The 71,016-nt window shown below is 50.8% G+C and overlaps 2 protein-coding genes across 3 annotated transcripts in view; both read left to right on the top strand.

The window, feature by feature from the left end:
* The first annotated feature begins 12,877 nt into the window (after nt 1-12,877).
* Nucleotides 12,878-52,357, top strand: HHATL (hedgehog acyltransferase like). Of its 2 annotated transcripts, XM_034759829.1 has the most exons (12): nt 12,878-13,168; nt 20,940-21,085; nt 22,597-22,664; nt 23,245-23,358; nt 26,329-26,523; nt 28,225-28,434; nt 41,057-41,228; nt 42,896-43,040; nt 44,100-44,135; nt 46,069-46,270; nt 50,337-50,478; nt 52,047-52,357. In XM_034759829.1, exons 2-12 carry the CDS (start codon nt 20,980-20,982, stop codon nt 52,166-52,168), a joined length of 1,512 nt encoding a protein of 503 aa, XP_034615720.1. In that variant the 5' UTR covers nt 12,878-13,168; nt 20,940-20,979; the 3' UTR covers nt 52,169-52,357. The 2 variants fall into 2 exon arrangements, with proteins under 2 accessions (XP_034615720.1, XP_034615721.1); XM_034759830.1 differs by lacking the exon at nt 44,100-44,135.
* Nucleotides 52,358-62,677: 10,320 nt separating this feature from the next.
* Nucleotides 62,678-71,016, top strand: part of KLHL40 (kelch like family member 40) — a 14,685-nt gene continuing 6,346 nt past the window's right edge. The window contains exons 1-2 of the mRNA XM_034759345.1: nt 62,678-63,823; nt 68,278-68,438. Of these exons, the coding sequence (XP_034615236.1) occupies nt 62,678-63,823; nt 68,278-68,438 (1,307 nt within the window). The remainder of the gene's footprint in view (nt 63,824-68,277; nt 68,439-71,016) is intronic.

Below are 71,016 nucleotides of genomic sequence, written 5' to 3' on the forward strand. Positions count from 1 at the left end.
ACCCGAGTGAGCAAAAGAGCCCAAGGCTGGGCCAGCTGCTCTGGTGAGCTTAATCCCAGCATGGGAGAGCTCTCCGCTGACACAATGCTGGTAAAGCCAGATCCCGCCCAACCACAGCGTACCCACCACAGCATAGGTGGTGGAGTGCAGCTCTGCTCTGCACCCATGAGGCTCAGCATATGGTCCCTTAGGGTCTGGCCACACTGCAGTTAGTAGAACTCAAGTTAGCAGCCCTTGGCTTTGTCAACCTAGGGCCTGACTGGCTACAACACATCCCAGGTTATGAATTGTTGACCCCTGAGTCCCAACCTGGGGTTCCAGCATCCACACTGCATTATGTGGGCCCAAGTCCGGCCACCCATATTGCAGACTTCCCATCGTCCTGCCAAAACGTGGCTGCTCCAGCCTTTGTGGTGCATGTGGGGAACACCTGACCGTCCACCAAATTTGACTGGCCCAAGGACAAAGAAAGTCAGCCTGTGGGATACTTTTGGTGGATTTCCAGCGCACAAAGCCAGTTGGGCTGTGTCTACATGGCAAAGCCATGCAGGCTTGAACCCAGCTTGATTCAGGCTCAGCTCCGCCACCACTACGGGGTACTGGGACCCTGGGTCCAAGCCTGGGGTTAGTGCGGGATTTGTGTAGATGGCCGGGGTCACTTAGTTACTACAGCCAGCCTCTTGGGGGCTCTGATTTATGCAGGGACTGTGGTGGTGACTACAGCTGGGAAATCAGTGAGATGTAAGCCACTCCCTGGGAATCTGGCGCACACTACCCTTTAGTTGGAGGGATAACTCAGTGGTGTGAGCATTGGCCTGCTAAACCCAGGGTTATGAGTTCAATCCTTGAGGGGGCCATTTAGGGATCTGGGGCAAAAATCTGTCTGGGGATTGGTCCTGCTTTGAGCACGGGGTTGGACTAGATGACCTCCTGAGGTCCCTTCCAACTGTGACATTCTATGATTCTATCACCATGTCCTCTAACCCCCAAGGAGAAACGCTGTGCAGCCAAGTAGTGGGTCCAAAGATAGTTTCCTTTCATTGCAGAGCACAATCGCCCCTCCTTTTGCCACAAAAGCTGCAGTCTTGACGGTAACAGAGTCATCCCCACAAGGCACATGTGTGTTTTCCGAGTCCGTTAAAATCCAGGGCTCCCTGCTGCGCCACCCCAATCGGGTCATTTAGCTGTCACTAGGGCCCCACCTCAGTTAACAACGTCATGACTTCCCATAACAGGCTGCCTCCAGGAGCGGGGACTCAGCATGCATGTGCAATAAAAAAATAAAACAGCAGGCCAGCCTAAGCCGTAAATCCCCATCCGTCATAAAGCACCAGCCCCGGGGTGATAAAGAAGGAGCCCGCACCGAGGAAGGAGTGTTAGTCACATTACAAACGAATCACGTTCTATTAGGAATAAAGTTGGGGGGGGGTGTTAAATGACCTGATCCATAAATTAAAGCGAAATGATTTTTATTGCCGCGGTTCCCGGGGCTTAATGAAAATCTACCAAGCCGTCCTCTGTTTATACGGTGTCATTCATCCAAGAGGCTTGCAAAGGGCCTCACGGACTATCCACTGTACAAAGCAATAGGGCCACATGGTGCGGCCATTCAGAACAGAGAACAAACGCATGCCTGCCCCCTAAACTCTGGCCCCTAATCACTTAATCTGAGAGTCTATGGCCAGGTCTATACTCCAGAGTCCATACCAGCAGAGCCCTCTAGTGTAGGTGCTGCCTACACCGGTAGGAGATTTTTTTTGGCGCGTGTAGGACCACACCTGACAGTGACCTTAGCTGTGCCAAAAGAACCACTCTTCTGCTGGCATAGCTGCGTGACTTCTGCAAGCTTTGTAGGTCTCGCTGTGGTTTGGAGGGGGGTTTCACACCCCTGACCAACAGAGTTCAAGGTTTAAGTGTAGCCCAAGCCTCCATTAGCAGTGCAGAACCCAGCATGCCAGTCCCCAGCTTTGATTCCATCCAGCAGGGGGCAGTAGCGAGCACACAGACTCGCCTGCTTGGACCGATACATGTAGCTCGGTTGAAAGTCACCCTCGCCAGTATAGAGGATGGAAGCCAGCGAGCTGTGCAGCCGTGTGAGGCGCTTCTAACCCACCAGTAACAAACCTACTAGGAACTTTTCCTTTTTTTTAACTTTGTGGCTTAGTTTAGTCATGAAACAATTAGGGGACGAACAAAGGGGAATTGGCCTTTGAGCCAATCCCAGAACCGTGCCGTGCCTCAGTTTCCCCAGCTATACAATGGGGGATAATGAGCCTTTGGAAAGCACTTGGAGAGCCTTATGCTGGGGCTAGTTTTAACGCTGCAGCTTAGTAACCTTGGAACCTGGTCCCGCAGTTAACCGGGATGTCCTGAGGGCTTATTGGCACAATGTTTCTGATATGAAGAGGGTGAAGGGAGACCCAAGGTGATGGAGCTGGTGCGGCTGATTTGCTGTTTCTGGCTCCAGCTCATTATACTGTCACTGAGAACCTCGCCGTAGCCTTTGTCTCCTCCCCGCCTGGGATGGGGCTCAGGTGTGATCAGTGGGCCTACACAGGGACCCTAATGGTGAGCGTAAGTGTGAAAAGCGAGTGCACGTTCAGATGATGGCACAATTACCTATACTAGCAAACGCTGGCGGGCACAAACATGAACAGGAGACAAACCCTGAATTAGCGCAAACAAAACGGGCTCCTGCTAGAACTCCAGGGCTGTGTTACGCTCATGCCTGCTAAACAAGAAAAGTGGGGGACCAAAATCCAGTGAACCATCATTGGAAATGAGGCCTAATTAGTGGACACAATAACGCGAGGGATGAGCTACTCCACCCAGCACACCGTTGGGGACCTTAAAGCCAGAGCCTTTGAGAGAAAAGTTGGCTTCTGGAGCAACTTCGCCATCATGGTTGCCATCCCCACCCGGTCGCCCAGGACCCCACCCGGACCGTTTTCATCCTAATCCCGAGAGATGTCCTGAGTGGGCCAAAGAGAGGGATCCAGGTGGCACCACCTTTACCAGTGCTAGGTGAATCCTAGCCACCACCTGGGATGTGAAACTTTGTCTCTTCCTCCTCCCACATGTCCTTTTCCTTCCCCACCTCATTTCTTCTCTCTCTCTCTCCTTTTTCCTTCCGTCTAATACGAGCCTGGCTTAGCCTGCCAAGACCCTATATTCTGCCCCACGCCTATGTGCCTGTGACCACGTAAAAGCCACGCCCTAAACAGCTGGTACGAGTTGGTCAGGGCTCAGAATGCCCGAGCAACCCATGGGCTGAGGCTGTTTTTCCAGCAGCGAGGTTATGAGAGCGAGAGCACCAGAGTCACACGCTGCAGGTTCTCTGTGCTGTTCATTTTCCCTTGTGTGTCTCGGTGTGTTTGGAAGGAAATGGGCTTGGACTGTAACAACAGCCGCAGTGACAGCTCCAACCGCTCTTATCAGCCTTCGTCTCGGTTCCTCCTGAAGCCAGCTATTACCATTTTAATACCACTGAAGGACCTGTTAAACAAGGGGATTTGTCTCTCCAGCTAAAGGGAATGGGAACAAGAGATGCTATTAAAATAAAAGCCGTCTTTCACATTTCAAACGCTTTAACCGGTTTTTCCTTCTTTCCTGTCTCGTCCGGAAAGGGTTAAATGGCTGTTTCACCATGGGTTTGCCGTAGAGCTAAGCAGGCTGGGGGTCTCTGTGTCCAGAACCCCAAACCTTGTTTAACACTGGTTAATGGTGGACACTGACGGGTTATGTTAGCACCGCTAGCCCAGACGGTCCCTCGAAATTAATACAACACACCCCAGCTGCACAACGGAGCCCACTGGATGAGAACTGTGCTGGGCTGTATCTTGGCTCACGGAGCTTTTTGTGCTGTTCCTCTACGAGCTCCCACACCGGATTTATAGCCACCTGCTGCTCCATTCGCACCGTTAAGTGACACCCCTGACATGGCGTTAACCTCAGAGCCCTGGCAGCACTGGGCCATTAACTCTGCTATACGTGCTGCCCATCTGACAGTACAGGGAGGGCAAATGCATGGCACCAGCCTCGCCCTCCCCCACAAAGCAGCGGTACAGCCACCGGCAGCCGCATCTCCCAGCACTTCCACTGTGGCCAGCTGCTGCTGCTGTCAGGCCCCAGGATCCCGGCGGAGAGGCAGGCCGCGCTCCGCGCAGCACCTCCCATCGGGAGCGGGAGCCCAGGGCGTCTGCACAGAGGACAGTGGAGAGGGAGGAGGCCGGGGCACCCGGAGCGGGAGAAAGACAAACAGCTGCAGCTGGCGAGAGGCTCTGTCGGGCTGTGAGGTGACTGGGGAGCACAAGACTAGCGGGGATTCAGAGACGCCACCTGCTGCTTTGTCCCGGCAGGGTCAAATAGTCACCGCGCCTCGGCGGAAGGTCAGGGCTGCTCCCGTGAGCGTTGTCGCCCTCTAGTGGCTGCAGCCCTAAGGCACCTGCAATGGTAGCGTCAGGGGAGGGTTAACAGACTAGTGACGGTGCCATTGCTCACCCCATTACACACACACACACACACAATGCCATTGCTCACCCCATTACACACACACACACACACAATGCCATTGCTCACCCCATTACACACACACACACACACACACACACACGCACACAATGCCATTGCTCACCCCATTACACACACACACACGCACACAATGCCATTGCTCACCCTGTTTTACACACATACATGCACACACACACAATGCCATTGCTCACCCTGTTTTACACACACACATACACATACACACACACCAGTGACATTGTGCGAAGCAAAATGACCTTTGTTCCCCAAGGAAATTAACAGGGGGCAGAAACGGCCCTGCCTGTCTAAGCTCCCCTACCGGCCTAGATCACAAGAAATGTTGGCTGCATCATAGTAAGATGCCAGGCCTGCCACCTCTTCTGCGGGGGCTTCTGCCAGTCCCCTGCCTTCCTCGGCATTCAGCGCCGTGAGCCTCTCCTGGTGTTGGTTTGCCTCTGCCGTTCCTTCCAAGGTTTCTTGACATATTGCCGTTGCTGGACATAACTCGAGGTGCTGTCAATAAAATGAGCTCTCCATAGACACCTACACCATGACAAACTCTATTCCCTAGCTTATCGGTGCAGCTATCTTCATTACTTTTCCTCTAAGCGCACGGTAAATTATGCCAAGGGCTGATGCTCTGACTTCCTCCAGGCAGGAATTTAATCCAGCATCCGTTGTACAAGAGGGTGATTTCTTCCTGTGCGGATGGGAACTCTGACCCAGATCCTCAAAGATATTTAGGCGTCTAACTCCCATTAACTCCCATTCAGCACTTACATTCTCAGCGATTATTTCCCAGATTCCCCCACACCCCCTTGTGGGCTCCAGGCTTCAGCTGTGGGGCAGGGGGTCTCTGGGCTTCAGCCCCACGGGGCAGGGAGGCCACCGGAACTCAGGGCTTCAGTCCCGCAGAGCACGCCGGACACACACACACATACACCCTGCTGTGACAGTGCAGGGTCTCTTTCAATACTGCATCAAAGTAATGACTCGTGGCACGGTGGGGCATGTGTATACCAGTACGGTGCGTTGCTAGAGTCCTCTCCATTTGAGGCTTGACAAATGGGAATTAATTAAGCTTGGCAGCGTGTTTGTTAGTTAGGGAAGCATTATTAGCCCTAATATACAAATGGGGAAACTGAGGCAGAAAAGGCTCATGGCCCCGGTTTTCAGCAGGGCTGGGCTGTTTCCTCTCGCCTTCTCCTCCCCTCTTAGCTTGCAGTAGTAGTACATGCACAGTGGGTTTGCTACCATTTGTCATACACCCCGGGTAAGTTTTCTGGGGAGATTAGCAACACATCCTTGACTCCAACAATGGTCTCTCCCTCTAATTCCACAGGGCTGGATGTCCTGTACCAGATCCCTTACGCAGCACGGGGCAGATTTTGATCTCAGTTACCTGTGCAAATCTGGCGTGACAGTGGAATTACTCCCAATTTATACCATTGGCCCGAAGACCAGAATCTGGCCCTGTTTCTCTAAGGCTGGGTATCGCTGGCTGTTTTGTTCACTCCCATGCACCATGTACTGCAGACCGGTGGCAGGAGATGTTTGGGAGGGAAGGGAAAGCCATGAAATCAGCACCATTTTTGTTCCAGTTTCTATAGAGGTACCACTCCAGCCCGAAATCACATCCCTGCCCCCACGGCAGTGCTGGGGATCAGAGAGCCCAGACATACACAGAAGCTTTTGAACCTCCCAAATCAGTCCCAAACATGCTGTCTGTGCAACTGGCCAAATAAGAAACTAAAGAATATGTAGCATCCAAATAGTGAGCGTCAGAGAGGCGGATCGGGCTGGCTCACACTTAGAATGGAACAGCAGGGGCAGATGTAATCATTCTGCAGACGCCATAGACATATAAGAAGTCTCCAGTACCTTCCTACTCATCTTAGACATGGGGTAACTGGAAGGGAAAGTTCACTTGACTCTGGTAGTAACGAGCATCCCTTTCACGTATAGCTCTGAACTTGCATCTAGAGCCCTCAAAGTGCTTTACAAAGCGGAGGCTGGGGGCACAGATCAAGCGGCTTTCCTCTCCCCTTTCTATGGCCCTTCCAAGGTCTGCAGGAGGAGCAAACCCCCTTGTTAGCCCTTTAGAGGGGAAAATCGCTCCTCTAGTTACAAGTCCTCCCAAGCAATTGAGTTACACTTTGAGTTCTCTCCCTGCAAGGAAAAGGGACAGAGACACAGGATGTCAAGGACAGCTGCTGTACATAGACACTAGGGATCAGCCAGTGTGGGGGAGTGGCACTGATTCACGCCAGCTGAGAACATGGGCCTTCTTCTCTTTAAAAGAACCACGGAAGCGAAGGTCTCCAGCAATCCTGAGATGACCTGGATCAAGGTCGCTAGAGCTGCCATTCCCACGCTGCTTTGCTAAGGCAAATGTTCAAATCTCTTGTAATCAAAGTCCAATCAACTAAAGGTTGATCTCAGGGCAGTGGATCAGAGCTAGGGGAGTCCAGCGGCGTCGGGTTTATCTTTCTCCTTTCTTTCTTTTGTGGTTTGGTTTTGTTTTGTTGGCTTTTGGCTACGAGTGGCCAAAAAAAGTCTGGAGTAATTTTGAACTCTGCTGAAAAGCTCTTTCCTGGAGCCCCTTCTCTGATTTACATCAAACTCTGAAGAAACACTCTACATAAGAACCTAAGAATGGCCATACTGGGTCAGACCAAGGTCCATCTAGCCCAGTATCCTGTCTACCGACAGTGGCCAGTGCCAGGTGCCCAGAGGGAATGAACAGAACAGGGAATCATCAAGTGATCCATCCCCTGTCCCTCATTCCCAGCTTCTGGCAAACAGAGGCTGGGGACACCATCCCTGCCCATCCTGGCTAATAGCCATTGATGGACCTATCCTTCTGCCTTCGCTGCAGGTCTAATTTACCAGTCTGGAGGCTGATTTTCTTGGGTTTTAGATGGATGGGCAAGAGCAGGCTTATATAAAAATCCACTGCACCCATAACTCTGGAGTGACCACTGTCATCCCATATGATTGGCCAGTTCATTTTGTATCTATTACAGCATCCCTTCGCTTCTTCTGTCTTTCATGAACCTTCTTCCTCTCCTGGGACCCTGCTCATCAGCCCTGTGTCTCCAAATGCAGTTTGTTGGCAGTGGGTATGTTTGCCGGGCTGGTGGCTCATCCCTGTCCGAGCCCTTTCCTCGACTTCGCGGCTACTTGCTCCGAAATTCCCCTAGGTCAGAATCCAATTCAAAATTGCTCCAGTTCCTGCTCTTTGGCACGCGACACCGTACATGGTCCAGCTCCGTGATCCGTGCTTTGCTGCGGGTGGTGCAAGCAGCTGGCCCAGTGATGACAAGCTCACAACTGGTGCTTCAGAGGAAGGGCCCCTTGTCTCACCCTGCCCAGTCATTAATCGTGGAGCTATGCCCAGTGCAGTCCTGGCCCAGAAGCTGGCAATCCCCTTTGGCACATAATAGCGGGTTTAACGAGCCCCCCATAAGCTGTCCAGCTGCAGAACCTGCTGTGACCCTTTCCTGTCCACCTGAGCTGACGGGATGCTGATTGTTCTGCTTTATTCCCTCGCTTGGCCTAGTCCATGGGAGTTCACTGCAGCCATCACCCAGCTCTAAGTCACGGCTTCTACAAACGCCCCCAGCGGCTAGTGCAACCACTGGGTCCCCCTGCTCCCTGGCCCGCTGCCTTCCTCAAAGGTCACCTCCTCTCCGAGCTGGGAGCCCCGCTCCTGGAGTGGGTACCCCTCCCCCAGCTCACCCTGGGCACGCTCAGACCACTGTCCTGCTCTGGCCTAGCGCCGTCAGCCCAAGGATCTCCTGGCGCTCTCCCCACATTGGTGGGTGACGCCCCTGGGAAGAGGGGCTAGGAAGCACCCTGCCTCCCCACACACTTGACACAGGTGGAAACTGAGGCACGGCGCGGTGAAGCCACTTGCCCAGCTGTGGCTGTGAGAGCCGGCGTGAGCGCCACATAAAGGGGGCGGGGCACACAGCACCGACGACTCAGCCTGAGAGAGGGGTGCAGCCCCTTCGGGGTCTCTCCTGCAAGGTGCTGTCCCTCCCACCCACCCCGGGTCTCAGGGAGCTGTAAGTGAGGGTGCTCACCGGATCGGGCCCTGAGACTCTAAGCTCCTTGGGGGTGGGGACAACGGGCCCAGATCTACGTCCTTCGCCCTCACTGACGCCCTCGCTCAGTATCTCAGAGGACACTGCTCTCAGTGGGGATTGATCCCAAACCCACTGTAGCCAATGGGGGGGTTGTCTTTCCATTGACTGCAGTGGCCTTTGGCTCCTGGCCCTGTATGTCTGTTCATGCTCCCCCCCGCCCAAGGTTCAGTGACAACAAATCACGTCCCTGCAGAGCAGGCAGGGCCTTGGGTTCAAGGTTTAAGCCAGAAGCCCCCCACTTGGCCAACAGCCTGGAGCTCTGGAGCCTCACCAGCCAGTCATTATTATTTGCTATTCTAATTCGCTGAGTCCTGATCTGGTGCAGCCTCTTTCCCCGTTTTCCACGTGCTGCGAGTGATGCTAATAGCGACCCTCCGTGCCATATGCTACGCCAGTGAGGGCACGAAAGCAAAGCTACAACCAGGCAGAGGCGACAAGTCAGCAGCGCGTGCTCTGAATTCGGCAGGCCGTTCGGCCATTTCAAGCCACGCAGCCCTGTTTGTGTCTGGTTTGGCTCCTGTCCGGTATTGTTATAAAACCGGTTGTGATTGTGTCTGGTATCCCGTACAGAGGTTGGCGTGCAGCACGCGCTGCTCCATCCCTGCTGGGGTCACCTCACCCCTCACACGTGAGGCCATGCAGCAGGGGCGGGAGGGGAGGGGAAGGGCGGGGGGGCACGCTTAGGCATGACCTTGCATGCTCCCAACATGCTCTGCGCCCTCTGCAAAACAGCATCCTCCGTGCGGCACATGCCTCTGGCGCGCTCAGCAAAAGAGCAGCCTTTGTGCGGTGTGATCTCGCACACACCGTGTGTGCCCGGTCACGCCAGCAGGGACAGAGTCACACAGAAGGGGCGAGGCTCAGGGCCGGCTCCAGCTTTTTTGCCGCCCCAAGCGTCGAAGAAAGGGGAAAAAAACAAAAAAAAAGATAAAGCTGCAATCGGAAGCACTGCGGCGGCAATTTGGCGGCCGGTCCTTCCCTCCGAGAGGGACTGAGGGACCTGCCGCCGAAGACCTGGATGTGCCGCCCCTTTCCATTGGCCGCCCCAAGCACTTGCTTCCTGTGCTGGTGCCTGGACCCGGCCCTGGCGAGGATGACTGGGGGGACGTTGTCCTTCTGGGGCTGCCTCCGTGGCCTCCCTCCTGTGAGTGCTGCGTAGCACGCTGGTCGGAATCATCTCGTGGTTATCTTGGGCTCTCCTGGCTGATTGTTGTATCCACTTGCCATCTTAGACGTAGAGTGTGCACAGCCTGTCAGCTTCCAGGGGGCAGGGCCTGTCTCTGTGTTTGTGTAGGACCTAGCGCAACACCGATACCAACAAGAATGAGAAGCTGGGAATGGGCGATGGGGGATGGATCACTTGATGATTCCCTGTTCTGTTCATTCCCTCTGGGGCACCTGGCATTGGCCACTGTCGGGAGACAGGATCTTGGGCTAGATGGACCTTTGGGCTGACCCAGGATGGCCATTCTTATGCTCTTATGTGACGAGAAAAATCAGCTGTTCCCTTCTGCTGTGGCTGCGAGAGCTGCTGGAGCTCTGTATAAGGGTGTGGCCAGGGCCGGCTCCAGAGTTTTTGCCGCCCCAATCGGAGCCCTGCTTTCTTCTTCGGCGGCACTTCCACGGCAGGTCCTTCCCTCCGAGAGGGACCGAGGGACCCGCCGCTGAATTGCCGCCGAAGACCCGGACATGCCGCCCCTTCCCCTTGGCCGCCCCAAGCACCTGCTTGCTGTGCTGGTGCCTGGAGCCGGCCCTGGGTGTGGCAGTCTCACTACTTGCTGTCTCCAGTGCTGTGTTACTTGGCGGGGCAGAGGGCTAGCCACATTTCCCTGTCATTTCCTCTTCAGGGACATGTGGGTGTGGGACCCATGTCCCTGTTACTGTACAGGATGAAAGAAAAAACCGATGTATTCAACAACGCTGGGAGCCTTTCAGGCCGAGTGCCCTGCTGCACTGCAATTGGCGCACCGGACGGTCCTGATTAACACCCATGCTTCCCTAAGCCTCAGCCGGACCCCTGTCCTGCATCACTGATGTCAGCAGATGTTTCCCCGTTGACATCAATGGGGACAGGAGCCGGCTCTTAGTATAATTAATGTTGTACCTCTTATTCCGTACAAACAACTGAGGGCTTAGAACTGAACCCAGATCACTGCCGTGGTGTCTGGGGATTGACTTTTAAAGCCAGATTTGCCACTTCGGTTATGTCCTGGGGGCCCAGTACGTGGTCAGTGAGCCGCATTCTCCTCCTGCTTATTCCAGGGGCCCGCAGAGCTCAGTTCCTGGCCCGGTGCTATTTAACCTTATCAACTCCACGTAATCATCATTGATAAAGGCTGCAGCTGACACAAAGAGGGGGGAGTGGGAAATAACGGAGAGGAGCCGTCTCTGATACAGAGCGAACGGGCTCGCTCGGTAAGCGGGGCACATGGTCCCAGTGGGATGTTATGGACTAATGAGATCTTGGGGTACAGACCCAGGGGAATCTCAAGGAGGAGCAGAGAGGTTATTTTAACCTCAGGCTTTGGCCCTGGGGTGACTGCTGCTGGAACCTTGTGTCCAGTTCTGCGGCCCACAATCCAAGTGCTAGGAGGATAACCGGGACAGACTGTGAGGTGCACAGATACCACAGTGAGGCGGCCCCTGGGAGGAGCTTAGAGAGAAAGCTAAGAACTGGCTTTCTGGTGCATTTTGATGGCGGGTGGAAGTGTGGGCCCATGAACAGGGGGCCTGGGTTCAGTTACTGACTCGCTGCAGCATCTTGGATAAGTCACTTTGCAGTGTTGTGCCTCAGTTTCCCCATCTGTAGAATGGCGATTATAACATCTACCCACTTTTGATGCCTATAGCTGAAGCACTGTATAAACTTTAGCATTACTTCTTGCTTGTCGCTGGCCTGGAAATGTGCTCTGGACAGCAACCTTCCTAGGGAGATTTTGGGCACTTGAAGTGCCAAAGAGAAGCTAGAAGTGCCGGCAACAACGGCCAAAGGACTGGGGAGAGGCTAAGGTGCGGGAAGGGGGAAAGGATCTTATCACCTCCACATCTGTTTACCCATCTCAATGTCCACCTATTAATCCCTTCCCTGAGCCTCAGGTGAGAAACCACATCCTAGTCTGGTCGCTTTCAATTTATACGGAGCGTGGGAGCATTTCCCGTCTCCTGCCTCCTCCTGGCTTAGCCACTGGGCTGTTCAGTCCCTTCGTGCTCACTTTGCAAAGCTGCTCCCGGGGGGTTCGGGGCTTGCTCGGGTCCTGTCACTTCTAATATCCTGCCTGGCTGCTCCTCAGAAGAGACGGAAGCCGCGGCAGAGGCGATGGCTGGACTGCGTTGAGGTCTTAGTGCCACTGTCACGGTCAGCTGGCGTTTTCTGGGCCAGGTTCAGCCGCGGGGGAAGTTGACACAGCGGCCATGCAGTTATTGGTCTGGCTCCCAGGTTGCATTTGACCCTGGCCATTTCAGTGCCGGACAGGCCATTCTGGAACGGTTTTCCCCTGCCTGATGCAGTGTCTGATCCACAGACTCCCAGCGCCTGGGGGTTTCAAGCGCGTGAATCCAGCGCTGGGCTCCTGTGTCTGTGAGCGTCTGGGCCGCGCCACCCCAGGTTTGCAATGGAGGCCGGAACCAGACTAGATTGACCTGGTTGTATTACGTACACATTGTAGCAAAGTCCAATTTCAAACTGCGGGAAGTCCCAGCAGCCCTGGGTAAGCAGCTAAGGCCCCGACCCTGCAGGCTACTCCACCCAGACATTCCCTGCACCCACGCCCGGACCCACTGACATTAACCAGGCTCCGCCTGGGCGCAGGCGTCTACCCTTACAAAATGCATCACGGGCTGGGGACCTCAATCTGTGGCCCGTGGCACATCGTGAGCTAAAGGCCGTTTGCTGAGTTGCCGGGTGAATGGTTAGCCCGGACGTGAGCCCGTCTCGGAAGGTCAGGCTGCGATAACACTCTCTGCCCTAGAAACACCACGCCCGGGGCAGCGATTTGATACCACTGACCCAGAAGCCTGGAGGTAAAACTCTAACCAGCTCCCAGTGCGAGAAGGGACCTGATATCCAGCTGGCACATGCCCAGCCTGTCGCCCTAGGCTGCCAGCCCTGCCTCCACGTCTCCCTCCTCCGTCCCTCCATCCTCCCCCACTTGCCCTGAATTAACTTTTGCTGCTGCTGTTTGACAGGCAGCTTCTGAACCAACCCCCCTCTGTAGTGCTGATCTAAAATAAAACTATCTCCAGCCTGCCGCACTCTGCTCCCAGCTCAACTCACTCCTGAGATCCACCCCAGCGGGGACTGGCAGCCAAGAAACCAAGGAGCCACCGGCCGGACAGACAGATGCCTCAGCGGAAGGACAACTTGCAATTTCTTCCTTCCCACCCAACTTACAGTGCTGGGATCCGGATTTCCAAAGGAATCGTCTGTCCCCCTGCTTTGCCTCACTTCTGAGCTCCGGGCTGGTGCTGCATTGTGCCAACTGCTTGCCAAGGTCAGTTGCAGGGAAATGCATGTTCAAAAAGGAGGCGAGTAAATCAGGTCATTGTTAAACGACTTATCTGCATGGCACGAGCGCGCCCCTTCTTGCATTGTGTTTGCAACCCGTCCCTGGCAGCGCGGCTGAGCTGAAAGTCTTGCTGTGTCTGTGGCCGGAGGCTACTGTTAACTGCAGCTGCGGTGGATGGGACGCGAGGACGGGTTGCTTTCACTGGCCAGGGCGCAAGCGCTGTATGTAAGATCGACCGCTTGCAACAAGATTCAGCCACAGTGCAGAAGTGCCGGTAACGCAACCGGAATCTGTGGCCACCGCGTGCAAAGTGCACGTCCCCTAGCACGTCCGCGCGCCTCCCAGGTGTGGAGCGGAGCAGGGAGATGGGCACGCTGAGCTACCTGTGCGTGGGTTTGTGCACTCACCTATCTGCAAAGAGGGAGCGGAGCCAGGGACAGGCACCCTGTGCTGTCGCAGAGGCCTGCAGCTGCAGATAGGGCAAGCGCTCAGCTAAATTTGGAAAGGGCTCAGTGTTCTGCAGACCGACGCTTTTTCCCCACCTCGGCCTCACACCAGCTTCGGGGGCATTGCATTCCCGTTTACGTAACTTTGCTCCATTAACCTTCTCCCGCCCAGCCCTGCTGGGATGCCCTTGAAAAACACCCTGTAAGTGCACAGTGGCTGAAGTCGTGCTGAATGGGGGGCCTGCTTAAAGAGACGTCCACAATGAGGAACAAAACACCAAGCACACCCTCCAAGTGGGTTAAAACTAGACAGTGCAAAGCAAAGGCACTTTGATCATAAGAAGGGTCTTGCAGTGGAGGCAGGACAACACACAATGGGGCCTAGTGGCTAGTGTGCCAGATTGGGACGCGAGAGATCCAGGTTCTACTCCTGGCTCTGCTGCTGGGTGCGCTTGGGCAAGTCACTTCCCAGCGCCGTGCCTCGGTTTCCCAACCTGCAAAGTGGGATAGTGGTGCTGACCTTGGCGGGACATGTTGAGCTGTGTGGCTGACAAGTGCAACGTAAGTGCTGACCTGGTCTCAGAAGAGAAAAGGCACAGGCCCCTAATGTAATGATCCAGGCCACTTAGTGACTGCCGGGGGCCATCCAGCTGCCAATACGCCAGGTCTAGCTAGCAGCGGGCTCTGCAGGGTTCACAAGAACCATGCAGCACGAGTCAGTTCATTGTGATCACTGCAGCAGGGGCCAAAGTCCACCCTGGTTTATACCCATGCAACCTCCCTGGCAGCACCACTGAAGGCAGCAGGGGACCCCCGGGGGACAGAATTGGGCCTGGATACCGTATGGCTCTCCCATAAGGGACAAAACTGTAAAAGCCTCACTGCAGAGTCACGGCAACCAGTGTTGGAAAACAGCTGCCATGTTAGGGTGCTGAATCCCCCTGACTGTGCCCTCGGCTGTATTCCCCGGGGCTTTCGTCTGGTTGTGAATGTGCCCATCCCGTGGAAGACTGTTCCACCTCACTGCCAGGAAGCCCAGCCTGCTATTCCAGCCGAATGCCCCATTTCCCCAGCCAGACACGTCGTTCCCCCCTGCGGGATGCCCAGCCAGTCTCCTCGGCCTTTCTTCATGGTAATTGTTTGGAGACTGTTAGCCCGTGTCACCCCCTGCAGAAACACACACTGAGTGCCACGAGGTGCCCACGAGGCCAATGGCGACTCTCCCAGGAGCACAGCCTGGGAGTGAGTGTAGACGGCCTCCCATTGCCCTGGGAAGGAGGTGCCTGGGACTGAACCCAGGCTCCCAGCAGCGTCAGCCCAAACTGCACCAACTTTGCATCATCTCCTGTGAGCAGGTTCTTTGACTCCTCTTTCCTGTCTGGCCTAGGCACGGAGATGACTCTCTTCACCCCGCTATCCCCAGTTCGGTGCCCAGGGTTGCCAACTTGGTAATATTTAAAAACCAGACACTCCAGCAGGAGTGCTGGAACCTCCCCTGCCCCGCCTCTTCCCCTGAGGCCCCGCCCCCTTCCACTCCTCTTCCCCTCCCACCCCCAACCTCCTGCCCGGGTCAGGAAGGACTTGCCTGTGGAGCTGGGGCTGGGAGCTGCAGCCTCCCAATGAAGGTAGGAGGCGGGCCCGGCTGGGAGGGGCTGGAGCAGGAGATGACCCGGTGCCTCCCCTGCTCACAGTAACCGGACTTTGGGGGTCCCGTCAGTAAATCTGACCGGACACTGTCAGGTCCCTTTTCGACCGGACTTTCTGGTTGAAAATCAACTGGCCACCCCATCGTTGCCACTATGCGCCTCCAGCTGCACACACGGAGCATCTCACAGTCTTTCATTCCTCCTCACAGCCCCGCGGGGCGGCAGGAAAATGCCATTGGCCCCATTTAACCGGTGGGCAGAGGAGCATGGAGAGAGCAAGGGCTCTCCCCACCAGGGGACTCAGGCGTCCCAGCGCTCACCGGCTAGCTTCCAGGCGCCCCGTGGAATTCACAGCCCCGAGCTGGGCATCCCCAGGCATTGTCGGGGGACGCAGAATGTGCGGCACAGATGCCGGCGAGCTGAGGGGGGGGCTGCTGAAGCAAGCCAGCGGGAAATGCCCAGGCAATGGGTGGAGCCTAAGCACGGCTCCTCCAGGGTAGCTAAGGCTTTTAGCTCTGGGTGGGAGGGAGATACCTTCCTCCGCTTGGGCTTCTTAGCTGTAAACCTTCCTGAAGGTAGGAGCCTAAGCCAGATTGGTCCTGTCTCCCGTGGGAGAGAGCCCCGCGCTAGCCCCTAGCCTGGTGGGTAGGCACTCAGTTGGGAAGCGGTGGCCCTGTTTTCCAATCCGATTTGGAGCCAGAATTTGAACCCAGATCTTCCAGCTGACAGCCCAAACTGCTGGGCCCTTGGGGGGGGGGGGGGGGCGCGAGAAGCCTTTCCCCATCTCTCCTGCTGAAGCTTCTCATTCACTATGCCTGGGGCGAGAGAGCGGGTGAGAAAGAGAAGCCAGTCCTATTGCCTGGGGGCTAGGGCACGCTGCTGGCATGCAGGAGAGTCAGGCTCACGGCTCTGCTCCAGACTGGGGCTTCAAACTTGAGTCACCCAGCTGCAAGGGAGTGCGCGAACCACGGGGTACAATGGGATGTACACACACAGCCGCCTGCTCCCGAAATTCCTCATCTGGCTGCCCCCAGCAGCCTTTTTGCATGGCCTGTTCCGTGCTCTGAGCACATCTGCAGGCAAGAGACCCAGGGGAAGGCGTCGTTGGAGAAAGGCCATAGGCATGACCTTGGGTGCTGAGCGATGAGGCAGCGTCAGGCCTGAGGTGGCTTTGTCCAGGCCCATTAGCAGACACTTAGGTTGCCTAGGGGATGTTCCTGGAGGAGATTTAGGATTAGTTTAGTTTGCAGCTGAGCGGGAGTTTTGAGGAGCTCGGGGGGCACTTAAATGTCGGCCTGAGAGTGGCCATGGAGCTAGCCCTGAAAGACTTGCCCAAGGCTACACAGGAAACCTGCAGCAAAGGAGGAACGGGTCTTGCACATTCTAGGCTAACCACTGGCCCATCCTTCCTTCCTCCGCATTTGGGCTGAATGGGAAGGAGGTTTAGGGCCAGGTCCAAAGACTCCCATGGACTTCACTGGGCTTTGGATTGGGCCCCAGGTGAACCCCTTCAGGCGGAAAGCCAAGCCGCAGGTTGACCCGCGCTTTTGGTGCGGTGAGTGATCTGCCTTGATTGGACCAAAGAGAGGCTCCAGCTTTTAAAAATTCAGTAAAATTAAAAAATAAATAAATAAACCCACCCGAGGCAAAAGCTTTACAAGTCAGACATTAAATCAGGGGCCGCCAGAGTGGGGTTTTTTTATTGCTGCTCACACAGGCAGTCCCCTTCCTGATCCCCTTTAAAGTTCACTCAGCTAATGTTACTGAGTACACAGGATTAACTGCTCCTCTGCCGAGCTGTGTTTTCTGCATCTCCCTGCAAGATAGCCCGGAGTGGCTTCCATCTAAGCACATCTCCCTGCCTGAGCCAGGAGCCTTTCGGCTCACCTGCCTATGGTTCATCAGGGTCTGGCTGCTGAGTCTGGCCCACATGCTTGGGGTCCACATGATTGCCGTATTTGGGGTTGGGCAGGAATTTTCCCCAGATCAAACTGACAGAGACCCTGGGGGCTTTTTTCCTTCCTCTGCCGCAGGGGGCACAGGTCACTTGCTGTTTGAACTAGAGTAAATGGTGGATTCTCTGTAACTTGAAGTCTTTAAACCATGATTTGAGGACTTCAGTAACTCAGCCAGCGGTTCGGGGTCTGTTACAGGAGTGGGTGGGTGAGGTTCTGTGCCCTGCCATGTGCAGGAGGTCCGACTAGATGATCATGATGGTCCCTTCTAGCCTTAAAGTCTATGAGCCTCTGAGCCTCTGCTGCTGTAATGGAGGCATTTGAGTCACTGAATGAGTGACTCTGCTAACTGGGTAAGGCCCCTCCAGGGGAGAAATTCACCAGCTACTGCTACTAATGGGCACGTCTACACAGCTCACGGCTCCCAGGCCGGGTTAACAGGCTTGGGCTAGCGGGGCTTGCACTGGCGCGCTAAGAAGAGACAAGTATCAGAGAGGTAGCTGTGTTTGCTGCTTTTGCAGATCCAGACTAAGAGTCCTGTGGCACCTTATAGACTAACAGATGTATTGGAGCATGAGCTTTCGTGGGTGAATACCCATGACATGACATGCATCTGACGAAGTGGGTATTCATCCAGGAAAGCGCATGCTCCAATACGTCTGTTAGTCTATAAGGTGCCACAGGACTCTGCTGTTTTTAAGAAGAGACAGCACTTTGAAGTTGCAGCTCGGCGTCCCATTGTCGTAGGCACCATGAGGAAGAGACAGTCCCTGCCCCACAGAGCTTATGATAGTGGGAGACCAGCCACGCAAAGGGAGCGGAAGGAAGTACCCTGTGACAGATGGGTAACTGAGGCACAGAGAGAGGAAGTAACTTGCCCAAGATCACCGAACACCGTCCTGCCTCTTGGACAGCTTTGACTGAACAAGCAACGCTGCCCTTAGCCATTCCCTCAGCGGCGTCTGCACAAATGATGCATGGAAGGCGATCATGTTATCAGACAAGCAAATACACTCAGAGCAGTCACTAAATCTCTCCAAGCCATTGGAAACCACATTGCAATCATACCCGCCCCGCGAGATCCCACCCTAGCAGGCCTTAAAGCAAGTGCTGGGTAGATCAGCCATGGGAAGGGGGGGGTGTTTAGATACAAATGTTCCAGTCTCTGATCCCAGAATAGGGAGTGGGGAATGCAACATACAGGAGTCCCACTTGGCCTTGATGGCTCTGGAAGCTCTAAGTCTAGCCCTGAAAAATGTGACCCTGTTTAACATGACAAGATACACATAAAAACACTAATCTCCTTCCCTAGACTAAATTGCTTAACAATGGACACTACCAGGGACCTGCTGCACACAACACATTGTCACTGATAACCATATGTTGCCTGTATATTGACAATGATACCAAGCACATTACCCATTACACACCGTTCATTGCCAGCTACATACACTACACTGCCAGCGATGCAATAGCTTCTTGTCCATGACTATGTACTGCCAGTTACACCCAGTATCTAGCATCCAACATGCTGTGCAGTTATCAGCTACATACAGGACATAGATCATAGAATATCAGGGTTGGAAGGGACCTCAGGAGGTCATCTAGTCCAACCCCCTGCCAATCCCCACTTCCCTAAATAGCCCCCTCAAGGATTGAACTCACAACCCTGGGTTTAGCAGGCTAATGCTCAAACCACTGAGCTACCCTTCCCTATGTGGGTGTGTCTTGCCATGGGACTTACTAGCACAGAACCAGTCAATGAAGTGGAAAGGGAGTAGCAGAGCATAGTAGCTCTCTGCCAATTTCCCGATACAGCTTAAACTACCCAGACTTACGTTGTTTATTATTATTTGTATTATGGCATCTTCCAAAGGCCCCAATCAGAAATCAGGGCCCCATCCTTCTAGGTGCTGCATAGACACAGAGAAACACAGGCCCTGGCACAAGAGATTCAGACCTGTTCAGAGGGGTTTTACCCACCAGACCCTGCCCCGAGTATTCCTGGGGAACCCCAGGCTAAGCGGAATGGCCAGCGTTTCCACATTTGATTGCCAACGTTAGGCACCAAAAAACATGCCTTTTTTTAGAATTGCTCAGCTCCCTACAGCTCTCCCCGACTTCAGTGTTTTGCGCAAGAATCCTGCCTAGGTAAGGACTCTCTTGTATGATCCCTCTATCGTGCGCCAGTCACCGTTTCCCATCTGTGCCTGCGTCACAGAGGATGGTGACTCTGTTACAGCTCTAGCTGAGAGCCCAGCTCTGGAGGTCCCAGGTTAAAATCCCCAGTGCTGGCCAAGATTTCAGCCGTCACCCTTTCACGCTCCATGCCTGTCTGCCCCTGTGGGGATCGGAGAACTGCAGTCCGCTTCTGGTGCTGTCCCTGTGCCAGCATGCTGTGGAAGGAGCATCGCCACAGGGCAGGGCCTGGACACACACAGTCCTACGTGCCTTCAAAAACAATGTCTGTGCCTAGGCGATTTCCCAGCCACGGGTTTGTGATCTTTAGCTTCATTGTGGCAGCTCCTCTGCAAGGAAAAGCACCAACACAGGTGAGTAGGGGAGAGATGGTTTAAATGAAAGGAAGTGGCCAGAGGCCAAGCAATGTAATCTCCTGAGTCAGGGATTCCCAACCTATGGTTCTTTGAGCTACATGTCATTCAAGGCGCCCGCAATATCCATCCATTAGATAGGTGTTCCATGTCCTCTGCCTGTATCACAGAAGTACCCAATACTCCTAAGAAGGCAGCGTGGTCCAGAGGATTATCCACTAGGCCGGGAGTCAGGTGAGCTGGGTTCGGTGCCAGGGGAACGATGATACCTGCCCTCTAGTACAAAGAGCCCTGAGATCTAGGGATGAAAAGTACCACCCAGGGGGCAGTAAATGAGGTAGAGGCTGGAGCTAGTCCACAGGAGGGGGGAGACAAAACAGGGGACCTCCTCCCTCCGAGCAGCTGGGAAGGGATGGCAGAGAGGCTGTTAATTTGCAATGGCATAACATTGCCCCACACATGCACGGTGGGGTTCTGCTGTGGCTCACTGCCTGGCCGTCCCCAGATGAGGATGCTGGCCTAAGCCAATCAGCCCCGTCTTGGGGAAAAGGGATAACAGCCAAGTGCTCTGCAACACTAAGGCGCTGAATGCAATGTGCCACTGATCGCGCTAGCTCCCAGCAGAAGGCGACGGGGCAGCATTGGCAGTGACTGACTGCAAGGGGATTTCGCAGTGGTGAGGCGCATTAGAGTCGCGATATATCGGACAATGAGGTGAATCCCATCCCCTGGGATATTTAAAACCAGACTGGCCTGAGCGCTGTAAGGAGCAACGCTGCGCCGTCAGAAAGAGCAATCACATGACCGAATAGCCCTTCTGATTTCTATGGTCATGTGCTCTGCTGGAGACGGAATGGAATAGATGGACCATTCTTGTGTTGAGTCTAGCAGCTCCTGTGTTTGAAAAATAAAGGCAGGCTGGAATCACAGGGCTGACGAAATTCCCCTTCTTGTTCAGGAAGGGTAGTAGAAGGATGTCAGCCCAGAGGTGGTAGATAAAGGAGCCCGTCAGCTGGTAGAACACTGCAGACAAAAGACGACAAAATGGATCCAATCCTCCAATTTCAAGTCATTCATGTGTAATGAGATCCCACACACAGCGTGGGCGTGAGTAGCTATGGACACAAAACTTTTCCTTTTGTTTTTTTCTCTGCCAGATCTGGAGACCCTTGGCTGTTGGGGTGGCAACCCACCAACATGGGTATTAAAGCAGTGTTACCGAGTTATGAGCTGGGTTTCTACGCTCTGATCTTGACTTGTGCGGTGGTGTACAGTGGAAATGGGATCTTCGACGCATCGAGAGGTAATTTTCCTAATCCAAGCTAGCCAGGTGTGGGTGTGTAAGTGGTAGGTGTATTCCAAACAGGTATTCTTACCATCCAGAATTCAGAAGGAGCCAGTTTCCACCCATTTGCAATATCTTTTCTTATGATCACAAGTATAAAGCTCTTGGACGTGATTCTCTGCTGAGAATGACCTTGTGAGTCACTTACACCTGAGCAAAGTAGGTGTGAAATGCTGCCCAATCCGAGTGGAACTATTCCAAGCTCACTGGGCACAGATTTAAATGGCGACATCAGGCGCAACGCAGTGGCGAAGCCCCTATGTCAACGTCCTAGACAGGCCGATACATTATCTTCAAGGGCTCTGATCGTCAGTAATGCAGCACATCTTTTTATGGGACAACGGCACTGCTGACGGCTGGGTCCCCCTCCCCCTATGAGAGCTCCCAATTCTTCCTATCTACAGTGTATCATCTCATGATGGTTCCTCAAACAGGGCAGGGGCAGGATGTTGGAGAAATCCCTGGTTGGAGGCTCTTTGCTCCTTTCCTCTGGTTTCTTTAGCCGTGCAAACAACCCGCGTGGGGATGATCATTCTGGGTTGAGTCTGAAGCACATTGGTGGGATGATGCAGGTGACGCTTGGACTGCTGCTGCCTATGATGTGTCTGTTTGGAGCATAAACAGGGGGCTTCAGGCTGAGGGTGGTCATGCCAGCCCCCTCCAGCTAACCCCTAAATCCACAGTTAACTGGAGGTAGCTATGAGTGAGACAAACACTGCCCCGATGGACAAAGGAGCAATCCAATCAGCTGACTGAGAACCTGCCCCTAAGCCCATTGAAATCAGTGAAGCTCTTTCTAATGACTTCAGTGGGCTTTGGCTCAGGCCCATAGGTTTCAGAAGAATGGCTCCACTCCCAAATCCCATGGGAGCCGCAGGCAGTCAGCACCTCCCATGATTGGACCCTTATGGGCTGGCTGTAGGGGTAACGGAGAAGCTGTCTGGGAGCCCCCAGAAGTACCCCACCCTAAGTGCTCAGGGGGTGACTCGAAAGAGCTGGAGTGATGAAGGAGATGGCTCCTTGGGTTGAGTGGGATTTTTCAGAGGGGAAGAAGAGCTGTAGCTACGCAACTCCCGTTCATGCCAACAGAAGCCATGCAGTAAATCCTATGCCCGGTCACTTTTGAAAACCTCAGCTGCTTTATCTCTCCTCTGTTGCTCTTTCTCCTCCCCTCTACCAGAAGGAGGCAACTAAGCCGGGGAAAACCCCTCCCCTGCTTACCCCGATGCTCATCCCCTGTGCTGACCAATCCCAGGGAAGAAGTGAAGCAGCATCACGGCGCAGGTCCTGACTCAGCAACGCCCTAGAGCGCATGCTTCACTGTAAGCGAGTGCAGTGGCTTGAATGGGAGCTGTGCCTGTGCTCAAAGTTAAGCACGTGCCTAAGTGCTTGGCAGCCTTGGGCTGTGTACAGAAGACAGTCTCAGCATCAGAGTGGTTTCTCCCCGGGTAACACCTGTTCTTTTGCAGATAATGTGAACAGAAAAGCCTTTCGGCAGGGCATAAAGCCGGGCTGGCATTACTTCGGCAGGAAAATGGTAAGTAACCCAACAGTGGGACACTGGTTGCTTAAAGTACCACAACCAAGGCTGACAGTGACAAAAAAGAGCCCTGACTTTCCCGCCGCTCGGGTCTCTTTGCACAGTCCGCATGAACCTTTCTGCTGCATGTCGGAACAACGGTGTCATCAATTAAAAGTTCACTCACTAAGGAATATATTATTTACGCAACACAGCAAGTGTGCCCGGCGTTTACGTGCACCTATAGACACAAGTGATCCCAGCAGAGCCCGTACAGGGTTGATAGAGCTAAGCTAACATGCTTTGAAATCCACAGATGGTAGAAAGGGCATGAAAATAACTTGAACCGTGGGCCTGATCCTGTGAGGTGCCAAACGCCCTCGACTCCTGTTGAAGTCAATGGAAGTGGAGGGCCTCCAGCACTGAGAAGGAGCAGGCGCTGTATCCGTGCTATCCGTTAGAGAAGGACATTTGGGGGAGCTGAAGGCTTGCGCAGGAGGAGGGTTACTAAGCAGGAAGTCAGCGATTAGGGGGCCTTGGAGCGACTGCAGTAGCCTTTCCGTGGCTTGTCCGTGCTGATGTGGCTCTGTTCTGACAGGACGGAGCTGACTTTGAGTGGGCGATGTGGTTCACCTCGTTCAGGAACATCATCGTCTTTGCCCTTTCGGGGCACATCCTGTTCGCCAAGATCTGCTCCATGGTGGCTCCTCAGGTGAGCAAGGGCCACTGCCCAGACACAGCTTTAAAAGCACCACGCCGCGCATGGTATTGCAGGGCAAACGCAGATCCCTTTCCTTGCTTAACTGGTGATGGCGTCATTTAAGATTCCAATAAACACTGTTCACAGGGCATATTCCTTGGACTTAGGGGACTTTTTAAAGGGCTGCAAATACCTCAATATCTGACCCGCCCTTGTGGGGCTCGGGGCTTGTTTACCCTCGAAACGCGACAGCGGCACAGCTGCGACGCATTAGCGCTTCAGTGTAGACACTACCTACGCTGATGGGAGGGGTTCTCCTGAGGGGAAGGAGCTAGAATCACAGAAGAATTCTTCTGTCAACCTAGCACCAGCTACACAGGGAATTAGGTTGGCTTACTGACGCCACTCAGGGGTGTGGATTTTTCACACCCCTCAGTGACATAGGTACGCTGACCTCATTTTCTAGTTTAGACCAGGTCTAAGACAAAAGAACACAGCTGGGCCACAGAGAATCCACAGTCGCGATGGCATGGTGGGAGCTAAATACTTCGACCTTTGGACAATATCATAAAAACCATCTGTGTATATTGAGAATTTGACGAGAGAGGGGGCTCCCCCAATGAATGGCCTTCCAAGTGTGCCCCATTAAAAGCCTTTCAGGACAGGGACTGTCTGTCACGTAGGCACTACCATAAAACTAACTAACAAGTGCTGTGGGTGATCAGGCCAGGAGTGGCTGTGACTGAGAGATGCTGAAGGACTCTTTGGTTCTCGACTTTCCAGACAATGTTGCTTTTTTTCAATCACACTTTTGGGGGATGGTTTTCTACCTCTTCGTCCGTCTTTCATTTAATCAGGGCAGATGCATAAAAGCAGGATCATTGCTCATTATTTATGTAACCCTTCTGCCCCCCTGAGTTGGCAGCAACAAGGGCCGGGTTCAGTATCTAGGGGTTCCGTTTCAATAACGCAATGCAAAACCAGCTCGAGACCCCACCCAATGACCTGGGACAATTACATCCCACCCCCCGGGCACCTCTAGGAGGCAATACTTCCTCTCTCGCAAGCACAGAGTCTGAGTGTAGCAAAAGCCTTTTAATAAAGGAGGGAAACGATGCGGCATTATGTTGGGGAAACACCACAAACAGGATTCATAACACAAACCATGAGCAAAAGACCCACCTCCAAGTAAGTTTGGCAGTGTCCTTTTCCCCTCAGGGTCTTAAGTTCAATCACCCCAAAGTCCAACAACCCAAAAGTCTCTGTCCCTGGTCAGTGCCGCCCCAGATCAAAAGTTTATCTGCAGAGTTTCCCCCCCCCCAGCCCGGGGGGAAATGGGGGGGGGGCACACAGAGTGTTAAGGGGTACCTTACATGGTCTGAGGCCGACTGCCCTGCCTCTCTGTGGAGTTCTGCTGCAGCTTTCACCACGAACGGCTCCACTCTACCAACCGCTCCGCTCCGCTCCTCTCCTCCAGCCATCCCGTGAGCCGCTCCAGCCGTCTCCGGAAACTGCTCCGCTCTGCCAGCCACTCCACCAGCCTTCCCAGGAACTACTCCAGCTGCCCCCACAAACCGCTCCACTCTGCCAGCTGCTTAGTAATATATCTTCAGGTTCCCCCACTAGTTAACACAGCACTCAGTAATCTCAGCTGACTAATTTTAGCTCTTTTAGTGATTTCAGCTCTTAGTGACTTCAGCTTGTAGTAAAGGAGTCCCAGTGCTGGTGCACTATTGGCCCAAAGTGAATTCAGCTCAGCAGCCTCTACCTAGACTCCTAATAGAATCAAAATTAGCTCTGATATTCCACAGTGGAGAGAGGAGACAGTGCAATTAGTGTTCCATGCCCTCAAAAAGGGCCCATACCTGTCCCCCAACCTCTCTCAATTCAGTGGGTTTTGGAACCCATGTCCCTTGTCTAGCGAGTGCTACTTAGGTGATGGTGAGACCATCTGTCATAAAACAGTTTCATTGTCCTTGATTCACATAATCAGGGTAACAACACTTTATTCCTCCTGCCCCAATAACAGAGAAACTGGGGATCCCACAGCTGCCAAAGTGACCATGGCTTCCGTGGGCTCATGCTAGGCGGGGTGGGTGTGCCTATGCAAACAAGATCAGCCCCTGAACTTCTTTTCCATACTCGCCATAATTCACCACCAGATGTCAGGGTAGAGCTCATCCTGACTCTGCTTACATTTACTACAGCTGCTTGTGTGTGTGCATGGGGGGGGGGGGACATTTCATTAAAATTGTTTTCCTTTCCTAAAAAGTGTCATAAAAAATCCACAAATCTGAGACCTCCTGGCTCAGTTATTGCAACTCAAAGAGGAGGGACGGTCCAGTGGTTAGCATACTAGCCTGCGACTCAGGAGACCTTGGACAAGTCAATTAGGGCCAAATTTTTTTAAGGTGTTTTGGTGCCTAACTCCTGTTGATTGCAACACAGGTTAGGTATCTAAATACCTTTACAATCTGGGCTTTCGTTTTGCTGTGGCTCCGTTCCCCACCTGGGAAGTGGGGATAACAGCACTTCCCTACCTCACTGGGATGCTGTGGGGATAAAGACATTAAAGATTGCGGGGTGATGGGAGGCAGATAAGTACCTGAAAGAGAAATGTATCGGTTGAAATCCTGGCCCCACTGAAGTCAGTGTGAGTGTCACTGCTGATGTCAGTGAGGCTAAGATGGCACCCATCTAAGAATGGATGATCAGCTAGATAATCAGGTGAACATGAGCTCCCAGGGTGACGTAGTTCTAAGAGGACTAATGTGAACAAGGAGAGGGGCAGAAAACTCCCCTGTCTTGACTGAATGTAAAAACAAAAACAAAAAAAAGACGACATACGCTGATCTGCTCTAGTGTAAATAAAACGGTTCCTGCTCCCCCTGTATCTGTCTGGCACCCTGTATCTGTTGCCCGGGGGCGCTGGGTGTTAGACTCCCCAAGGGGCAGCCTAAGGCACGTTCTCTTTTCTCACAGCACAGATCTGTGGTTTACATGCTCTACGGGATGTTGGCCGTGCTGGGCACCATGGGACGCGCCTACCTGATGATTGTCCTCTCTCACTGTGTGGTGCTCTACACCGTTGCGCTGGCTAAGCAGAGGTGGTTGTGCTTTGCAGCCGGGCTTTGCAGCCTGGCCTCTTTCAGGCTGGAACCTTTCAGCGTGTGGCAGGTAGGTGCGTAGCCGGTTTCTTTCCAGCGCACAGCTCTGTTTTGTTCCCAGTGCCGGGGTCATGCCCTGGCCACGCACCAGTGTATTTGGGCCTATGATTTGATAGCTCATATCAAACTGAAACATTTGAGGAAGAGCCACATGTATGGAGGCACATCCTCTGGTGGTTAGAGCAGGAACCAGGCCTCTGGGGTTCTATTCCTGGTCCTGCCACTGATGTGCTAGGGGCTTCAGGCCAGGGGCGGCTTGCCTGCGTAGGTCCCCGGTCCCGCGGCTCCGGCGTACCCGCCGCCGAATTGCCACCGAACCCGCGGGACCAGCTGACCTCCCGCAGGCAAGCCACCAAAGGCTACCTGACTGCCGCCCTCGCAGAGACCAGCAGGGCTCCCCCCCGCAGCTTGCCGCCCCAGGCACACGCTTGGTGCCTGGAGCCGCCGCTGCCTCAGGCAGGTCACTTAGCCTGTCTGTGCCTCAACATCCCCAGAGATTATAATTGTTTCAATTTAGTAATGCACTTAAGCACCTGAGCAGTCCCATTGAAGTAGTGATAGCCCCAGTGCAGGCTTGGTGCATAGCGTTCTGGACTGGAGGGGGGTGACTTTGAGTGCATCATTTCCCCTCCCCGTGCCTCAGTTTCTCCATCTTTTAAAATGGCATTGGCTGCATTGGTTAAGTGCTTCCGGATCTCTGGCTGAAAAGCTCTATGGAAGAGCTGGATATTATTATTAAATTACTGGTAGGCATATTCTTTAACTAGCTTGCTGACTCGGGACCAGTAATACTTCTCTGCCTTACAGGGGTATTAGTCCATCAAGGCTTGATTTTCAGAGGCGCTGAGCACCCACAATTCCCGTTAGAGAAAATAGATGCTCTGGGTTCTCAGCACTTCTGCACATCAAGCCATTTCCCGTAGCCCATTTTGCAGACGTAAAGGTGATAGTCCGAGTTTCCTTGACCCAGTCCCACCACTGGTAATTACTTTCTGTCAATCTAAACGCCCCTTTGCAATTTCGCAGCTGCAATTTTCCATTCACGCCATTTGTATAGACCGGCTAGTGGTCCCATTCCACCCCAGAGGTGGCTGCAGCTCAGCGCTGGGTGAAGTCATCCCTGTGTGTGATATTCTAGAAGGGTGACATTCACATCTGTTCCAAAGACCAGCACAAAACCTACACACCACTTCAGTGCTCTAGTGAGCTCTTAGGTGCACCATCAGCCTTGTGCTAAACTCCTGCACGATGGTGAATTTCAGCTTAAAGTTTTGGTGATCCTTCTGGTTATAAGAGCCAGATCATTCAAGCTAGAAATAAGGGGCAGTTTTTTCAATAGTGAGGGTAATTGACCACTGGAACAACTTACCTAGGGAGGTGATGGGTTCTCCATCCCTTCAAGTCTTTCCATCAAGACTGGGTGTCTCTTCAAAAGATACGCTATAGCTCCAATGGAAATTATAGGCTTGGTGCAGAAATTAGTGTGTGAAGTTCAAGGGCTCATGTTATGCAGGAGGTTAGACTAGATAATCATAATGGTGCTTTTCTGGTCTTAAAAATCTATGCAGCTAGGCTCTCAGAAAGTAAGGCGCCATTCATAGAAAAACATATCTGAAGCCAGACTCGGTCGTAGGAGATAACCACTGCAGGCAGTTGCACAGAAGAAGACCTTTTCAGCCATATGACATAGTAACTATTCTTTTTTGTTTAGAATGGATTTGTAACAAGAACTTTTGATCTTCAAGATGTTCTGTTTTATGGAGGAAGCGGCTTTACCATCATGCGCTGCATGAGCTTTGCGCTGGAGAACTCCGAGAGGAAGGAAGGGATTTACTCCATCATTGACCTGCTGAAATATAATTTCTACCTCCCGTTTTTTTTCTTCGGACCCATCATGACCTTTGATCAATTCCACTCTCAGGTACTAGCTTTGTGGTTTTCTTCCTTACACCTTACGGGGCAGATTTTAAAAGGGACCCTCAGCCCAGTCTCCCACTTTGAACCTGTAGTTTTACTCCCACAAATAATTGCTGGCACGGTCGGTTTCATTTAGACATACGCTTACCTGGTTTGAGGGCACAAGTCAGGTAGTTAGACACAGTGCTTAATTTAGCATAGAATCATAGAAGATCAGGGTTGGAAGAGACCTCAGGAGGTCATCTAGTCCAACCCCCTGCTCAAAGCAAGACAAAAATGTTGTCGGGGCTCAAGCAATTTTTTTTACATTCTGACACGGCAAGCCCAGAGGCTCTGGAGCTATGAACCGCCAAGCCCAGAGGTGCCGGGGCTCAGCCCTGGCACAAATTAAGCCGTGGCTAAACATCCAGGTGACGTCAGTTGCACCTGCAATTAGATGATGGAACAAAATTCCGATGCAAAACAAGAAGCTGTTTCTAAAAATCAGCGCCACTGGGTCAGATTTTCAGCTGAGCAGTGTCTACCGACAATATGTGAAGAAGTGTGCTGTGGTGGTGAAGTCATTGGAGTAGGATCTTGGTTCAATTTGCCTCGGAATTTTCCACTGACTCACTGTGCAACTTCGGACTTAATTTCTCTGTGTCTGTTTCCCATCTTCAAAATGGGGATGATAATTCTTCTTTACTTCCTAGGGGTGTTGCAAGAATAAATTCATTGTTTGTGAGGAGCTGAGGTACTATGGGGGCCGGATGACAACCTAGATGACAGACAGAAGTTGCACCTGCAAAGTACTCAGCGGTGTGCAGATAGTTAGCTGCCCCTACAAATTCCCATTTGTTACATGCAGTTATCCCCATGTGCACATGCTCACACATTCTGCAGCTGCCACCTGGGCCCCAATGTGGACTAGACACATTATATGTTTGCGTCCCTCTGTGTGTCACATCTTTGTGTCTGTCCGTCCTCCCACAATACTGCCCTCTAGTGGATGGAACATCAGACCTGCTTAGGCAGGCTAAGACATGTGATCACGTCGCCCTCTAGCTGCTGTAGCTGACAGACACTATGAATTTCAGTCTAGAGAGACAAGGCAATATCTTTTATTGGACCAACTTTTGTTGGTGAGAGAGACAAGCTTTCGAGCTACACAGAGCTAAATTTTATATAGGCCTGATTTTCAGAGGTGCTGAGTGCCCGTAGCCTCACTGAAGTTAATGGGAGATGTAGATATTCTAAGGCTCAGAAAACTCAAGCCATTTATCTATATATAAATAAATTTAAAAAGGACAAAAGAATTTTTATACTGGGAAGTGGCTTGGCAACTAAATATACGGGTTCCTCCTGCTCCTTCTATCATACTCCTGTGTCTGTATATACGTACACATGTGTACCTATATATACACCAATGCACATACATATTTTACATGTTGGTACAACACAGAACTTATGTTTGCAAATGTATGCAGTCATCCAGTCATTGGCTGATACTCAACTGTCTGTTCAAAGAGGAGAAACAGAACCCACAACTCAGTAGGACACCAAATAAGGTGGAAATGTTAAGCCTTGGAACAAGCATATGCTGTTTCCTTTTGCCTTTTTTTTTTGGTCTTGAAACCTGAAAGATTTGATGAACTCCCAGTGCGGGAACCCAGCTGACATCTGTGTAGTGTGTGATATTTAAATACAAAGCAACATAGCAGCACTGTGCTCATTTTCACCCTCCCTATCACAGTTTTGATTTTAAAATGATTCAAAACCTAAATATTAGCAAGGCAACAAAATGACACGCCAGGTCTTTTTTCCCCATTTCCCCCCCAAAAAGGCTAGGAAAAAATCCACTCACAAACACAGCCAAGAATGCTAGCAGATCATGTAATATTAATCAGCCCCCTTTCATTTTCTTTTAAAGGAGCGCGGTCAACTGGCAGTCTAAAATTCAGGATCTGAACCCAGAAACATGCTATAAAACCTAACGCAAATAGAAATCTTTTAATTAATTCAAAACAATTTCAATGAAAACGTGGGGCTGGTAAATGTGTCCCTGCAGGGATGGAAACTCAAACGTGGCAGTGTTGGTGCTGAGGCAGAAGAACTAGCAAGTGAAACCGACTAGTAAATACATTTTAAATTTTTTAATTAAAAAATTAAATTTATGGAGATATCCTACCTCCTAAAACTGGAAAGGACCTTGAGTCCAGCCCCCCACCTTCACTAGCAGGACCAAGTACTGATTTTTGCCCCAGATCCCTAAGTGGCCCCCTCCAGGATTGAACTCACAACCCTGGGTTTAAGCAGGCCAATGCGCAAACCACTGAGCTATCATTGCACCCTCATCTGCTAATTAAGTCAATAGGAATTCTCAGCTTGCATCTTAGGGCTGGGCCTTATCTGTCTCCAATAAGTGACACCCAGTGCAGTAAATAACTTCTCCAAGTTAATTCTAGTGTTCCTCCCAAAGCGTATGCTCCACCCACCTGACATCTACGGTCCATTCTTTCTCACCTGCGCACAAAGCAGACATGATGCCGACTGCCAGATACCAACAGGCCAACCTCACACATCCACTCATTCCTGTCCCTGGGGAACTCCCAGTCAAATGCCATTTGGAATCTGCACAGCTGCTGCCACATAAGTTCTCCCGTGCAAGATTGAAAATGTGATATGATGTGACATCAACACAGGGGACCACATCCTGCGCTTGTTTTCACGGGGGTAAATCCAGAATTGGCTGACTGATCCCAGTGGATTTACTCCATCTGTGCAGTGGTGTCACTGAGAAGTTGGCCCGAGATTCCATGTCAGGCTGGAATGAAGCCTTTTAATTATTCAGTGCCACCAAACCGCGTGACCCGTACGTTTTTAGATTCAGCCCACACCCACGCTGGCCTATGTCAATGCCTTTTTGTTTCATCCCCTGCAGACTGGTTCCCGGCTCAAAACCCCAAAGGAACCATTAAGATCATCTAGTCCGACCTCCTGCGTAGCAAAAGGCATAGAATTTCACCCAGTGCTTCCTGCACTAAGTCCAACACCTCCCTTTTATTTACAGAGGAAGTGGCCCTTCACCCCGGATTGAGTGCTCAGATCTACCTCTCTCCGGAGCAGCCTCCTCTGAGTTCATGTCGCTTCTCCCCAAGGCCCCTCTCCAGTGGTATTGCCTTTAAAAACAACAAAAAAAGGAGGGATTATTAGAGAAAATAAAGGGGAATTCACAAGCAAGCCAAACATAAAGCAGGAGATAAACACAGCTGCACTAGAAGGCATAGCTAGTTAGATCCTATGTATGTCTAACAAGCAAGGTCAGCGCATCTTCCACAGACTCTCTAGCTGCACCTGCAAGACCTCGCTGCTAAATGGACATGCAACAGATTCTTCTGCCCTTCTCCTTAGGAGGCTGCTGAAAATCTGGCCCTGAGGGTCCTTATTACATTTTGAACTTGCTGTGGCAAGTTACACCCTTCATTGCAGCGTTGATGATCGCAGGTCATTGAGGGCTATTTTGGGGAGGCAATGTGAGCTCATGGTTGGAGCCGAGAACGGAGACAGGACTTCTGGCCAGAAGCAGCCGCAGTTGCTTTGCCGGCCAAGGTGAAAACTTTTTTGGCACCCTTACTCCCCACCCCTTCGCAGCAGCAGAGAAAAACAAAAACAAAACGCAGCTGGCCAGTGAGAGGGGAGGGGAAAAAAAGACAAGTGGTATAGCTGTTCGGCACCCGTCCTGCTTGCCCATCCTTAGAACCAGTCCTGCTCCTGACTCTGCCCCTAACTGGCTCTGTGACTTCTGAAGAGTCAGTTAGCCTCTCTGGTTCTCAGTTTATCCACCTGTGAATTGGGTTTATTGGTCATACCAATTAACTCAGGCCTGGTCTACACTGGAAAATTAGGTCGGCATAACTGCGTCGCTCAGGGGTGTGAAAAATACACACCCTGAGAGGTATAGTTAAGCCAACCTAAGTCCCTGTGTAGACAGAGCTAGGTCAATGGACGAATGTTTCCGTCGACCTAGCTACGGCTCTCAGGGAGGTGGATTACCTACTCCTGTGGGAGAATCCCTCCCTTTGGCAAACTCTGCCCTGCCTACACTGAAGTACCACAGTGGCGCAGCTGTGCTGCTATAGCATTGTAAGTGTAGACAAGCCCTCGGCCTAGATAGTCTAACGGCCCCTTTGAGCCTTTACATCTAGGGACTTTCAGGGATGCTCTGAGGCGGAATTGACTAATGTTTAGAAAGTGCGTTGACTGCTATGGACGTTTCCCTGAACAAAAACAGAGTAAGGGCCTCAGGACCTGACCTGTTAATACATCAGCAACTTGCATCTCTGAAATTCTCCCATCTGCCCACCCCGCCTCATTATCCAAACTTCGGCCAGGCTTTGATGTGCATTGTTGCATTGGACGGTCCATTGAGATGCCACACCTCCCCAGCTCCATTCGGATGAATGAGATTGCATTGGGCAATATTCAGGGCCTTGCTTGCCCACAGAAACGAAGCCTGCTTTTCGACAGCCCCGGCAAACTCTGCTATAGGCCCTGATGCTGTAAAAGCTGCCAAGGCCTGACCTCATCGCAGCTTGTCAGAGCTGAACTTTCCTCTCCCTTATGACCTACTGCGCAACACTTCCCCTCCAGGCAATACCAAGCCCACCAGAATCTCCCAGACGATCCATTTTGATGATGCTTAAAACACAAGACATCTCCTCCCACCTCAGCCGCCATTTCTCCTTTCAGAAATGGTGGATTGCACAATGGCGCCATCTATGGGATGGAGGACCCTGAAATATTGTTGGACAGTGCCTTGTTAATAACAAATAATATAATAATAATAATAGTAACAGTTGCATAATACCCAAAGATGGGATGGGTGCATCAGAAAAATCGAAGAAAGACTTGGTCCCTTCCCCCAAAGAGCTCACAGGATAAAGATGTGTGTACATTAGGGGGTTTTAATTTCCCATGAGTGTTATCACTGGTACACCCGCACCAATGGTAGGACTGTGCATTACTACGTGTCTGTACAGCGCCTAGCACAATGGGACTCTCACCCTGTTTGGGGTCTCTAGGTGCTACTGTAGAACACATGAATAATAACAACAATAGGAGTAGCAACTGTGAGAGCTCAGTGTAGACAAGATTTTAGAAGATCTGGTATTTTTTACCACCATTTTAACTAAACCTGCTGAATGCCGGCTTAATTCATACAGTGCTGAAAACAAGGTCAGCTGCAGGAAACCTGTCTAAATTAGGGCTGCAACCAGTCCTGATGCTGGCTCAGCTGGAGGGTGGAACCCTTGACATTTCCCAATGGAAAACAGGCTTTAGGGCTGACTCGGTGGGACTATTCATGGGAGTAAATGCTAGTCAGCATAAGAGCATCAGCAGCAGTTTCTAAGCTCTCTGAGGCAGGGATCATCTCTTTGGTCTGTATTTTGTACAGCACCTAGCACAGTCGGGTCCCGGTCCATGACCCAGGCAGCACGCTAATACAAATAACCAATAATAATATTAGAATTTAACACTCTGTAAACATTTCAGGAAAGCATTTATTTTAACCTTGGGCCAAACACATCCCTGGGGTAATTTCCCCGGCACAAGGAGGTTCAATTTGAGATGACTGTCCTGTTAGGGTTTGTGGAATTATATATTTACTAACACAAACCCTAAATGGTGAGTCTATTTGTCAGGACCCATTGAAATAACTCTTAAAAGAAGAGTAACTTTAAAAAGTTGGAGTAATAAGGAGGCATCTAAATGCCCAAGAAGTCTCAGTAAGAGCCATTGGAACGTATGAAATGCCAGGTTGGATCGGACGAATGATCCATCTAGCCCTGTATCCTCTCTCTGACAGTGGCCAGTGCCAGCTGTTTCAGAGCAAGAAACCCCAAAGGGGACAATTATGGACTAACCAGCCCACAGGAGAAGTTTATTCCTAACCTCCATCACTCAGGATCTGATCTAAAGTCCATTGAAGTCGGGGGGGGTTGGCCCCAAGAGGTTGGGTTATGCGCAGAAGCATGAGCGTCAACAGGAAGCCGTTGTATCTGTCACACACCCAAAAATCACGTGTGAAGAACATTACAACCCGAACAAAGACAAGCACACAAAAGTTAGGAAATGCCAGAATTAAGGTTGCCTGAGCAACTTAAATCTGGCCTCCTTGTGCGTATGTGTTATGACATGACCAGATATCATTACATATTACTAGACTTTGTACTCTTTCTCCGCAGGACCCTTCCTCATTCCATTCACAGGATGGACGGTGAGCCTGTGTGGGTAGCTATTCGATATTTCTGTTCATCCAGTGTGTGCCCTTTTCGCCACCCCTCCTCCCCCCGGCCTTATTTACTGAGTACCATCCAATGCTGGCACTGAATACAGAACTGTTCATTTCCCCAGAGGTGTTGCTATTGCACTCAGCACTATAATATCTAAACGCTTCACTTTTCAATTAATGAAATTCTCTCATATGAGATGGGGGGCTGTTATTCCCATTTGACAGATGGGAAACTGAGGCACAGAGAGAGGAGGGTAAAAGTTTCCACTAATTTCGGGTGCCCAACGTGGGACAGCGGGGGCTTGGGTTTTCAGAGTGCTTAGCGCTAAATTGCACTCTGTTTGTTCAAAGCACAACTCCCACTGACTTCAGCTGCTGTGAGCGCTCAGCACCTCCGCATATCTAGTCCCAGCTGCGTCAGGCTCCGCACCCCGAAAACGAGGAGCCGAGAATTAGCAACCAGCTGACTTGCCCAGCATCACATAAAAACTCTCTGGCAAAGTGTCATGGTGTTCACCAAGCCCACACTGAGCACAGGCAGAAGGGAGGGATGAGTCTCTGCCCGCTCACAGGCAGGCAGGCCCCAGTTCCGCTGCCACAACTGTCCATCCTGGAGACAGGCACCCACAGCTGGGCCCAATAAGGAAAACAAGCCCAGCTCTAAAGGACGGAGCCCGGAGAGATGAGGAGGCCGTCCCAATACAACAGAGGGCAGGAAGCTTGCATCTCAGTGCCGATTTTCTGTCAAGAGAAGTTCCTTTGCCAGCCAAGGTCAGGACTTGGCCTTGTGGAGGAGATGTAATGAGGTTTACAAATCCCATCCTGAGCATGGGCAGAAGGGAGAGGAGAATCTTCTCCACTTACAGATGTGAGGAACCCGGGTGTGGGTGGTGTAGTCTAGCGGTCACAGCTGGGCTGGGGTCCACAGGTCATGGACGGTAGTCCGTGAGCAGGGGTCAGAGGAATTACTAGAGCCAGGTTCAATAAGCAAGAGTCAGAGTCGGGCCAGGTTCAGAGATCAGAGGTAGTACCAGCCTGCAAGAGTCAGGGTCAGCGCCAGGCTGGGGTTGGAGACCGGAGATCAAAAGATGAGATGAGATCTGAAGTCGCAGCGGGGGCAGAAGTCTGTGTGGCTGCCCAGACAACTTCCCGGGGCCCCTGCCGGGTTAAATCGTGCGCTTGGCCAATCAGAAGGCCGCAGGGTACTGTCACTCTGGGTACTTTGCGTGGGACATTCTGCGGTGCATGCTCTCCACAGTGCTCTCGCGATGTGGCTCTGCAGACCCGCCGGGTGGCCTTGTGGGAACATCCGCTGTTCCAGGCTCTTACAACAGGCAACCAGGCTGACTACACCCTGGCGCAGCTCCCAGAATTGCCCATCATGGAGGCAGGCACCTACAGCTGGGACCAATGAGGAAAACAAGCCGAGCTCTAACGGAAGGAGACCAGAGAGAGATGAGGAGGCAGAAAGGCCTGGGATAGCAGACAGACCACAGCCAGGGTCGCCGAGAGCGGGTTCGGGCCCCGGTGGAAAAAAAAATTCTGGGACCCCCAGCAAGGGTGGACCGGATAAACAGGGCCGACGAAGCTGGGGAAGCCGGGCCCCCTTCTGGACCGCCAGGCCCTGGTAATTTGTACCAGCTCCCCCGCCCTCTCGTCGGCCCTGGCCACAGCCTCATCCCAGGCCTCCTCTGAGAAACTGACAGGGAGACAAAGGAAGACTGCAAGCCCTGGAGATTAAGGGCTGATGGACTGAGCTAATTTGAGATGGCTAGAAGGAGACGGTTAGCAGAAAGCTGGGACCTGTGGAGAGACTGCCACAAGAACAGCTGACACTGAGGCAGGGAAAGAATCCAGTTCTCCAGGGTGGCATTCAACTGGATGGAAATTTCTTGGGCAGGGTCCGGTGGGAAAACTAGTAAGTGATCATGTAATTAAAGATCGGCTCATTACAGCTACATACAAAGGAGAGCTGAATGAAGGGCACCCTTAAATTGGTATTTTCTAGCTTTTCAGTACTTGACTTTGCAACCTTAACCTTAATGTAGGTGTTTTGTATGCAATTTTCTAAGCTGCTGAACAAGCAAACTGACCAAGTTCCAGCCTGTGGCAGCGTATTGACCCCCTCCGTGGGTTGAGATTTTGAGAGCCACAGCCGAGGTGTCTGCCACTTGAGCTGACGGAGTCACTGGTACCACAAGCAGGCTGGTATTTTCGGTGTGGACCAGCCACTACAGGGGGATGCCGAATTTCCCAGTGGGCTTTACAACTATTTTGCTGACAGCAGAGAAATGATGATATTCAGGAGCTTTGGGTTAAGTTCCAGGTTGGAGGGAAGTGTGCTCTAGTGGTTATAGTTCCTTCTGCTCTTGTGCCCCCAGCTTGTTCTCCTTCCCCTCTGCTCTTATTGACCCTACCCCAGCTCCTGTCCTTGTACGCCGCTCCTCCTATCTTCCTCCCATCCAGGCTCCAATCCATCCCCCACTGTTCATATCCATTCCCCGTGCCTCCTGCCCCCTCCACTTTTGCTCCTAGCCATTCCCTCTCCCTCTGTACCTATTCTATCCCCCCACTCCCACCCCGAGCTCCTGCCCCCTTTCCTCTCTGCACCTATCCAACCCCCCATCCCGTTCCTTCCCTCTCTCCATTGGTGTCCACCCACTGCCTCCCATCCAAGCAGCTGCTCCCCTCTTCTGCTCCTATTCAATCCCCCCAACCCTGGCTCCTGCCCCTTTTCCCTCCTATCCATCTCCCCACAGTGGTTCCTGCTAGGGTTTCCAGGCGTCCGGTTTTCCACCAGAAAGCCCGGTCGAAAAGGGACCCTCGCAGCTCCAGTCAGCATCGCTGACCGGGCTGTTAAAAGTCCAGTTGGCTGCCCACAGGCAGGGTGCCTGCCCAGCTCCATGTGGCTCCCAGGAAGTGGCCAGCACCTCCCTCTGACTCCTAAGCACAACGGCGGCATGGGGGCTCTATGTGCTGCCCCCCGCCCCAAGCGCCAGCTCCGCAGCTCCCATTGGCTGGGAACCACGACCAATAGGAGCTGCGGGGGTGGTGCCTGCAGGCAGGGGCAGCGCACAGAGCTGCCTGGCCACACCTCTGCCTAGGAGCCAGACGGACATGCCAGCCACTTCCCAGGAGCCTGAGGTCAGCGCTGCCCGGAGCCTACACCCTGAACCCTCTCATGCCGCCACAGCCCCCTGCCCCAGCCCAGAGCCTCCTTCCATACCCAAACTCGAGCCTGGAGCCCCCTCCTGCACCCCAAACCCCTCATCCCCAGCCCCACTGCAGAGCCCGCACCCCCAGCCGGAGCCCTCACCCCCTCCCACTCCCCAACCCGCTGCCCCAGCCCAGAGCCCCCTCCCGCACTCTAAACCCCACGGCCCCAGCCCGGAGCACCTTCCTGAGGCAAAGGTCACGCTCCTGCCAAATTTCTAGTGCCCGCTCCAAAGCTGGGAAGTGCTAGAGCTTCTCAAATGAAAGATCACCGGAATTCTTTAACCTCGGGCCAAACAATGTATTTCCAATCTCTCCCTCTTCCCCCCCAGCCTCATTTTCACAAACAGCGGAGCCATTTGAGTTGAAACTTTCCAAAAATCATTCCGCTTGAGGCAGACGCCCAGTGTGGCACATTTCAGCCCAAAGCGAGTGAAAACAGGGTCTTTATCACAGAAAGCATTGGGCAACCTGAATCACAGGCACTGCTACCACCTCTACTTAAAGGGCTTCTATGGCCACAATTACCATTACCACTGCTGGCCTCACACGCTTTAATGCACTGCCGCAGCGCCCCTGAGAGGCAGGGCAGGGCTACGATCCCCATTGTGTAGAGGGGAAACTGAGGCACAGAGCGGCTAAGGGAGTTGTCCAAGGTCAGAGTGGAAGTTTGTGGCGGCTCAGGGAATCAACCCCAGTCTGCTACCTCCCACACTCGAGTCCTAACCACTGCACCATCCTTCCTCTCCGCTAGGCTCTGCACTGCCCCGAGTGCAAAGAGAAGGCAGCTGACCTTCAGCCCGTGGTGGGATGAATCACCTGGAAGGATGTTGTGTGCGGTATCCATGGGAACGCTGAGTCAGGAGTTCCATCCATCCCCACGCCCAGCCCGGGACACTGCGTAGGGATGGCTTTGGAAATAGAGAGCTGAGCGGAGGCCCTTGTGATCCACTGAAGCCCCTTGCACTACGTCACAGATGTTTCCTCTTAGACCTCAATGTTCCAAAACCCGTTGTTAGAGGGGAGAAATGACAGCTGCCTGGGATAACCGGCCAGTAACAGCTGATCCCCCACTGGATTAACCTCCGGTGGCTTCTCTGCTCCTATGTTTGGAAGCCTCTTCATTTCCTGACATAAGGGTTGCTTGCAGGCCGATATCAAAGGCTGTGTGAGAGTAACACACACAAGCGATGCTGGCCAATGCTTTAATCCTTGGAAATCATTTGTTTCTGTCGATGGGGCTATTACAGCCGCCGCCAAAGTGCTTTCCGAGAACTCCCACCCCGTGGGGAATGAAGAAATCATAGTGAATCTAAGCGGATTTCTTATTCAGCAGCAATTTTACGGCGCTGTTGAGAGCCAAGGCTGTCAATCTCCCCAGCATAATCCTAAATGCTTGCTAGGAACATTATTATATTCCGATATTGAAGGGAGGCTGCAGGTACTGGGAGGAATAGCAGTGATTGTTACTGCAAAGCACACCAGTGAGCCCCCGAAATCAGAGAGGGAAAAGAGCAGCCCCAACTGATGCAGGATTCTCCCCTGCTCTGAATTCCTGGGAGCCTTGGCCAGTGTGGTGACGGGGCTTTCCGCCCTTCCCTTCCTTTATTGCAACACTTGCTGTCAGGGAATATGCACACGGTGCAATGGCCATTCTAAAAAGCCCACTGAAGTAGGGGTCAGAGTGAAGGCACCCTGCCCCAGCAGGAAGACCAGCCAGGATTGTGCTTGCCAGAGCAACTTGATGCACACAAGTATCAGAGGGGTAGCCGTGTTAGTCTGTATCCACAAAAACAACGAGGAGTCCGGTGACACCTTAAAGACTAACAGATTTATTTCGGCATAAGCTTTCGTGGGTAAAAAAACCACTTCTTCAGATGCATGGAGTGAAAATTACAGATACAGGCATAAATATACTGACACGTGAAGAGAAGGGAGTTACCTTACAAGTGGAGAACCAGTGGTGACAAGGCCAATTCGATCAGGGTGGATGTGGTCCACTCCCAATAATTGATGAGGAGGTGTCAATACCAAGAGAGGGGAAATGGTTTTTGTAGTGAGCCAGCGACTCCCAGTCCCTATTCAAGCCCAAATTAATGGTGTCACGTTTGCAAATGAATTGTAGCTCTGCAGTTTTATCAAGCATTCTTAAAACTACAAGACCAACCTGGGGAAGTGGGGAAATAGATTGACAGAGCGAGACAGGTACCCAGAGGTCACCTACTACAGGACAGGCCCAAGAAGGAAAATAACAGAACACCACTGGCCGTCACCTACAGCCCCCAGCTAAAACCTCTCCAGCACATCATCAACGATCCAGGGCCGCCCAGAGGATTCAGGAGGCCTGAGGCAAGGCAATTTTGGGGGCCCCTTCCATAAAAAAAAAGTTGCAATACTATAGAATACTATATTTTCATTGGGGCCCCTGCAGGGCCCAGGGCCTGGGGCAAATTGCCTCACTTGCCCCTCCCTCTGGGCAGCCCTGCAACAATCTACAACCTATCCTGGAAAATGATCCCTCACTCTCATAGATCTTGGGAGACAGGCCAGTCCTCGCTTACAGACAGCCCCCCAACCTGAAGCAAATACTCACCAGCAACTACACACCACACCACAGAAACACTAACCCAGGAACCAATTCCTGTAACAAACCCCGTTGCCAACTCTGTCCCCATATCTACTCTAGCAACACCATCAGAGGACCCAACCACATCAGCCACACCATCAGAGGCTCGTTCACCTGCACATCTACTAATGTTATATATGCCATCATGTGCCAGCATTGCCCCTCTGCCACATACATTGGCCAAACCGGACAGTCCCTCCGCAAAAGAATAAATGGACACAAATCAGACATCAGGAATGGTAACATACAAAAGCCAGTAGGAGAATACTTCAACCTCCCTGGACATTAGATAACAGATTTAACAGTAGCCATCCTGCAACAAAAAACTTCAAAAACAGACTTCAAAGAAAAACTGCAGAGCTACAAAACCCCAGTGTAGCCAAGGCTTCAGGCAGGCCGGGGAAATTCGACTAGAGATGACCAAAGGTGGCTGTTTTACTCTCAGTTCATTCTCTGGGTGGCATAGCAAATGCGTCCCTTTCAAGTCAGCCCTTCCCATGCTCGTCTTCCCAACAGGTAAGCACCAGTGAGCTGAGACGCAAAGACAATGAGATGTGGAACATTCGCGTCCACGCTTTGCTCCACCTGGGGGCGATCGTCGCGGTGGATGTGTTTTTCCACTTCTTCTACATCTTGACCCTTCCTGCGGACGTGAAGTTCGTGACTCGGCTCTCAGACTGGGCTTTAGGTGAGTGACGCAGAGAACCACCTTTCATTCCTGTCCCTTAGCCGCTTGGGCATTGGCAGTCTCTGATTTTAGCAGGTTTAGGAACTTCTAGAGTCTGAAATGTTAACTAATATTTTTATTCAGGTGCCTGGATAATGTAATGTAATAAGGGAAGATAAATCAAGGCCAAAATGGTTAACCGTGGGTGCTTGAAGTTGGGCAACTAAATCATTATTTAGGCAGCTGAAGTAAAAAGGCCTGGTTTTTGGGAGCACTCAGCAACTCCCATTGATCTCAGTGGGAATTGTGGGAGCTCAGCACCTCTGAAAATCAGCCCCAAAGTGTCTCACGTGGGGCACCTGGTAACCCAGAATTGGTGGCCAGAGTTCTAAGACAACAAGACACACTGTCAAAGTATCTACTTTCATGTTCAACAACAGCTTCCCCACTGTTTATCATGACTCTGTATTCGCGGGACCAGCGTCTGAGATTCTGATCGCAGCCACACCACGGTGAGCACATGAGGCCACCAGAGGGTAAAACGCAGAGAACTTCACTGGAGTGGCTCCACATCTGCACTGATGTAACCGGGAGCAGACTCTGGCCTATTATGCATGTGTGTGGACACAGGCAGAGGCGTCACAGGATGCCTTGAATCAAGAGCCACGGGCAACAACCAGATAAAGAGAAAAGTTGCCGCTGTCTGAGCCTGGTTCATTTCAGGCGGAAGGTGTACTGGCCATGGTCCTTTCTGAGACCAGAATGTGCCCATAGCTCAGCCTCTGAAGGTTTGAGAATGGAATAAAAACAAACTTTGATTTGTTTTAAAGTGTGACGCCTGGGTTAACCGCGGATACCGGTGCTGAGACGGCTGGCGTATGCTACTATAGCCATTCTCCTCGATGGATCACATGCAGGGACTGAATCCAGGAGTTTTAGATCTAAAAGCACAAATCTCTACTGCTTGAGTTAAAAAGACCAGATCTGCTAGCTCAGAGGAAGCAGCAGTCCTAAGCCTATTATTGATGTATTATGGCACTGCCTAGGAACCCCAGTCACAGCCCAGGACCCCATAGGTGCCATACAGATTCACAACAAAAAGTCCCTGCCCAAAAGAGCTCACAATCCAAGTTACTTCTATATGAGGTCCGGACCCCAGAGGAAAACGGAGCCCCCTTGTGTTAACCAGAGCGGGTTAAATGTGTATTTTGTTAGAATATGCAGTTGCATCTAGATGAAAATGCTTTGTGAAATTAGGTCAGTTTCACCGGAATTTTGGTTTGGAAGAAAACCAGAGGGGGAAAAAGTTCTGACACTATGAAAACGTCCCATTTTGACACGTTCCCAACGAAACGTTTCAACTTTTTTGGTTTGAACCCACTTTTCATTTCCATTTTTTTTATTCTGTAGGGTATCATACTAGAAAATAAAAAGGGCAATCTTGAAACACAATGTTTCAAATGACGCAAAACGATTTTTGTTCTGAATTTTCCTTCCCAGAGAATTTCAAAAACTCTGGGGTTTGTTCTTATTAAGAATGAAGCCAGATTTCGAAATCACAAAATCCTTCGCTGAACGGAACTTCTGTCTTCTGCACGGTTCTCGTGTTAATATTAGATCATGCTGCTGTTTGCCTGCCTCTCACTGGGCTGTTCTCTTTATTCCCTTTGTTGATGCGCACCATACAGCCGGCCTGGCCTACTCTAACTTGGTGTATGACTGGGTGAAAGCTGCAGTGATGTTTGGAATTATCAACACCATTGCTCGGTTGGATCACTTGGACCCGCCGCAGCCCCCAAAATGCATCACCATGCTCTACGTCTTTGCAGAAACGTGAGTGCATCTAAAATGTTAATGGACTCAGGTAGCAAGAGACCGATCCAGTCAGTCCAAAGGAAATATACTGAGAAGGAACACAGCTTTGTCATTTCTCTCTCCTTGCAACCAGTTGGTCGAATAGTCCCAAGATCTTATCGGATAAGGTTGCAAAGGAAGGGAGAATGATCATATGCTACATACTAGTTAGATGTGGCCATGGTCCCAGATCCTCAGCTGGTGTCAACAGTCATGACTCTGCTCAAGTCTATGGAGTTAGACTGATTTACACCAGCTGAGGATCTGGCCCATTATCCCTGCCTACTGGTACCAGAATGGCGTAAGCACATAGGATGGAGAGAAATTTTTTAGCGTGGTCCAGGGGGATGTAAGCAGGAATAATGGGATGGATGGAAGAGAAGGGACATGTAGGCTGAATATCGGGGAGAACTTCCCGACAAGGAGATGTATTATCGTGTGGAACAGTCTCCAAAGGGAGGAGGTGGAAGTCCCATTACTTATGACATTTTTAAAACTAGACACTAAGCAATGCAGGAAACTGTCCTTCCCCAAGAGGTACATTCAGGCAGTGAACTACAAAGCCTTTCCTACCTCCAGCTTCAATGGTGGATCTGTCAGGACACCGTCCGATTGTTCCCAACTATCCATAGTGTTACAGTGATGTGAAAGGAGAATTACCCCCTTTTTCTGGCCCACTTCTGCTAAAAATGTAGCTTACATCACTATTTATATCACTGAAGTCAATGGCCCAGAGATGGCTCTGGAAGAGGCATCTGCTTATGCCCAGGTCCCAGTGTGGCCCATTGACTTCTGTGGCGTTTGCATAGGAATAACTCCAAAATCAGATGCTTTGGTGAAACAGACAGTTAAAGTTAACACTGGTATTCTGCACTTGGCAGACAAACTGGTTAATCAGGAGTAAGTTCAATGGTGTTACACCAGTGAAAAATAGGTGCAAATGAGAGCAGACGTCTTTGAATGACTATGTAATATAGTGCAATTGTTACCACTTCCCATTTTAACATTTTTCTCTCGTTTTGCCTGTCTGTATTTTAGGCACTTTGATAGAGGGATTAATGACTGGCTATGCAAGTAAGTCTCCTTAGGAGATCTGTCATCTCCACTGGGGTTTGGGACCTTCTCTTCCATGGTATGACTGACTCCCTGAATGGCAATGTAACTGGAAGGATGTTAAGCATTATTCACTCTGGTCACAGAGAACCCTAAAGCATCTCAGTTTTCATCTCTTTGCTGATCAGCTCCCTAAACTGTGATCCAGCCAGTCTGTTTTTTAAAAAAGGGCTGGGCCAACTGGTTTGGAGACAATAAGAACCAGCCCGAACCACCACCCAGAACTCAACTCAAACCTTTTTGCTGAACAATTCTATCCCAGTTCCCCTCCAATCCGATTCTCTCTCGCTCCGCCGAATCCAGCCCCCCAAAATCTTTGGTGACCTCGTTCTGACCATATCCCACGGCTTATGCTGCATCCACATCTTCCTCCGCCTTTCAACTGTTTTCAGTAACAGTAACATGCTAGTGACTGTGCAAGGAAAGTGTCAGGTGGTCTGTGATTAAATGTTTGTGCACCAGGGAACCTGGTAAATAGTTCATACCTGGCAAGGTGGTAGGGTTGCAAACTTGGTAATATTTAAAAACTGGATACTCCGGCAGGAGTGCCGGAACCTTCCCCACCCTGCATCTTCCCCTGAGGCCCCACCCCAGCCCCGCCTCGTCCCCCCCAAGATCCCGCCAACATTCACTCCTCTTCCTCCCTCCCCCATCACTTGTTGCTATTCCCCTCTCTCCCCTGCCGAGGTTGGGAAGGACTTATCTGTGGAGCCGGGGCTGGGAGCTGCAGCCGCCCAATGCAGGTAGGAGGCGGCCCTGGTTGAGTAAGGGCTGGCGTGGGTAATGACCCGGCACCTCCCCACCACCCCCGCCCACAGTAACTGGACTTTGTGTGTCCAGTCAGTAGATCTGACTGGACACTATCAGATCCTCTTTTCGACCCACCTTTCCGGTCAAAAACCGGGCACGTGGAAGGAATAGGTGTCACAATAAGTGTATATCGTAAAACCCGTAGCCTTGCGCGAGAAGAGCGAGAGGGGCTGTGTAGTGGCTTGTATTACAGCGATACGGTACATGCTCATTGCTGGAGGTTTCCCAGACATCATCTTTCCAGCCCCCCAAGTAACACTGCCCCGGCCCTGCCTGCTGCAGAATCCCGTCCCCAAGCCAAACCCCCTGAAACGTCTTGGGGTTTCCTACTGGCTCTCCTCCCAGTTGCCCTGCAGAAGGGTGTAACCCTTGCAGTGCCAGACAGCAGCCATCCCCACCATTCACTCCCCAGCAGATGTAACTCGTTCATTGCCAAGGGACCCCTACAAATTCTTCCTCCTCCCGTGCAATCGCCAGGAGATAAAACGCCTGCAGAAGACAGTCCTGGAGTAACTTGGTTGGAAGCCAACACTCTCCATAGAGTAACGAGGGGAGGAATTCTCTGTTCAAGCTGCAGAGTTGCTGCTCTAGCCCAGGGGCTGGAGTAACAACAACAACTAGCTCTCACACAGCACTTTCCATCCATGGCTCCCAAAGGAGAGCCAGGATCACCATCCCCATTTGACAGATGGGGAAACTGAGGCAGAGAGGGGTCACAAGACTTGCCCAAGGGCAAAAGCACCAACTTTTAGTTTTTCCCAGCGGTGCTCCACCCCCTGCCCCAAGGCCCCTCTCTCACTCCACCTCCGCCCTCATTCCGCTACTACCTGGTCCCACTCTGCCCCCTCCCCAAGGTCCCTGCCCACCTGCCACTTGCTGCTCTCCACCCTTCCCCAAGTCCCTCCCTGGGCCGCCAAACAGCTGTGGCTGGTGGGTGCTGAGCACCCACTATTATTTTCACGTGGGTTCTCCGGAGCCCCATGGAGTCGGCACCTATAGCCCAAGGCCATCCAGCAGACCAGTGGCTGAACCAGGAATACAATGCAGATCTCCACTAAACAATACCGATCCTATTGACCCGTAGGTACGTGTACGATCACCTCGGGGAGAACCACGACGATGTTGTGAAGGAGCTTCGGGCCACCATCTGCACCTTCGCTGTCACCACCCTGTGGCTGGGCCCCTGCGAGATCGTTTACATCTGGTCTGTCTGCAACTGCTTCGGACTCAACTTCGAGCTCTGGGTGCAGAAGTTTTTCCAGATGGAGCCCTTTGGCAGCATGGAGGTAAGAAACTCAACGGCAACCTGCCGTCAGGTGGGGCGGATCAGCTGGTTTGGGGTGACAGATCGATAAGAACATGTGCGACTTCAGTGGAGCTGCACCAGTTAACACCCAGGGGCCCAAAACGCTGGCTTCATACAGCATTGCGTTGGAGCCGTAACTGAGGAACCTCAACACTGTCGCGCTCCCTGGCAGTCTGCCACAGAACTGCAGTTGTCCCTGCCTCGGTTTCCCTTAGTTTGTACAGGGATGGAACCTATATCCATCAGTCTGCGTTTGTAACCCCAGTCCTCCGGCTGGGTGAGTTACTTGTGTCTCTCCCCTTTTAGGGCTGAAAGGAGTCTGGCCCCACCCAAAGTCCTTCCCGTCTCTTTAGTGGACCTTCTCTCAGGAGTCCCAGGAGTTTGGGCTTTTGGCCTCTCTTCTTATCCCTTCTTTTGGGGCTGCCCCCTTTACAGGTGTCTTCCCTTCTTTCTTCAACCGGGCAGGAATAAAGTAAGTTAAAGCAGGAACACAAAGGCAAAGTCGAGAATTCCTGTTATTGTTGCCATCCCTGGTCAGGGTTCTCAGCAGTCTCTGCTCCGTGCGGGGCTAGGAGGAGGATCGAGGGCTGCCCTCTCCTCTAGGTCCCAGCCCAGGGACCCTGGGTGATGCGGTCGGGGACTTGTTTACATAAAGCTTCTACTGCTTCCCTGGGCTGCTTCCTACCTCAGGGCCTTGACAGTTCCTCCTGCCTGATAATCTTTTCAGATCCCTTCTGGCAGAGAACTGGTTTTCCTGGGCAGCTTCCTCCTGTCTGACCCCGTGGAGCCCCTGCCCTGGGGCTCTCTGGATCTCCAGCCCCCCTGTTCTGGCTGGGCTGCGGCTTTTGATCCCCCCACCCCGGCCGTAGCTGGCCCTACGTGCAGCTGAGGAGGTGATCACTCCCTTTTTTAACTCTTTATGATATTTCTACGAGCATCCCATCCTGGGGTCAACGGAGTCAGGCTCGCACTACTGTGCTAAAAACAGCTGTGTAAATGCTGTGTCTCAGGCTAGAGCTCAGTCTGACACCCACCCCCGCCGTAGGCTTCAGAGCCCAAGACACAGCGTCTACACCGCTGATTTTAGCACAGTAGTGCCAGTTTGAGGCTGTTGACCCGGGCTAGGCGTCTCGCTGCCATGAGCTGTGTAGACGTTGCCTTAGTGTCCGTTCTGTCGTAGGGTCTATACACCGCATCAAAGGAACGTTCCCCATCTTTGGTTGGGAAGGGGTGACAGCCCCATCCCTCCCACCTAAAGCCTTTTGAATACTTCAGATCACCCTCATTTTGGTTTAGAAAGCTGGTAGATCTGAAGGGATCACCTCTAGGGCAGAGAGGGCAGCTTGGTCTCCATGGCCATAGATTCCATGGCCCTTCTGCTGGGATTACCAAGGGCTCTGAATGGCAGCCTTTGTGCTCCAAGTCTTTCAAGTTCACGAGCAGCAACATGCACACGCAAAATCCAAATTCCCTCCCCCCAGAGCCTGATCCAAAGCCCTCCTGAGCTCCTGGGTGCTTCAGGGGAGATTGATTCCAGCCAGAGAACTGGAGCGTCCCCTAGGGGAAAATGGAGAGGCCATCGAGGGACCCAGAACTACTACCCGTGAAGCACCCACAGCGACTCAGGTGGAAGTAAAGTTAATGCCCACCAGAAACAAAGCATTTAATGTGTCCACATGGAATTTTTCCAGAACGTTTTTTCATTCTGCATTTTTTTTTTGACATTTCAACTTTTTATCCCGATTTGGGATGAAAACAAACATTGAAATACTGGAATATCCCACAGGTCTGAAATGCCATTTTTCGATCCGTTCTAAAGACCCCCATCTAAATCTGGGAGCTAGTGGCCGGTAGGAGGATGCTACCAGGAAAGATGCAAGAAATCACACCAGGGAAACATTTCTGTTATTTTTTACCAACCCTAAACCATCAGACCTGACAACAACGCCCTTCAAAGAAACACTTCAGAGCTAACGATCCCCCTTGCTTCTTCAAATTGAACTTGTAACCAGATTATAGCACACAAAGCCAGAGAAATCTTATTGCCCAAGGCACCACAATTCTCAGCTCCAAGGGTCCTGGGATTTCTAGTTCTCTTTGAAGATTGTTATAAAAACCACTTCCCGTCTCCAGTCAATGCAGCGGCACTGAGGATTATGTGCAAGTGACGATCACATTCTGCTGTTGTCACAGGGCTTTAGATTTTTTTAAATCTTAACAGCCTCCAGCTAGTGCTAATGACAATCATGACAAAGGATCGTGCCCATAGCAGTGTGCCTCAAGGCAGCCTGCTATTACTAAGGTGCACAGGAGGGGCAAAAAAACCCTCCCATCATCTAGTATGCACTTCGCAAACATTGGTCCATTCCCTTGTCTACCTGAGCGGAACTCAGTGCAGGACCAGAGAAGTTTGAACAACCCTTGTGATCCCCCAGGGCTGGGTTCCCTGGGCGCTAACAGAGCCTAAATGCTGCTGCATTCTACACATGGCTGCCCACGCCCCCCAGGAAACCATTCCAGCAACTGGAGATCAGCCACATGTAGCAACATCCCGGCCATGCCCCCTCCCCCAGGCCAGGCCTCCTCTCTGGAGGCCAGGAGGGGTGGTGGCCTGTCCCACCGAAGGAATCACAGAACAATGCAGCTATAGTATGGAGTGAACCTGGACTGTCTGCCTGCCTGATGACAGGAGATACTGAATTCTTCCATTCCCATCAGCCTCCCTGTCCTGATGAGCCTACAGTCTCACTCAGGCAAGACAAATGAACCCAGGACAAGACCCAGGGGTATAATCCGGGCCAGGGCGGGTGGGTGGGGGGGTCACTGAAGTGGGGAGGGTTTGCTTGGCAAGGTGGCTATGAGAGGTAGAGAGAGCACCCAGGCCCAGGCCACCAAACGAGAGGAAGGAGAGAGGGGCAAAGGCAGCAGTAAGGCAGGGGGAAGAGCGGAGGGAAAATGAGAGGGCCCACACAAGCCAGCGTGAAGCACAATGACGTTTACTTAGGATCTCTGCTCCCTAGGCCAGACTCCACTGCCCCGGCTCTGTTGACTTCCACTCTGAACTGTGCCCTCCAGGGGCACGCGCCATCCTGTCATTGCAGGCTGGTGCTCGCGGAGTGGAAGGTGGTGGCCTCGGGCTGGCTCGGCCAACGCGTTAGCCTAATGGCCCCACGCTACCGTCCATTAGCGAGGGGGATCCTCACTCTGCTATGGGCACTTCACACAGAGCCGGTCTTTGTGGGCAGCAGCCCCAGTTCTAGGTAGGGTTGCCAATTTTGGTTGGACGTATTCCTGGAGGTTTAATCACATGACATCATCTTTAATCCAAGATTAGTGACTTGAGATAGTCTATCTCCTAGAACTGGAAAGGACCTTGAAAGGTCATCAAGCCCAGCCCCCTGCCTTCACTAGGAGGCCCAAGTACTGATTTTGCCCCAGATCCCTAGGTAACCCCCTCAAGGATTGAACTCATAACCCTGGGTTTAGTAAGCCAATGCTCAAATCCCTTCTCCCCTGGGAAACTTTAATTCCTGGAGACTCCAGGCCAATCCTGGAGGGTTGGCAACCCTAGTCCCAGGAGTGCCTCCTGGAAGGTGCTGAGCGTCCCCAGCTCCCATAGACTTCACAGCTCAACACTTCACAGGATTGGGAGCCGGAGTATCAAATGGAGGGAGACAACGAATGGGCCAGAGAGAGGCGCGACCAGACTAGACAGGAAGGATGGTTCAGGTGGTTTGTACCTGGGTTCGATTCCCTGCTCTACCAAAGATTCCCTGTATGATCTTGGGCCCATTGAATTCAGTGGGAGTGAGGCCCTAGTCTCTACACCTCAGTTCCCCATCTGTATAATGGGGCCGGGGGTGATAGCACAATTGTACCTCCCAGGGATGCGCTGAGAATAAAGATGGTGTGGTGTTCAGATACCACTGTCGTGGAACTGGAGATAGAAAGATGGGCTTTTGGAGAACACAGCTAACAAAAATCCCACTCCCCTTAGCAGGCAGCGCTGTCCCCTTACGCTCCTGTCCCTCTGTTTCGCTGGGCAGGCCAACATGTCAGAGCCGATGTCTCGGCGGATTAGAGGGATCTTCGGGGCTGCAAACTTCTGGGCCATTGTCCTCTACAACGTCCTTGCCCTCAACAGCCTGGACTTCACGCTGCTAGTTGCCAAGAGAATCCTCCTGACAGGTAAAGGCCTTCTGTTCCCCCGGGGATGGGCAAGCCCTTTTTCTTTGCGTACAGGAGTCACTACACCAAACTCAAACCAACGACCCCACCCCAGCCTGGCACCCCTGACTTAACGGCAGGAGCGTTTGTGGTTAGCTTATATGCTCCTTGGGACAGGGACCATCATTTTTTTGCCATATTTGTACAGGGCCTAGCACAGTGCGGCCCTGTCCATGGTTTAGACCTGTCGATGCAATTGCAATGGAAATAATAACAACAGGGATTTATTTCCCCGCTCCCTCCTTCTTCCGTTACAGCTGCTATTCCCGTGTGGAGCTGAGATTGTCAGACACGCTCTCCTCACCAGCCTTGTATTTCTAACAGCTTCTTAGGCAGCTGTATTGGATCCCTTCTGTTATTAAATCCCATTTATTCTCCTATCCCCTAATAATTTACCCTGTGTCTTTCTCACCGAGAGGTGGCAGCAGCGTGTTGAAACAGCCTGGGCTATAAGTGGCTGACTGAGTGGTGCCCAGTCCCCTTCCGGGCTTCCCCACGGGACTGACCGGGGCTCGGGAGGGGGATAACGTGTGACCTGGGGGGTTCAGAACGACAGAAGTTCCTGACGGCTGAGTTCATTGTCGGAGCTAGTCATGTTACTCATTCAGAAGTCCTGTTTTAACAGGTACAGAGCCTAGATCTCTCTTTCTCTGCTATGGAAATCGTTGTGGCTTCTAACACTGCCAGACACCTGCCCAGTGGAATTGCGGCCCTGTACTTGAAGCTGCTTATCCTCTCTATTATTGATATTCTAAACGAGGGCCTGTGAATGAACTCCCCTGTTATCTAGGACAGAGAGATTGATAGTTGAGGTGGGATCTCCAGAGGGCAGTTCCAGGCCCCGTGTTTATAGAGGGACTGGATGTGAAGATACATTGCATGGGGCTGGCTAAGAGCGAGTCTACACTACCACATTACATCGGCACAGCTGCACCGCTGTAGTGAAGACACATATGCCTATGGGAGAGAGCGCTCTCCCGTCGGCATAATTACTCTCCACTTCAACGAGAGGCGGAAGCTATGTTGGTGGGGAACATGTCCCACCAATATAGCGCGGTGTGGACAGAGCTTTAAGTTGATGTACCTTACGGCGCTCAGGGAGGGTGGCTTTTTCACACCCCTGAGCGCCCTAACTTACATCAACTTACGCGGTCGTGCAGACAAGCCCTAAGTGGGACGAAGGAGTCCGTCTGAGCTCGGGGAGCTGAGAAAGTCTTTCCACGGGATGCAAAGCTGGGAGGGCCTCACGGTTTATCTACTACTTTGGCAGATCTGGACCTACCCCTGGAGAACTCCGCCCCAGTGGATGAGTGCAGATGGGGTCAGATCCAAAGTCGATGGAAAGACTGCCATGTATTGCCGTGGGCTGCGGCTCATGCACAGACACGGTTCCCCGTGTTTATCACCTCTCAGCACCTGCCCCACACCAAGCAAGGATGCTGAGTTGCAGTCAGACTAGCTTTGGAGAAGACCCTCACCCTTTTCATTAGCGCCCAAGCCAAGCTGACTTCTGTCCCTCTGACTCGCAGGTTTCCCACTGAGCACCTTATCCATCTGGTTCATCACCTACTGCGGAGTGCAGCTGATCAAGGAGAGGGAGCGCCTCCTGGCAATAGAAGAGGAGAAACGAGACAAAGAAAAGGCAGCGTAGAGATGAGAAGAGGATTGGCCCAGACACCTCAGCGGCAGCGTCACTTCCTCCCGGCCTTCCAGGCCAAGACCCCTGCAAATTGGGGCTCTCCAGCATTATTTGCAGTCAAGCTACTGTATCTCTCCCATGTACAAACCACCTGTAATAAAAATCTTCTAGCTTAAATAAAGATTTTCCATAAGACTTTAATAGGCTTTTAATATGCTAAGAACACATGGCAGGCTAAGTTCTGTTAGATCCATTTAATAGATTCTAAGACCTGGTCATCTCGTCTGACCTCCTGCATAACACAGGCAGTAAGTTTTCACCCACTGATCCCAGCATCTCAAGCCCATAACTTCTAGTTGAGCTAAAGCATTCAGTCCTTTTGCAAGACACACTTGGTGTTTCAGAAAAAGGCATTTCTGTAATGCACCGGGCTGATTGTTCTCCCCATAGGAAGGGAAGGATTCCTTCCTGTTCCCAAGAAGAGAGGAACATCTTATACCCTGAAGCATGCAGTTTGGATACTCTTTTCTTATCCTATCTAACTATAGCTTCGTAGTAGGGATCGAAAAATTACCCAGCCCTTCACTAATGCATTCTGGGTGCTATGCATATGTTTCAATCTAATCTCTGTATAACATAGGGTGACCAGATGTCCCGATTTTATAGGGACAGTCCCAATTTTGGGGTCTTTTTCTTATATAGGCTCCTATTACCGCCCCTCCCACCCCCCGCCCCTGCCACCACCACCCCCATCTCCGTCCTGATTTTTCACATTTGCTGTCTTGTCAACCTAGTATAACAACAGAGGCCAACATTAAATCTATATAAACCCCCCCACATTTTTAAAGCCCCTCAAATGATTAGGACTGGAGAAAATGCTTGACAGTGACAGAGAGCTCAGCCTTCAGCTTGCAAGAAATAAAACAAAGGTGACTTGATTGCGGTATATAAGTACCTTCAAGGGAAGAAAATACCAAGTACTTAAGGACTCTTTAATCTAGCAGAGAAAGGCATAACAAGAACAAATTCAAGTTGGAAATTAGGCACAAATTTTAAACAGTGAAGGTGATTAACCATTAGAACAAATTCCCAAAGGAAACAGAGAGACAGGATGGGAAGAAACATTGCAGGGATTCTCCATCACTTGATGTCTTCGGATCAAGATGCCTGTCTGGAAGGTGTGCATTAGTCAAAATCAAGTTATTGGGCTCAATACAGGGGAACCGGGTGAAATTGAGAGATTTGTGCTATACAGGAGGTCAGACTAATGGTGCCTTCTGCCCTTAAATTCTATGACTCTACGAATGAATATGGCCAGCAGCAGCGCTGGAAAGAGCAGGGGTTTCCAAACATCTATGCTGAAGATGGATGCAAAGAGGTCAATGTCAGTGAGGGCTCAATTCTTCTGCAGAACAGGCCCTGAGCCTCTCTTTTTAAGTTCCTCTAACATCAATTACATTTTTAAGTCTATTTAGTGCTGGTGAATCATAGAATATCAGGGTTGGAAGGGACCTCAGGAGATCATCTAGTCCAAACCCCTGCTCAAAGCAGGACCAACCCCCAGACAGATTTTTACCCCAGTTCCCTAAATGGTCCCCTCAAGGATTGAACTCACAACCCTGGGTTTAGCAGGTCAATGCTCAAGCCACTGAGCTATCTCTGCCCCCCAAAGGTGCCTGAATGACAGCCTGGGAGAGCGAGGCTTTGTACTGACCTCCCGAATGTTCACTTACAAGCAACCATAGTGCAAACGTCTCACCCAACGTTCCACCAATATGCTTCGAGCCTGACTTGAAGGGCGCCACCTATAGGGCTAGGAGAGTAGTGCGACCTCCATGACATTTCTGGTGTTGGTTTCTGTGACACAGATACCGGTCCCCTAGGAATCAAACAGAGACCCACTTGTTTATTTTGTCCTGCCCACTGAAAAGGCTTAGGATCAAATTCATACAAGTGACTGAGAAGTAAGATACTCCAACCACTCAGCCGTTGAGGTCCTCCATCTAAAGCTTGAGTGATTCCGACAGATTCACAGTCTGAGCCGGTGATGTGAATGGATGAGCAGATGCGCTCACAGAACCAAAGGGCAAATTCTGAGGTTTACTCTGAATGACGTTGATGGGCAAACACACACCCTGAGCCGCTGAAAAATGTTGTGTGGCTTTGGGAAACTGCTCCCTTGAAATATACTGGATTAGTGCATGTGGGTGTGTTTTATACATACAGATACGTCAGCGGGGAGGATGATCCTGGAGGAAAACATAAAATCATCACCGATAAAGTCTGCAGATGACACCGAGCTTGGGGGAGTGGCAAACAACGAAGAGGCCAGGTCACTGATGCAGAGTAATCTGGATCGCTTGGTAAATTGGACACAGGGACACAATAGACCTTTATAATACGGCCAACTGTAAATGTAGTCAACCAGGAACAAAGGATGTTGGCCTTGCTTACAGGATGAGGGACACTATCCTGGGAAGCAGTGATGCTGAAAAAGATCTGGGGAGTTATGGTAGATAATCAGCTGAACATGATGTCCGAGTGCAATACTACAGCCGAAAGGGCTAATGCAACAGTTCCCAAACTTTGGGTTGTGACGGGGGTCACTCCGTCAGCGGATGGGGCTTCAGTAATCCTGAGCGTGCGGGATTGTAAAATAGCATCCTTTGCACAGCATGACCTTGCATGTATGGCATACGCAAGGTCGCGCCGCATGGAGGATGCCATTTTGCTCGACAAAATGGCATCCTCCGTGGAGCATGACCTCATATACATGATGTGTGTGAGCTCATGCTGTGTGGAGAATGCCATTTTAAAAATGAGTCCTCCAGGCAGTCTGGGGTCACAGGAAGCAATACGTCTAAAAATGGGGTCATGAAGGGAAAAAGTTTGGGAATCACTCGGTTAATGCATAAACAGGGGAATCTTGAGTAGGAGTAGAGAGGTTATTTTACCTCTGTATCTGGCACTGGTGAGACCACTGTGGAATACTGTGTCCAGTTCTGGGGTCCACAATTCAAGAAGGATGTTGATATGTTGGAGGGGGTTCAGAGGGGAGCCACAAGAATGATTAAATGATTGGAAAACCTGCCTTACAGCGACAGACTCAAGGAGCTCAATCTATTTAGCTTTACAAAGAGACGATTAAGAGGTGATGCTAGACAAATTCTAATTGGAAATAAGGCATACATTTTTAACAGGGAAGGTAATTAACCATTGGAACAATTTACTGCGGTCATGGTGGATTCTCCATCATTGGCAATTTTAAAATCAAGAGTGGATGTTTTTCTAAAAATTATGTTCTAGTTCCAACAGGAATTTTTTCAGGGAAGTTCTATGGTCTGGGTTATACAGGAGGTGAGACTAGACAATCACAATGGTCCCTTCTGGCCTTAGAATCTATGTATCTTGTAGTTAAAGCATCAGGAGTCAGGAGATCTGGGTCTTACTCCTGGCTCCCTGATATAATCGCTTGGCTTGACTCTAGTCTCACACACATTGGTGTAGATGCCAATGACCTCTATGGTCGTACTCCCGATTCATATCTGTGTAAGTGATACTAGACTGTGGACCACTCTGTGATCTTGGGCAAGTCACTTAATTTCAGGGCGGTTCAGATTCCCCATGGACTATTCCTATCCTCTCATTCTCAGGCTGAATTCATTAATATTTCTGGAGCAGCTTTGCGATCCTCAGAGGGAAGGGACTTTATGAAGTTCCCACAAGGTGATGTGATTGGACACACACAGGGGGGCCTGGTTCTGATCTCATTTCCGCTGGTGTAACTCCACTGATGCATCAGGGTAAAACCACCATACAGGAGAGGAGAACCAGCCCACAGGCCCTCTTTCTCCACTCACACCCGTTTACACAAGATACAACTCCACATTACTGGAGTGACTCCCAATTGACACCAGTAGGCCCGAGAGGACAATCAGGCCCCATGGAGTGACGCATAGGTCTGACTCAGATACACGCTCTCTGTTACTCCAGTTTCATGCTGCTGTAATGCCACTGAACTCAAAGGAGTTACACTGTCATAAAACTGGAGTGACGCCTGCCCGTAGTGTCAGGATATCTTTGTAAGACAATCAAGGAGCCAGGCTGATGTACTCCAGTTGAGGATCTGGTCCAAAGTCGTGGGGGATGGGACGGGCACTGTCTTTTGGTAGAGCCTTTCCTTTGTATAATCTCATAAAACCCACTCAGATGCCAGCCCCTACCCGAACATAGGTTCTGCTGCTGGGCATCCTTGGTACATGTTTCTTGGCACAGCCAGCAGCCCCAGAGATGCCAGATTTACCCATCAGTAACAGTAACATAGTCAGAAGAGTCACGTCTCCTCTTTGTGAAATGCAGGTCTCCTGCAGACGGAGGCTGAAGATGTATCGAGTTGCTTCGTGCTGATCCTTTGGACTGGCCCCAGGAGGTTCGAGCCAGGGTGCAGACTATTCAGAGCAGTCAGAACTCCTCCAGCCACGGGTGTCAGAACGAATGACTCAAGTGGCAACGCTCTGTGTGACAGTGCAGGGCAGTACTGCCTTCGGTGCACTTGGAGAAAAAATAATCCATTCCCTAAGAGTCTAAATTTATCCCGCAGCTGCACCTGCTGGAACTTTCAGCCGGAGCTAATCTTAGAAGCTGGCTGAGGGAGCAATCTGCTGGAGAGACACTTAATGAAAGAGCTGGTACTTTCCCCCACACACACATGAAGTTAACCCCACTCCTGTCTTGCTAAGCTACTGCTGATGTTAGCCGCTAGCCTGGTTTGGGGAAAGCGTGAGGCAGGCCTGAGTTCTAATCCCGGTTCAGGGCCCAGTTTGGGGCTGAACAATCTTTCATTCACTGGCCATTTTAAAATCAAGATTGGATGCTTTGCTAAAGGATCTGCTCTAGTTCAAACAGGAACCATTTTGGGGCAATTCCCTGGCCTGTGTTCGACAGGGGGTCAGACTAGATGATCACAATGGTCCCTTCTGGCCTTAGAGTCTATGAATCAAAGTCACAGTTGGTCCTAGTTTCCTCACCTATGCAATTCTGTGGGGATGGGGAATTTGAGCACTTGCCCATCTCCCTCCCGGAGGTCTGTGAGGCTCGCTTACAGGTGTCAATGCTAAGCATTATTGTGTTTCACTCCTCCCGTGATCAGGTTCTCTGGAAGGACCGAGAATGGCAGTCTCCACCAGGAGATGTTGTTACAAACAATCGTTGCTTTAATTACATGTGGCCAAAATCCAAAATGATCCCAACCAATTCCACCATTGCACAATCATCAGAGGACAAAAACTTTTCACAGCAGCCAGATTATCCCATTAACACCACTATTCTGCACTGATGTAGGGACCAATCCAAAACCCACGGAAGTCAATGGAAAGACGCCCGTTGACTTCAATGGGTTTTGGATTAGGTTCTTACACCCTACGCAATTCCACTGAAATCAATGGAGAATTCAATTCGGCTTTTGGTCTGGTGTGTCGCTGTGACCCCATTTGGGACTCCAGAGTGAAAGAAACCATGACCTATGTATATTTCAGGATCATTTTACTCCATATTTACTCATTTACTACTTCTCATAACACAAGAACTAGGGGTTACCAAATGAAATTAATAAGCAGCAGGTTTAAAACAAACAAAAGGAACAGAGGGTCCTGTGGCACCTTTGAGACTAACAGAAGTATTGGGAGCATAAGCTTTCGTGGGTAAGAACCTCACTTCTTCAGATGCAAGTAATGGAAATCTCCAGAGGCAGGTATAAATCAGTATGGAGATAACGAGGTTAGTTCAATCAGGGAGGGTGAGGTGCTCTGCTAGCAGTTGAGGTTTGAACACCAAGGGAGGAGAAACTGCTCCCTTTGGAACTGCTTCTGTAGTTGGAATGGCTATCCAACTACAGAAGCAGTTTCTCCTCCCTTGGTGTTCACACCTCAACTCTCCTTATGCTCCCAATACTTCTGTTAGTCTTAAAGGTGCCACAGGACCCTCTGTTGCTTTTCACAGATTCAGACTAACACTGCTACTCCTCTGATACTTGAAACAAAAGGAAGTATTTCTTCACACAATGCACAGTCAACCGGTGGAACTCCTTGCCAAAGGATGCTGTGAAGGCCAAGATTATAACAGGGTTCAAAAAAGAACTAGATATATTCATGGAGGATAGGTCCATCAATGGCTATTAGCCAGGATGGGCAGGGATAGTGTCCCTAGACTCTGTTTGCCAGAAGCTGGGAATGGGCGACAGGGGATGGATCACTTGATGATTACCTGTTCTGTTCATTCCCTTTAGAACCTGGCATTGGCCATTGTCAGGAGACAGGATACTGGGCTAGATGGACCTTTGGTCTGACCCAGTACGATCATTCTTATGTCCTGCTCTCTGGAACTGGGTTAGGTCCAGTGTCAATGAATTGCTTCACCTTATGACCCAGAAGCATAAATAAATAACACACTAATAAAACTGAGATGATACCATTCAAGAGGGACAAAGAAAAGAACAGGATCTAGAGAGATTAAGGACATGAGTAAAAAATGAGATTCAGCTTGGCAAAGTGCAAACTAATGCATCACGGGGAAAATAATCCAAAACCCAGATATTCAGTGGCAGGGAGAATTTGGATCCTGGCTTTGACCAGCCCCAGCCCCCAGCCACAAAAAGCAACACTACAGCCGACACGCGGCTTACAAAATCAGCTCCTAAAACGTTGCCGTTTAAAAGCCACAGAAGAAGCTGCCTGAAAAAGACAATCACAGTAGCTGAGCAGTGACAGCAGGGTAAGGGCATTCTAAAGGCCATGTTCCAATCTGTCACTCACCCACTGCTGGGCATGCGGGAGTCAACAAGGCGTCAGATATGTTGTGTGTATAGTGGCCATGCAGCCCACTCCCAGCCGGCTAAAAAGCAAGCCCTGCATTGCGATGGGTTGTGTCTTTCTTGAACTCCAAGATGCAAAAATATCCAATAGAACCAAAGAAGATGAAAAGCTCTAGCAATGATGCCCTCTTTCCCACCGTACAGTTGTAGGAACTTGCTTGCATAGCTTAAACCCATCTGAGCCAAATGGATCCAGTGCTCCAGCAGCAGATGAGACACATCCAGGTCCCTGGCTTACAGACTCCTTGAGCTTCTGCCAGTTCAATGACGGCCCTTAGGACAATGTGCTGTTTCCATCAGCTTTGGTGCATGAGCAGAATGGGATGCAGCTGTATTTGGGCTGTAATAAAAACTGATTGTCAGTCAACTAGACAGATAGGGTAATATCTGAGACTGTTGTTATCACAAGCTCCCTGACACTTTGCAAGGTTCTAGTATCTTGTAGCGTCTCTGTTGTCTTCCATTCATTTCAGATCATTAAACAATTGGATGTTTTCCCCCCATCTTCTAGATGGACAAATTGTTCCACATATAACAAGATGGAGATCTGGGCTTAATTCCTGGCTCTTCCTCAGACTTCCTGTGTAACCTTGGGTGGGTCACCTAGTCCCAGATTTTCACACTCACTCAACCACCCAGCTGCTCCCTTTCTGAATAATGGGTCTGGTGTTTGAATTCCAGGCCAAACCAGGGCTTGGCTTTGATGGCACCGAAGTCTCAAGATCTGTTCTCACAGGCCTCCATCCCCAAATGACAACACTTTGGTGAGATCAGTTGCTCTTAGGTGGCTTCCACCACCAATGATGGAAAACTCAGGAGAGCTCTGCCTCCTTTAACTGCACCCAGATTAAATCTAGATGAAGAGGCCCTTTTCGGTCTGGAGCCATCCAGAGCCCAAAACAACAGTGGTAAGTTCAAATCTAAAGCCCAGTGTATGTGGAAATGGCACCGAGTTACGAAAACCTGTCTCTACGTAAAATTAGTTAAATCGGTGCACTCTTTTTGTGTGGACACTCTTAAATCATTTTAGGCCTGGTCTACCCCTGTTTTTGTATTGGTATTACTATTTCGGTGAGGGCTGTGATTTTTCACTGAAATTGTTATGCCAGTAGCATGGCTGTAGTTATTCCAGGATAGATAGTTGCCCTCCTTCTGGTAGGAGAATAACCATAAGGCAATTTTATACAAATATAATGATGCCCACACTGCAGGGAGTGGGTTGTATTGTTTTAACTAAACCAGTAAGAGTGGCTGATATCTTTGTGCTGATTTAATTACATTGATTACAATTTGTGTGTGTAGACCGGCCCTGAGGCTAATATCAAGGGAAAAAAATAAAAGAAACGTATGTACCAATTTTACAATCACTACGAATTGTTATGCTGTAGTTACTCTGCTCACCTCTGTCTGTCAAAACTAATTTACCTCATCACAATCTTCAGGTACAGAGCAATTTTCCTTCTATCTATCTTTGTCTTGTTTACAGATTGTTATTCCATTACAAGAACTGCTTGGAGGAGCCAGCATGTATCCCTGTGAGTTTCAATCCGGTGTTTTTCTGTTCCCCTGATGTGACAATGCCAGGTACAGTGACTGAATGATGTTCTGTCCCAGTGGAGAAGACCTAGCACAAGTGAAAACCAAGATCTTCTCTCCTCTCTGGGCCTGTCTATACTGGGGGTATTTGTACTGATTCATAAACATAAAGTAAGGCTAGAAAGTAGGAGCGGCAGAAGCACCCTAAAAGTGGGGGGACTATAGGTGCCCAAATCGTGGCCCTGCCCCCCCATGTTGCGCTGCCCCCCAAGGCCCTGCCCCTGCACCACCCCTTCTCCCTGAGCCCCCGCCCTCATGCTGCCCTTTCCCCCAGGCCCCACCCATGTGCTGCCCCTTCTCCCCAAGCTTCTGCCCTTGCTCCGCTCTTTCCCCCAAGGCCCCGCTCCATCCCCCCACCATCTCTCACCCTTACGGCTGGTAAAAAGTAGGCGGGCCATGGCCCACTCCTCCCTCCCCCCATTCCAGCGCCCCTGCTAGAAAGGACCCTTGAGATCATGTAGTCTGACCTCCTGCATTCCACAGGCCAGAGATTTTCTGTGTGGATGGGAGAGGGGTTAGGGCTAAAATCTGGATAAAAGCCTGTACAGTGTAGACGCACCCTTAATAATAATAATTGGGAGGGGGAGGGGAAAGAGGTGCAGGTTAGGGGGAAGGGATTGACCTGTGTAACGGAAACGTTGCTATGCAACTCGATGTCTAAGTCTAAACTATAACTATAGAGTGATAACATCATGGTGATTCGAATGGTTCGTCCATTGTAAAATGCCCCCATGAGCTTTTTGAGCCGTCACAATTTTGCTCTATTACGGTAACAATATCTTGGCAGCCACCTCAGAGCACCGCGGGTGTCGTGATGCTACATACCCTGGCCATTGGAAATGTCACAGAGACAGCAGCAGAGCTGGGCCCCAAAGAGGATCATCGTTCTTAGAAGTTATTATGAAACGTGTGTCCCTTTTTCCCCATTGAAAATGTGTGAATTTTTTTCAGCTGGCTCTAGATAGCAGGGAATAGTGGGCAACAGAGAGGGAGGACGGCCCAGTGAGCAGGGGGTGCCAGTCTTGCGTCCCGGCTCCACCAGACGCTATGTGACCTTGGACAAGTCACTTAATCTTTCTGTGCCTCAGTTCCCCATCCGTACAATGGGGATAGTAGCACTGCCCTGCCTCCCAGAGGGGGTGGGAGGATAAATACATTAAAACTGAGGCCTGTTCAGACACGACAGTGATGGGGTTCCATAAAAATACAACAGACGGAACAGACCCCAGAGCCTCTCTTCCAAAACCACAGCCCTTACCACATGTGCTGTAGGAGAACCTCCTTTAGCTGCTTCCAGTAGAGGGCTATGACACACAGCTGAGCATGTCAAACACTTCTCCCCCCAACAGTTACCCTGGAGCAGGTCACGGGAATGTCTCCCTTCCCTTCCCCTCTGCCCCAAGAAAATCAACCGTCCAAATGACCTAGACCGCCTTAGCTGTGTCACAATGACAGTAGGATACGATACCCCATTGCATATCTACAGATTTAGCATCATAGTGTATTTTTAGCCAGGTGAGTCCTGCACTCGATGTTGAAGAGGGGCAGGTGGCGGGGGAGCGGGGAAGAGGGATAACAAACCCTACAGTTCACCAGCGAGGTGGCCGGTATTTTTCCTTTCTGATTCATCTGAAGGAAAAGTTGTTTCACCTGCACTATTATGGACGCAGCCAGTCACACGCTGGCCTTCCGGAAAAGCCCAGACCCTTGCAGCACTGATTCATGAGCTGACAGACCATTCCGGATGGGTCCAGGTTGCACAGACAGCTGTTCCCCCAGCCCCCTCCCTTCCCGGTTGTCCAATGTGTCATATTAGAGGGTGATCAGCTTACACGTGCTCCAATATGGGTTCCTTAAGCTTTGTGAGGCTGTGGTTATATATAAAGCCCCTCACTGAGGCTGAAGCACACAGCCAGTCGTATTAGCCGCAAGTGCTTCACATTCTTAAGGTTCCAGCTGTCGGGAAGCAAGGGAGAGCTGCACAGATCCGGGTAAGTCTCTCTGCTGGGGGATAGGGGGAAAAAAGGAGACGAGCGAACAAGCCATTACTCCCAAGCATGACGCTGCCAATAGACCAAGCAGAAGAGCTGCGTCTCTACCAGCAGACGCTCCTCCAGGACGGGCTCAAAGACATGCTGGACCACAACAAGTTCCTGGATTGTGTCTTGAAAGTCAAGGGGAAGGAATTCCCCTGCCACCGGCTGGTGCTGGCAGCCTGCAGCCCCTATTTCCGGGCGATGTTCCTTTCAGACATGGAGGAGAGTAAGAAGAGGGAGATCGACCTGGAGGACGTGGACCCCGAAGTCATGCGCAAGATCCTCCATTACATCTACACCTCTGAGCTGGAGCTCACTGAGCAGAACGTGCAGGACATTTTCTCTGTGGCCAACATGTTCCAGATCCCCTCCATCTTCACCGTCTGTGTCTCCTTCCTGCAGAAGCGTCTCTGCCTCAGCAACTGCTTGGCTATCTTCAGGCTGGGCTTGATGCTGGACTGCGCCCGCCTGGCAGTGGCCGCCCGGGATTTCATCTGCGACCGCTTTGCACTGGTCTCCCGGGATGAGGAGTTCTACCAGCTCTCCCCTGATGAGCTCATCGCTGTCATATCTACCGACTCCCTCAACATTGAGAAGGAGGAGACGGTCTTCGAGGTGGTGATGAAGTGGGCGGAAGCCAAGGACCGCGAGAGCCGGATCCAGGCCTTGCCGGTCGTCTTCGAGAGCATCCGTTTCCGCCTCATGCCCAAGGATTACATCAGGGACCATGTGGAGAAGCACCCTACTGTGAAGTCCAGCCCGGAGCTGCTCAAGAAACTCCAGGTGGTGAAGGACGCCAGCGAAGGCAAATTCATGGTGGTGAAAAAGAAGAAGGTGAAGAAAAGCAGTGAGACGACAGCTGGGGATAACGCTGTCAATGGAGAAGTGGACGAGGGGGATGATAACGAGGAGGACGTCCTCCCGGGGATCTTAAATGACACAATGCGCTTTGGGATGTTCCTCCAGGACCTAATTTTCATGGTGAGCAGTGCCGGGGCGGTGGCCTATGACCCCAGCGCTAACGAGTGCTATTTTGCCTCCATCTCGGCTCAGATCCCAAAGAATCATGTCAGTCTGGTAACCAAAGAGAACCAGATCTTCATAGCAGGTGGACTGTACTACAACGAGGACAACAAAGAGGACCCCATGAGCTCCTACTTCTTACAGGTACCAGCTTTGTTACTCTTTTGCTTCTATGGTCCACTAGAAGGATCATTGATTTTTAGGTTCTGTATAGCACAAAGCCAATGAAACTCACCGTCATGTGTGTTAGTTGTATTTGGCTTGTGTGTCCCTTATAAAAATGCATGCCACAAGCCTTTATTTGCTCTGTCAGACGTAGAGACTGATTGAATACTGCTCGCTGTTCCGCATTAAGTCAATGGCTTGTTACATAGTAATATGTAGGTCATGAAAATATTTAGATACTAGCGTGATGGTACTATAGAAAACTCTGAGACAGACAGATTAGAGAGCAAGAGCGAGCGAGAGCGAGTATTGGGATAGATAGATAGATAGATGTATTGCAAAAAAGTTTGGAATTTCCAAATAGGGCTAATACAGTGATGACTGGGTGAGGATCCTTGGCCTATGTTACGAGGAGGTTGGACTAGATGATCATAATGGTCTCTTCTGGCCTTGACATCTATCAGGGAGGTTTTTATTTCAAAGCTGGTTTGTCCCTCTCTAGCGGCAAATGTCTTGTGAGCTGGCACCAGGCTAAGCACTGTTTGATTTTGCAGCCTTCTGTTCTCTGCCACATTCATCTGTCTTCTGCCACTGAAAACCGTGCTAGCAGTCTCATTCACTGCTGTCTTAGGGCATTGATTTCCCTAGATAACAGTGCCCTGATGCACGCTGAACCCCAGAAGTAACCAAAGACATCTATGATCAGCAAGAGAAGTGGGGACCAGCCATCTGAACCTAGGCCTGTGCTGTAACTCCAGGCCATCTTTCCCCTCAGCAAAATATGCAGCTAACACAAGGAGCCTGCCTCTCCCCCACTTCCTATGCTCCGGGCTTACAGACACCCAGCAAATCCTGTATCCTCCCTCCAGCACTAACCAATCCCTGTAATTACAATCAGCAATGTGTGAGGGTCAGCTGAGCGCAAGAGATCCCCTAGCCCCTGGTTCTTAACCCATGGCCCAATCAGGACACAGCTGTGGCCCATGTGACATCCTCAGGGCCATACAGGTAGTATATATATTGTGTGGATGCAGCCCACAATGGTAAATAGGTTGAGAACCACTGCCCTAGACAATACTGTCTTCTCACAGGTACCACATTCTGCTTTTGTACATTAATTCCCACTGCTCATCTCCAGCATGGCACCATCTCTTCCCCTCTCATACCTGATCATTAGAAAAAAACAACAAAGAAACAGGGAAAGCCAGTCAACTTATAAAGTGACATTTATTTTCAGTGGCCACCTAATGTATTGGCAGAAACTGGCTGCCTTGAGGGAGGTGGGTTTTTAGCTACAGGTCTCACAAAAAGGTACTGGTAACCTTGGAAAGAATGTATACTGAGCTGTCAAGACAGGTCATTCCTGTAGATGGCCCTCAAAGCCTTTAGCATTGTATATACTATGAAAAATAATGCCTTTCCCAGAACACTCTCCCTCTTCCCTACTCTTTATGACATTATTCCATCTTCTCCTGTCATTTGTTTCCCACAAACTTTAGGCTGTAAGGCCCTGGGACGGAGGGGAGGGGGAGGACTGCTCTGTTCACTACTCGGCAGCTCCTCCTTGTGGCCCCATCTGGGGAATTAGCTCTGCCACCTGTGGCTGGCTACACAGTCTGTTGTTCCCCTCAGCTACTCCATGGCCTCTCATGTACTCGGAGTGGCAGCAGTGTCCTCTTCATAGCTTAGCCCTCCAGCCAAGTCAGATTAAAATCCTTCCTGCTTCCAGAGAATCACAAGCCATTTGAGCCAAACTGTCCCAAGTGGTCTGCTCCCCACTGCCTGGTCTGCACCACTCCCCCAGTGGCTGGTAGGGGAACCCGGGCCCACCCTCTACACCGAGTTCCAATCCAGGGACCCTCAACCCAGTAGCTCTGGGCTTTTACTCTCCTTGCCCTTAGTGCTTTAGTCTGGAGATACAGCTCCATCTTTAGTCTCTCCATGCTTAGTCTGGAGAGACCCTGAAGCAACAGCCCATGACAAACAGGGCTTCAGGCAGCAACTAAAGCTGACGCTCCCTGCTGCGGAGTCCCACAACGCTGGCTGGAACAACCGCTGAGCAATGCAAGGTCACTCACCTGCCACTCTCTGTGCTCAGCAAGGCTCAGAATAAACAAGCTGTTCACCTGGTGCAGAGAGAACTGGACGAGCTGTGCTCTAGCACCAGCATGAGCGAGCGAGCAGTGCCACACTATCAATGATACTTAGCTGGGCCCCCATCAGCCCCAGGATCTGGGCACCTCCCAATCTTTATCCTCACAGCACCTCGAGAGGTAGGGCAGTGCCACTGTCCCCAGGGGGGCAAGGAGAGGTGCAGTGATTTGCTCAAGTTCACACAAGGAGAGCAGGGAAGTGAACCCAGGTATCCTGCTCCCAGGCTGGCAGCCTAACCACCGCGCCCCGGTTTCATCTAACCCAACACAGCCTGTCACCAGAACCAGAAGCTCAGACCCGGGGCCCTGTCATTTTGGATACCCTCTTGAGCTGTAGTGAGCACCACCAGCTCCCATTGACTTTAGTGGACGTGATGGGTGCTGTGCACCTCTGAAATGTTGATCAATCAGCTCTCTAAAAACAACAAGGAGTCTGGTGGCACCTTAAAGACTAACAGATTTATTTGGGCATAAGCTTTTGTGGGTAAAAACCTCACTTCTTCAGATGCATCTGAAGAAGTGAAGTTTTTACCCACGAAAGCTTATGCCCAAATAAATCTGTTAGTCTTTAAGGTGCCACCAGACTCCTTGTTGTTTTTGTAGATACTGACTAACACGGCTATCCCCTGATACTAAGCAGCTCTCTGTGGCTCAGTGTCCCCATCTATAAAATGGGGATAATACACATCCCTGTCTGAGTCAAGAGCTTTGATCTTTGCACCAACACACCAATTTCATAGAAATATACATTTTTATGCTCACACACGCCCCCGACCCCATGCTTATATAGGATCAATACCAATATCTTATGCTTCCTCTCCCCGGCTCTGCAGCTANTTATAGATGGGGACACTGAGCCACAGAGAGCTGCTTAGTATCAGGGGATAGCCGTGTTAGTCAGTATCTACAAAAACAACAAGGAGTCTGGTGGCACCTTAAAGACTAACAGATTTATTTGGGCATAAGCTTTCGTGGGTAAAAACTTCACTTCTTCAGATGCATCTGAAGAAGTGAGGTTTTTACCCACAAAAGCTTATGCCCAAATAAATCTGTTAGTCTTTAAGGTGCCACCAGACTCCTTGTTGTTTTTGTAGATACTGACTAACACGGCTATCCCCTGATACTAAGCAGCTCTCTGTGGCTCAGTGTCCCCATCTATAAAATGGGGATAATACACATCCCTGTCTGAGTCAAGAGCTTTGATCTTTGCACCAACACACCAATTTCATAGAAATATACATTTTTATGCTCACACACGCCCCCGACCCCATGCTTATATAGGATCAATACCAATATCTTATGCTTCCTCTCCCCGGCTCTGCAGCTACAAGTAATTAGCAGACATTATTGCCAGTGCGGTGTTGCGATTCCCCCGGCACAAACAGGGAAGCAAGCAAAGCGAGTCAGATCGGTTTCCGATTCCAGTAGAAGCAAAGGACGAGAGTGCAAATTGACCATTGTCAGGCGGGAAAAGCACGGAACCATCCTTTTATTCTTACGTTACTCAGAGGAGCGGGCTGCATTACGGACAACACACAGTTAACTCCCATTGCCGAAAGCTATTCCGATGAAATCTCTTTTGGAGGCTGGGAGACGGAGCTAAAGCTGAGGTGGTTGTGGCATGTGAGCTCCTCCTGGCACAATGATTGCTCAGTAACTGAAAAATTCAAGACCAGCTTAGCCCAAAGAGACTGAGCTGTATATAAACGTACCAAGTCATCGTAGAGTGGCCTTCCGTGAAAAGCACAGAGGCCATTCCTACAGGTCACTTGGGTCCTGTTTATCGCCATACATGTAGGAGCCCCCATCATGGAGCAAGACCCCCCCTGTGCAAGGCGCTGTACAAGCCCCAGAACAAAAAGACAGTCCCTGCCCAAAGACCTTGCAAGCTTAGTATAAGACAAAAGCCAGCAGGTGGATACAACTGGAGCACAAGGAAACAAGCAAGGAAAGGACCCACAGAGAATCTCCACCCTGGGGCTGCTTTGCAGGAGGCTGCAGAACTGGGCATGCCCTTTGGTACCAGTAGGAATGGGCTCCGCGCTTTGCCACTGCGCACTTGGCCCCTGATATTTTATTTTAATTTAGCAAATTGACAGAGTAAGAGTAAGCAAATCCATTCTTTATACGTCAGCGAGGGACTGGCGCATAGAATCATAGAATCTCAGGGTTGGAAGGGACCTCAGGACGTCATCTAGTCCAACCCCCTGCTCAAAGCAGGGCCAATCCCCAACTAAATCCGTGCATACTGTACCCTCATGGCTATTCGTTTCCTTGCAGTATGATCACCTGGATTCTGACTGGCTGGGCATGCCCCCTCTGCCTTCCCCCCGCTGCCTCTTTGGCCTGGGAGATGCAGAAAACTCCATTTTCGTGGTAGGAGGGAAAGAACTGAAAGAAGGAGAACAGACCTTGGACTCCGTCATGTGCTACGACCGACTGTAAGTGTCTGGGAAGCAAAGCAGCTGGGCTGGGGTGTAAGAATGAATCAATCTGTACAGGGACCTAAAAATTGAACTAACATCTAGAGACAGTCTCCGGACGCTAGATCCAGTCACCCCAGCAACTGGAATTGTCCCAAATCCAAATCCCTCCCTTGTGGCTCTGATCCATCTCTGGTACCATCTATTGGGTTTATTGCAATTGAAACCTCCAAGGAAAAGGGGATTGAAGCCATTAAGGGGCAGCCAATCAACACTAATTTTATCAAGGGCCAGACTATGCTCACACAGGAACTTCCCAGAGAGCTCAGAAGGCAGGATATGGCCCTTAATGTTTTGGGTGCCAGGGCAGTCTCATAGGTGTTACAGCCCTAAGAGAACAGCCGTCAGCAAACAAGCCCCTGGTAGATGGCCATGGGCAACAAAACTGGGCTCTGGTCACAACCGCAGTTTAGGATGATGCCGAAAAAGGGATTCAGAGTCTCTCAAACCCGGACCACTCAAGGGTCTAGATTCTCCAAGGTTTTGTGGCGGATACTCAGAGGATCAGACCCACTGAGAATTTGTTGGCCTCTTTTTACAACCAAACTTGAAATGAACCTTTTTCTGGAGGACTGCAGCCCCTGCCCCCAATACACCCCATAGTGTGCTATCCTGTGCCACCCAGCTGTCGAGCATCATATGCTCAGAAGCATGAACATCAATTGCCCTTGCAATCTCAATCCCAGCGAGCATAGCTGTGGACAAGAAGAAGTGATGCAAGTGACTGCTTAGGGCCTCAGGTGTTATGGCGCCGTGCACTGATCTGGCACCAAAAGGACCAGCCTGATTTCCCTCCCCTCTGGCAATGAGACCAGAAAGGGAGAGCCCACGCTACCAAATTCTCCTTCGTCTCTGGGAGCAGAGAAGGTGGCATCATACCAGTCATTTCCCTGTAAAGCTAGTTGCCTTATTACTATCATGCAGCAGTGAATTCCCAGGGTTAATTATACATTGCGTAAAGTATTTCCCTTTCTCTGTTTCGAAGAATTTGCATTCCAGTTTGGTTGAGAACCATGCTGCACGGTTCGAAAAATTAAAGCATACACCCACCCCTCCGGCTCTTATATTTTCCATAATCCAGTCATCCAGTGCAACCCATTATGGACTCAGCTGTTAATGAGCAAGAAGCAATGAGTCGTCTGGGAAGATGGAGGTTCACCCACTTCCATCCAAGACTAGGATAGCACATAAAAGATATGGTCTAGGTCAAATAAGAATTATTTGGGGGAAGTTCTATGGCCTGTATTATACAAGAGATCAGACCAGATGATTACAATGGTCCCTTTGGGCTTTATCATCTATGAATCTGTGAATCATAACATCTCCATTCCCAATACTTAACTTTAATCTACCCTGCAGAAAGCCACATGTCCCATGTTCTTCTCAATGGAAAAAAGCATCAAACTGTCTTTTCCCACTAATCTAGCAACCACTCCTGGAAATACAGGAGTGCCCAGCTTCCCCACAGTGGTTAAGACTAATCTTAGCATATGCTTTGTATCGTGCACTATGAACTGCCTGAAGTATTAAATCTCACTGAAAGGCAAACAGAAATGCCAAACAATCCTTCCCCGTCTGCCTGCAATAAGCTGGAATAGCTAGTGAGCTGGAGTCTTTTGCTCAGTTTATATTTAGACATGTCTGCCCTGTTTTATTTAGGCATGTCTGTTTCATAGGCAGAGATTTCAAACCAATTCCCATTCCTATCAACCATGGAGTTTATCTAAAACTCTCTTAGGGAGGAGGCTCTCTTTGCTAAGTGGCCTGAAGTACATGTAGTTGAAAAAGACGATAACCAGGAAGAGCTTTCAGGTCCTCTTCTATGCAACTGGGTTTCAAAGTGACCAGCACAATAATCATACACGGCCCCACTTTGGTGAAATTTCAGCTGTCAATAAACAGTCTTATCTATTGATAGATGGATTATTCCTGCTTGAATTAGGGGTTAGACTTGGTAGATCTAAGGTCAATTCAATCCAGAACTTTTCGGTTTCTATGGAAGTGCCTTCCACTGGTCTTCAGTCTGTGGAAAGAGACATTTGTCGGTGTGTGTGAGGGACTGTTTGGAGTGGTGTGTGCAGTGTTTGTATAGCATGGTCGAGTGGCTACAGGATGGAGTCAAGAGATCTCCATTCTAATCAGGGCTCTGACTGTGACCTGCTTTGGAAATGCAGGCGAGACACTTAGGTCTAGATTTTCAAATGCGGCCTCGAATTTTAGGTGCCGCCATATTTGGGTGCCCAACGTTAGAAAACGAGAGCCTGATTTTAAGAAGTGCCGAACACCCAACACCCCAACTGAGTGTCACACTCAGTTACCCCCAAATTAGTGGTAACTTCTGAAAATGTGACCCTTAACCTCTCTGTACATCAGTGCCTCCCCCTCTGTAAAGCCAGGATAATGGCTGTCTTACAGCGGTCTCAATCAATGAATGTTTGTAAAGTGTTTGAGATCCTGGGATAGAAGGTGCTGTATAAACATGAAGTCAAATACAACAAGCTAAGCGTCCGAGAGGATGCTACAGAAAAGAACGGGC

Source organism: Trachemys scripta, chromosome 2 (assembly GCF_013100865.1).
Source record: "Trachemys scripta elegans isolate TJP31775 chromosome 2, CAS_Tse_1.0, whole genome shotgun sequence".
Classification (NCBI taxonomy): domain Eukaryota; kingdom Metazoa; phylum Chordata; order Testudines; family Emydidae; genus Trachemys; species Trachemys scripta.

Coding starts and splice junctions, on each gene's coding strand:
- HHATL (XM_034759829.1), top strand. CDS start 20,980: ATGGGTATTAAAGCAGTGTTACCGAGTTATGAGCTGGGTTTCTACGCT. Junction 43,041..44,099: donor CTCTACGTCTTTGCAGAAAC/GTGAGTGCATCT, acceptor TCTGTATTTTAG/GCACTTTGATAGAGGGATTA. Junction 44,136..46,068: donor ATTAATGACTGGCTATGCAA/GTAAGTCTCCTT, acceptor ATTGACCCGTAG/GTACGTGTACGATCACCTCG.